This window comes from Macaca fascicularis, chromosome 7 (genome assembly GCF_037993035.2).
Source record: "Macaca fascicularis isolate 582-1 chromosome 7, T2T-MFA8v1.1".
NCBI classification, from domain to species: Eukaryota; Metazoa; Chordata; class Mammalia; order Primates; family Cercopithecidae; genus Macaca; species Macaca fascicularis.
In genome coordinates, this window is record NC_088381.1 from 51496141 (window position 1) to 51565728 (window position 69588).

Sequence of the window (69588 nt, forward strand, 5' to 3'; positions counted from 1 at the left end):
TGGGACTGCGGCCATGCCTGGCAGGGGACAGTGCCGATGCTGACACAGCAAGAACCAGGCCAGTCGTGAACAAAGAAACATGGGAAGGGGCCACGTCTGCAGGAGTCATTCCTGAGGCGGCAGCCCGCACCGTGGACTGTAGGCTGAGGAGGCACAGGACGGCCTCTCCCCGAGTGTTCCAGACAGCACGTTCCTGATCAAGTACTCGGTGGGGCAAAGCTGGTCAAGGCCCTCGGGGCATAGCTCAGTCCAAAATTCCCCATCACCTCTCCCCAGGGCCCAACCCCCTTCTCTCTGGACAGAAAAGTCCTCCGAATCACCTTTCAACCCCGACAGCAGGGTCCACTCACCACCCCCACTTTTTCTGCCATGATCCCCCTCAGGGTGGGAGGGGAGACTGGACAGGAACAGGGGAGCCCAGAAGGGCCCATGCTGGGCCCAACGGCAGACAGCACCCATACAGCAGGGGCTGCAGTGCCCTGAATGGCTTGTGGCAGGTGTTGTGGGGGAGGCACCCAGTATCAGGGCGGCTGGCCAGGTGCGGAAGCCCTGACATTGGGCCTGTCACACAGCATCAGGGAAGGAGCTGCCAGCACCGGTGGGGTGAGGGCTGGGAGCCTCAGGGAAACGGTGGCTTTTCAGCTGAGTGAGCGAGAAACAACGTGGAGTTGGTGCCCCACTTTCCAGACACAAGCAAGGGAGGGCTGCCCACTGCCCGCAGAGCCCCCGATCAGGGCGGGAGGCACCGAGAGATCCACCGAGCCAGACCAGACAGGGTCAGCACATGGACCGGCGGAGACCAAGGTCCCAGAGAGGTGGGGGACAGGAGGTGGCCCCGCCCCTGCCACATGAGGAAAGTGGGCATGCTGGGCAGAAAGGGAGGGGCTGGTGCCAGAGAGGAGTGCCAGTGTCCAGGGCGAGGAAAGACCAGCACCATAGACTGTGGGTGGGGCAAGGTAGGCAAGTCCAGTGTGGCTCCAGGGTACCTCAGATGCTGAGATGTAAGCAGGGTAGGGACATTTGCTGCATAGCCAGGTTCTGGGAGTACCCAGGGACAGCATCACCCTTAGATGCAAGCAAAAAGGAGCCCTGCCCTGGCCCCTGCATTCTAGAGGATCCCACTCCAGCCTTCCACTGGCCTTGCCACTCCAACAGGGAAAAAAGGTCCATGAGCCAAGGAGATGTGTCCACCCAAGCCCCACGTCCCCCCCAAACACAGAACCCCAGAATTCCCTGCCTACAGGGCCCCAAATCCAACTCCATAGCCTGCATGGGCCTTTCTGCTGGGCCTGCCTTCCTGAGAACCGACCTGCAGCGGGTGTGCACATCCCAAGGCCTCGGGGGTGGCTAAGGGGCAGCCGCTGCTATGTATGTGGATGGGCCTGGGAAGGTCACACACTGCCTGAGGGGGAGCCCGGGATGGGAGCTGAGGTTGGCTCAGCCTCTGCCTGCCACACTCCAGTCCTGGATTCTAAGAGCCCAAGAATTCTAAGTGCAAACCTGGTCCTCAGGGTGTTACGAAGGTGTATTTGTCAATGTAGGAGGATACAGCATATCCTATTTAGAGGTTGTTGGCTTGATTTATAACTGAAATATCCAGACATATGGTGTGTGTGGACCTCCATTTTTGCTCCTGCCCTGGGCCCAGGCAATGTCAGGGGTGGGATCAGAGGGCAAGCCCTGGCCCCTGCCCCATCCCTCAGGAGACCCCTGCTCTCCAGCCAGTGAGCGCTGCCAAAGCAGGGCTGGGCAGGTGGCCAGCAGCCCATGGAGCCCAGACGCAACTGTGGACCTAGCCCCAGGGCTGGTGGGACCCAGTAGGCTGGGTCCTTGAGGCTAGAAGCAGGGGAACCCCAAAGAGCAGCTTCTCCCAGGGTTGGGCTTCTGATTGAAGCTGGGAAAGCCACAGAGAGGCTGAGTGTGTGGCCCAGGGACACACAGCCTGGATGGGGCTGCTATGCCCTCCCCTGCAGGTCCCTCCTGCCTCCGAGGCTTACCGGCCTCTGCATCCAGCTCGGGGTGCTTTGATCCCTTTTTTGAGTTCATTCCTGTGGCCAAGCCCTTCCCCCACGGTTTCCCATGCTGGCACTTCAGGAGGATCCTGCCCCTCGTTCTCTACCCAGCCTCAGCCCCTTCCTCGAGGCTCCAAGCCCCCTCGCCCCCTTCACTGCAAATCACCTTTCTTCCGTTGGAGCCAGGATCTTAGCTCAGGGAGTGACCCCAGCCCCTGGTCTGCAAAGAGAAGTCTGAGGCCCACAGTCCCAGAGCAAGGCTGCGAGGCTGAGCCCACGCTAGGACAGGTCTCCTGCCCCACCCCTTCAGCTCAGGGGGCATCGTCCATCTCTTTAGAGCCTCACAGACCCCCCGGTTCAAATCCCCACTGCCACTGACTCTCTGTGATCTCCCACAAGCTGCTCTACATTCCGAGCTTCTTCGTTTATGGAATGAAGATAATAAATTTTGCCTTGTAAAGTCGTTAGAGGGATTGGATGAAATACACGCATAGGCCAAGCCCCATGCCAAGAACACCTTAGGGCTGAGACCTCCTTCTCTGCCTCACTCTGACAATGGATATTAATGAGCAGCACCAGGAATTCGAGGCCCAGACAGATGTGTCTCTTGCCCTCCGGGAGCTTCCCTCATGCTGGGAAAACAGACATCAGCCAGGAATCCGCAGAAGGCTCCCAGAGAAGAGTGTCCAGGAGGGAGACGAGGGCAGGGTGAGGGGTTGAGAAGGTTGGGCAGGGAGGGCCTGAGAATATGCCCTGAGGACCTAAGGGAGCCAGTTGTGCAGTGTGTGGGAGAAGAATGTTCTAGAGAGGGGGAACTCAGGACGGTGTCTTGCAGGTTCTCAGAAACGCCTGGCACTTATCTGAGCACACACTCCCTGACCCTGTTACCACACCACAGTGGGGCCTCTGTGTGGGGCTGATAAGGCCAGAAAATATCTCAAGACTCAAGATATTTTCTTTCCTTTTCTGTGAATGGCCTGAGATAGACTGTGCAGGGACACTTGGTTCATGACCTGCCTCACAGGCCCAGGTCGGCCCCCTCCTCCCCCGCCAACCCCGCCCCGTCACCAGCGCACCACGGAGCACTCACTGCTGGCCGTCCTACTGGGGACTCGGGATTGTCCCCTGAGGGGGGCTGCTGGTCAGTGCAGGGGGCCCATGCGTGACAGGGCTGACCTGGCTCCTCTGTCGTGACACAAAAAGGCCTGCTCTCTGCTCCTCCCAGCCCCCTGCAAATGCCTGCATGTCTCTGTGCAGAGACAGGAATGCCCTACATGTCTCTGCCTGCTCGAGTGCACAGCGTACAGGCTCTGGGCTCAGAGATGAGGACTGGAAGCCAGCTATGTCACCTTTGTTCCCTCACCTATAAAATGGGGGCACTGACAGTAACATCGTCCTCAGAGGGTTCCTGTAAAGGAGTGGGGGAGATGGTGCTAGAGCCTGGCTCAGCCAAAGTGCTCAGTAAAGGCCGGGCAAGGTGGCTCACGCCTGTAATCCCAGCATTTTAGGAGGCCAAGGCAGGCAGATTGCTTGAGGTCAGGAGTTCAAGACCAGCTTGGCCAACATGGTGAAACCCCCATCTCTACTAAAAATACAAAAAATTAGCTGGATGTGGTAGTGGGTGCCTGTAATCCCAGCTACTCAGGAGGCTGAGGCAGGAGAACCGCTTGAACCCGGGAGATGGAGTTTGCAGTGAGCTGAGATCGTGCCATTGCACTCCAGCCTGGGCGACAGAGTGAGACTCCACCTCAAAAAAGTATAATAAGAAAAACTGCTCAGTAAGTGCTACTTCCTTTCTTACAGGACCCGTGCCTCCTGGGATGACCCCCACCATCCACCCCTAGGCACCAGGAGTGAGTCAGTTCTGAAAAGAAATGGAGAATGAAGCTTTGGGACTTGGTTCCTGCCTTCAGGGAGTCGATGGTCCAGCCGGTAGGATTAGGGTTCATGTCCCTTCCTGGGCCTCCAGGAGGCCATGACCTTTGTTTTGTTTTGTTTTGTTTTGTTTTGTTTTTGAGACGGAGTCTCGCTCTGTCGCCCAGGCTGGAGTGCAGTGGCGCGATCTCGGCTCACTGCAAGCTCCGCCTCCTGGGTTTACACCATTCTCCTGCCTCAGCCTCCTGAGTAGCTGGGACTACAGGCGCTGCCACCGCGCCCGGCTAATTTTTTGTATTTTTAGTAGAGACGGGGTTTCACCGTGGTCTCGATCTCCTGACCTTGTGATCCGCCCGCCTCGGCCTCCCAAAGTGCTGGGATTACAGGCGTGAGCCACCGCGCCCGGCCCAGGAGGCCATGACCTTTGAAGCAAGAATGAGGAAGCCCACGGTGGTAGCGTGGGGCCCTGCATGAAGTGCCTGTGACGGGAGATGGAAGAACTCTGTGGTATGTCCGTGAGAGTGACAGGAACGTCAAGCATTCAAGAAACCAAACCGGCACCCAAGATAGATGGAGAGATCAGGAACTGACCAGCTCACAGAGGCTTCTTGGCAGCCACATGCAGGAGACCCCTAACACCATGGCCAGGCCCCCCACGCTCCATACCGTGTCTGTGACCTCCACAGACTCACTCCACAATGTGACTTTGGGTAGGTCACAGTACCTGCATGGCCTCAGCTTCCCCACCTGTCAGATGGGGAGAATAACAGTGCCCTCCCCATGAAGCCATCATGAGTATCACACCAGGTAAATCATGGCCTGCTCTTGTGTGTGCAGGGACGTCAACAAAGACGAGTTCCTTTTCCCTAAAGTGATGAAAGGGACTTTTAGAAAAGAGGAAGTGGGTGGATTCTTAGGAAACCTTAGTTCCACCCCCAGGCAAGTGGCTCTGATGATTCAGTAGGTGACTTCCAGGTGTGCCCAGGAGGTGCAAGCTAACAAAGTCAGGTCCTCTCACCTGAATTTTCATCCAGCCCAACCCTGCCTCTGGACCCCTGTCCCCTCTTGGGACCTCGAGGCCAGGCCTGGAGAGGATGTGAACAGCTGGAGGCCCTCCCAGACCCAAGCAGGAGGTAGACACAGGGACAGTGGGCATCTTCCATCAGGCGGAGCTCAGCCAAGATTCCAGCAGCACCCAAGGGCTGCTGAGCGACTCGCAGATGCCCATGCCTGGCAGCCTGGTCTCCATGGTCAGACCCCAGCCTCTCTCCCCTGAGCCCCTTTCGTCCTGCTCCCCAAAGCCCCACAGGTTTCCCTGCCTCCATGGCTTTGCCAAGGCCACCCACCTGCCCCCATACACTCCTGCTTCCACCTCCGTGCCTGCAGGCCTGCCCTGCCTGGAGGCCTTCCCCTGTGTTCTGCGGTTTCGCACCACATGGTCGCATCAGTTATCTGTCAAAGCAGCTGACACTCCCTCCGCTCCTGCCTCTGCCTCTTCCTGGCTCTGTCTGTGTCCCCCTCCCATCACCACCTTAGCCTATCTCCCCTCCTTCCTCAGTACTCAGGAGCCAGCAAGGCTATGGGGCACCTGCTGACATTCTGCCTTGTCTCCCTGGCTTCTCAGCCTCCCCCCACTGCCTACTGCTGCCTCTGGACATCAAACCAACAGGACCCCTCTCTCAATAGCCCTGCACCCCACACCTCCAGCCTCTGCCCTCAGCTCTGGAAAGCACAGTCTCCACCCACTGCCTCCATGAACCCCCTCCTCCCCATCCCCTTAACTCCTGGGATCTAACCCCTGCCCCAACACCCCACCGAGGCCACTGACCACCTCTCTGCTGTTATGTCTGGGGCACTTCGCTGCCACCCCTGCCTCCACTCCTCAACGCCATTCCAAAGCACAGATCCTTCCTTCTCTTCTTAAAACATGTGCCCACTCTCCTGGGTCCTGAGACGCCCACCCAGATGTCCTCCCACCCCCCTGCCCACTCCATCACTGGCCCCTTCAAGGTTCCACTTCCTTCTCCAGGGTCACCCTCAAAGAAGCCCCACCCAGGAGTCTGTCCTTGGCCTTTCTCCCCTCCATCGCCTCCGCCCGGGGAGACGGACCTCTCCCACCCCTAGCCTTCCCTTCCTCCTACATCCTTAAGCCCCCCACCCTCTGGCTCCTCTCTTGAGGTCCAGACCAGATAATCTACATAACTGCTGGACACCACCTCCAGGATGTCCCTGGAGATGCCCTCCCTTCTCTCTCCCTTGTCCTCCGCCCAGATGCTGAAAGGGGCACCAGCTTTCACCCCTCCTGATTTCATCCAGTCTCAAGGCGTTAGATGCTGTCTATACTGTCCACACCCAAACAGACGCCTGGCTGTCCTCCCTCCCCCGTCCAGGCCTCTCCTCAGCCGCCCACACGACACTCCACTTGGATGTCTAACAAGCATCTCAGCCGTTCCAGCTCCCGCTCCCCACAGCACCCCAACCCACTTCCCCCACCACTACACTCTCCCCACCCCCGGCTGGCAGCTTTCTCCTTCCTGATGCTCAGACCAAAAGCCTTGGAGGCATCCCAGATCCCTCTCCCTCTCCTGTCCACTGGCAAACTCTGCTGCTCTAATCTCAAAGGAGACCCAGAGTCTGACCGCCACCCCCACCCTGGGCCAGGGCCCCATCATTTCTCATCTGGATCATTGCAGAAGCCTCCTAATTGGTCTCCCTGCTCCCACTTTTTCACTCCTGCCCCCAGGTGTTCCCAGCACAGTCGCCAGAGCCTTCCTGTTCAGATATGTCACTGGATCGCACCTCTTTGGTTGACGCTTCCCGATGGCTCCTGTGTCACTCTCAGGAAAAGCCAGGGAATGATTGGGCACCCTGGCCTCTTTGCCCGCATCCCCGGCTCTCCTCCCTGCACCCTCCTCTCTCTGACTGCACTGCAGAGGCCTCCCCTGGGGTATCAGTTGAGGCAGGCTGGGGTGTGCCACGGTGACCACCCGCAGTCACCAGGCCTTAAAACAGAGAGGGGCGTTTCTCATTCCAGCTTCATGTGCATGAGGGTCAGCAGGGAGGGCTACGCTGCATTGTCCTCTCTCGTGACCATGTCGGGGACATCTGGAGCATCACGTGCTTCCAGGCAGGGTGAAGGGAACATGGAGTCACTCGCTGGCTCCTCCATACTTCGGAAGTGGCACGCATCTCTTTACTCGTATCTCACTGGCCAGAGCAGATTACACAGCTGGGCCTAACCCCAAATGGAAGAAGTGTAGCCCTTCCCTCTGCCAAGAAGAGGAGACAGGCACTGATGGACAGGGGTGACCCTCCCCACTGCTGTTCCTCGAATGCACCAGACATGCCCCCGCCCCGGGCCTTTGCCCTGGCTGTTCCCTCTGCCCGGAGTGCCCTTCCCCAAACACCTTCACAGCTCGCCCCTCACCTTCTTTCCGTCTTTGTTCAAATGGCCTTCTTGATGACGCTTCCCCTGACCACCTCACTTAAAACTTCAGATGTCTCCTGGACACGGGCTGCCAATCCCCCTTACCTTTACTTTAGCTTTCCATGGTTCTAACAGATTACCTAATTACATATTTCTTATGTCTATTACTATTGTCTGTCTCCATCAGCTAGAAGGAAAGCCCCTTGAGGGCAGGGCATGTGTTGGTTTTAGTGACTGATGTAAGCCCAGCTCCCAGGACAGTACCTGGCACCCAGCAGGCACTCCATACTTTTGCTACATGAATGAATGAATGGATTAGGGGCCCCACTCACCACCAGGTCTTGTTCCCACATCCTTCAAAGCTTTTCAATCTACACTTGAGACCCCATCCCAAACTCGCTGCCTTCCCTGGGCCTCGCTGTTTCTCATCTGGGTCCCCATCTCATAAAGCCCCTGACTGTCCCTGGCCTCCAGCCATCCCCTTCCAGTCCAACACCGCTGTGAAAGGCAGGATAGCAAGGTGATTCCACCGTGGGCTCAGGGTCTTTTCTCTGGCTCTGCTGTTTACCAGCAGTATGACTTAGCCTTCCTTAGCCTTCCCGTGCTCCAGTTCCACATGTTGTGATAGCACTTCTCTCATAGAGGTTGGAGTGCTGAGAGGTTTAAATGAGACGGTGCATGCAAAGCACATTGTAAATGTGGATTATTGCTTTACAATTGCCAGATCTTGTTACCAGACAAAGTAGATCCGAATCTGCTGAAAACTGTCCCTTGGCTCCCGGTAGTTTTCAATTTCTTCTCTGCACCCAGGGGCCCTCCCAAGCTGGTCTCCTTCTCACTTGCCTGGTCTGTCCCTTCTTGCTCCCAGTCCCACCAAACTCCCCAGGGCCTCCCAAGCCCATCATGCTGCCTCCTGCCCCGGCCTGGGCATTGGGCATTTTTTCTACTCTTCACTGACTTATACTTGCTTTCTTACTTAACAGAAATCCCAGAGCTTTTTTGCACATTCATACACAGAAAACTTTCAGATTCTTTTTTCGAGACAGGGTCTCGCTCCGTTGCCCAGGCTGGAGTGCAGTGGTGTAATCTCAGCTCACCGCAACCTCCGCCTCCCGGGTTCAAGCAATTCTCGTGCCTCAGCCTCCCGAGTAGCTGGTGCACACCACACCTGGGTAATTTTTGCATTTTTAGTAGAGACAGGGTTTCGCCATGTTGGCCAGGCTGGTCTTCAACTCCTGACCTCAAGTGATCTGCCCATCTCAGCCTCCCAAAGTGCTGGGATTACAGGCATGAGCCACCACACCCAGTCTCACATTCTTTTTTAGAGCTGTCTTGAATTCTATCATGGGGACATACCATTGGGATATATCAGTCCCAAGTAGATGGCTATTAAGAATGTTTTTGATCTTCTGCCATCACAGGTATGCAGTTAGTGTTTGTGCATCTGTCATATTCATGCAGGTGTCTCTGTAAGACAGGCTCCCAGGAGTGGGATTGCTGGGTCAAAGGTAGCTAGTAAGGCATGATGTGCTGCTTCCCACGGCCTCGCCAGCCCAGTGTGCTCCCCACCAGACCCAGGATCTAGCCCCAAGGCTGAGTGATGCAGAATTCACGCCCTCACCTCTGTGCCATCCTGCCTCCTTCAGCAGTAGGGCTGGAGCCCATGGTGAGGGGCCAACTCGACTTTCTGCCTCAGTCAGGGTCGGTCCACTTGATCGTGATACGTGGGGGCCGAGCTGGGAGGCGTTGGAGTTAGCGGAGGAGGTGAGGCCAGCTCCCAAACACTTCCAGAACGCTCTGAGCCTTCATGAAGGCTGCGGGAGAGAGCATGGCCTCTTGCCCACATTCTCCCCACCTGGGCTCTTTTCTCTGGCAGCTGCCTCCACCTCCCCACCAGAGCCAGAGTGGGACTGGCGGTGGCATCCCAGACACCAGTGAGCAGGCTACAGGGCCCGTCCTCAGCTAGGGCTGGGTAGTCAGACCCCTTGAAGACTTTGGGTGGAGGGCAGCCCAGGAGAGCCAGCCCCAGGCTGTGCCATGGCTCCATGGCTCATGTGGGCAGCCTCCCGCTGGCCCACACAGAGGCAGAGCTGAGTCAGCATCCAGGGTTGGGTGCCTCTGAGACCCAGGCCTGCTTCACTGGGAGGCGTCCCTGCACAGAAGTGAGAGGGCTCAGGAGGGGCCCGACTCTCTGCCTCTCCGCTGCTTCAGGAAAAGTCCTGCTCCTTGGCTGAGCCCTCAGGGTCCTTCTGCAGCCCCCTGCCCACCGCCTGCCCTCCGGTCTCCTACACCCCCTCACACTTCAGTCAGTCATATGGAAATGCTTGCAGTTCTCCACATGGGTTATTCCACTGCCTGCCTCCACACCTCTGACCACGCAGCTCCTTCTTTTCCAGCTAACTCCCACTTTTCCACAAAGACAATTCAAGAGTCCCCTGGAGCAGCCTGCTTGCACCTATGCACTCACATAGCACCTCGTTGGTTTTAGACCTGCCCGGTCCCGCACAGCACCCCCACCTGGGTTCACTGTCAGAGCTCTGAGCCCACTGGGCTACTCATCCCAAAGACATGTAGTACATCCCAATGTCTGTCTTTGCAACTGGGACAGGCCTGGCTGGGGGAGGGACAGAGGCTTCTACCTGGGGTAGCTGAGCTGTCCAGGAAAGTTTCAGCCACGTCGAGCCCCTGGCGTTGCCGAAATCCCCCACCCCATGGTGCCACAGCACCAGGGCAGCCCCTAGGAAAAGCCAGGCCCTCAGAGGCCCTGTGCTAAAGACCCAGAAACTGCCCCTGGGTCCCCGCAGGAGCTCTGCAATGGGGAAGTGAGCCCTCCTGAGGCCTGGCTGGCAGGAGGCTCTTCAAGGTCATGTGGACTTCCCCCAACCACTCGCGTTTCTGCACAGCAGCCACAGAGACGGGCCTGGGGGCTGGTGGGAAATGAGATCAGAAGGCAATGTCAGCCTGAGTGGGCCTGAGATGAGGAAATGAGAAGACGTCAGGCGGCTGGAGGACATGGGCTTTAGGACAGCCAGCACCCAGCCCTGCAGCTGAGGCCTCCGGAGGGAGCCAGAGGGAAAGGGAGTCCCCTCCCCACGGCCTGAGTCTCTGCCAGTGCCCAGCACTCCCAAAGGATCCACCCCAACCTGAGAGACCCTAAAGACATTGGAGCAGCCCCAGACACCTCCTCCCAGGGCCACAAAGGCCCCTGACATGCCCATGGCAGTCCAAGGCCTCCAATTGGAGCCATCTTTGGTAAATCTGGGTCCCATCAGCCCCCACTGCCCTTCCTGGTACCCTGAGCATGCTGGCAAGGGGACTGGAAACTGCATCCCATCTTGTCTCATATACCCACAGTACCTGATGTGGACATGACTCACCCTGGGGTCCTGTGAGTCATCAAGGGTGTATGAGTAAGGGGCAGAGCATTTCAACTTAGTCCCATAACACATGAGCTCATTAAGCAAATATTACCCATGCCTAGATTTGGGGCCAGTCACTACCCACTGGAGGCTGTGGGCTCCAAGGTATGGCAGCAGGGGAGGCCAGCCAGGCTCTGCCCAGCTCACCCTTCCCTGTGAGGATGGACCCAGCCAGGCCTCCCACCTCCACCCCTAGACTGGGGGACCCGGGGTGGGGGCAGGAAAGGGGACTGAAAGTGGTGTCTGGAGTTAAGCCCATCTCCTCATCCCCCGCCACAGGGATCAAGATAGGGGTTAAGAGTCACCCCACAACCACCCCAACCCACTCTGAACGCTGGGGTCTCAGGGGACAAGCGAAACAGAACTGAAACTGGGCAGAGAAGAAACAGGTCTGGGCCTGCCCCAGAGACCTCTGTCTCTCACCCCTTACCCATACACATCCTGACCAGGGCCTCTCCCCAAGCCTGGGAAAACCTTTCAAGCTTGGCCCTCTCTCACCTGGGCTGTCTCAGCCTCCTGCGCCCTCCCCCCACCCGCCCTGCCACCGTTCCCCACTCCCGGTCTCATGCTGCCCCAGGCCTCACCCCACCAGAGCTAAAAGGACCCCAGGCTGGACATCCAGAGATCAGGGATCTGGTCTCCCTCTGCCCGTATCTTTTGGGATGACCTTTGGGAAGTCATTCCCTCCTCTGAGCCACAGTTTCCTCATCTGGCTTGGGTTGTGGGCACAGAGTCTGCAGGTGAGGGCTCTGATGGTTGAGTTTCAGGCCAGTCTGAGACTTTGCACATTGTAACACTGAGGCACCCAGCACCTTGACCACCACTCATCCTGGGGACTTGGGAAGGGGCAGAGGCTGGGATTGGGCAGTAACAGCCAAGACCTCCCCAGGGCACAAACACTGCCTCCCTGAAGCCTGCCCTGCCTGTCCACGCAGGTCACTCCCATCACTTCACCTCCTCCTTCCCTCCGCTCGGCACCAGCCACCACTAGGTCACATTTATGTCCCTTTGGCTCTGCAAGAGCAGCCCGGGCCCCTGCATCCCCTACCTCAGCACAGGCCTGACACCAAGCAGGGACTCAACAAAATATGTGTTGAAGGCCAGGCACAGTGGCTCATGTCTGAAATCCCAGCACTTTGGGAGGCCAAGGCCAACAGATCTCTTGAGTTCAGGAGTTTGAGACCAGCCTGGGTAATGTGGTGAAACCCCATCTCTACAAAAGATACACAAAATGCCGGGCGCGGTGGCTCAAGCCTGTAATCCCAGCACTTTGGGAGGCCGAGACGAGCAGATCACGAGGTCAGGAGATCGAGACCATCCTGGCTGACACTGTGAAATCCCGTCTCTACTAAAAACTACAAAAAACTAGCCGGGCGAGGTGGCGGCGCCTGTAGTCCCAGCTACTCGGGAGGCTGAGGCAGGAGAATGGCGTGAACCCGGGAGGCGGAGCTTGCAGTGAGCTGAGATCCGGCCACTGCACTCCAGCCTGGGTGGCAGAGCGAGACTCCGTCTCAAAAAAAAAAAAAAAAAAAAAAGATACACAAAATTATCTGGGTGTGGTGGCATGCACCTGCGGTGCTCCTGAGTCGGGAGGCTGATGTGGGAGGATTGCTTGAGACCAGGAGATAGAGATTGCAGTGACCCAAAATTGTGCCACCATATTCCAGCCTGGGTGACAGAGCAAGACCTTCTCTCAATCTCTGTCTCTCTGTCTCTCTCTCTGTGTGTGTCTGTGTGTGAGTGTGTGTGTTGAAAGAATAAAAGCAGAGCGAATAACAAGTGCTGGTGAGACTGTGGTGAGATTAGAGCCCTCACACTCTGACGGCGGGGATGTAAAATGGTATGACCTCTGTGGAAAGCAGTTTGGCAGTTGCCCAAAACGTTAAACACAGAGTCACCGTGGGATTCTGCAGTCCCACTCGCAGGTAAATAGATGTTCCAAAGAGTTGAAAACATCTGATCACACAAAAACTTGTACATAAATATTTATACAGCATTATTCTAGATATTATAATAATAGCCAAAAAGTGGGAACACATCCATGTCCATCAACTGAGGCACAGATAAATAGCATATGGCCTAGCCACACAATGAGGTATCATTCAGCAGTGAGAAGATGGGGCGTCCTGGTTCATGCTACCACATAATAAACCCTGAAAACAGTATGCTAAGTGAAAAAAGTCAGACACAAAAGGTAACATGTTGTACAATTCCATTTATATGAAATGCCTAGAAGCCAGATGCAGTGGTTCACGCCTGTAGTCCCAACTATTTGGGAGGCCCAGGTGAGAAGATTACTTGAGCCCAGGAGTTTGAATCCAGCCTGAAAAACATAGCGAGACCTCATCTCTAAATAAATTATTTCATTATTTTAAAAAAAATGTCCAGAAGAGACAAATCCATAGACGGAAAGTACATTAGCTGGGGAACAAGGAAAGGAGAAGTGGCTGCTAACAGGCACAAGGTTTCTTGGGGGTGATGGAATGTTCCGGAGTTAGATAGTGGTAGGTGTCATACCGAATTATGAATATACTCCAAACCACTGCACTGTGCATTTTGAAAAGGCAAAATTTGTGTTATATGAATATTTTCTGACTAAATAAACAAATAGGCAACAACGGCCACCCCAGGGACATGTTTGGAAGGCCAAACTTGTCTGACTGGCTGGGTGGCTTGTCTATTTGTGTGTTTCTTAAAACAGCATTCTGCAGGACAATCATTCTTTACTTGGAAAACCCCCACCCCCTCACTCCACTCCTACCTCGAGACAAGGCCTTTGAGGAGGCGGAGGGAGGAGAGGGGCTCTGGGGAAACCTAGGGGACATTGCAGTGGGGTGGTGCCCTCTCCTTGGGCAGGTGCCCCCATGATGAGCAGACTCAAAGTCCAGCTACAGTCCCAGCTCTGGTACAGGTCCTGTCTCTTTCCTCAGTTTCCCCATCTGCAGTCTGCCTCCGAGGGTCTTTCTGAGGTCAGGATGTAGCATGACAGAGCCTGAGAACTGCCGAACTGCTGTGCCCTCTCAGTGACCCCTTTTTGGCATGCATTCCAGATGTGGGACCAGAGGTTGGGCAGTTCTTCCTTTGGTCTGACCACAGTATTCCACTTGGAGACAGCAGTGGGCAGAGCTTCCACTGAGTCACACTGACTCAACTTTCATCAGCTTCAGGCCCCCGTAGGGGTCCTTCCCCCACCGGATGCTCACTTTGCTGTAATGGGGCAGGATGTGGGTTCCCTGCTGTGGGAGAGCAGCCCCCACAGCAGCTGCTCCCTAAGATGGTTCTGGCAGGAACCAATGAGAGGAGAAGGCTGATCTCCAACCCTGCCAGGGCCCCTGCGGCCCAAACAGAGGGCCTCTCAGCCCCCCTCGGTCCCAAGTAGGACAGATTGACAGGTCACCTCCCAGTCTCAGAGCCTCAGGGTGTCTTGGAACAGGTGATCCCATCATCTTCCTCTGAGGTCCAAGCCTCAGGTGCTAGTGGACTCTGTGTAGGGAACCCTGGTCACTGGGGCAGACCCTGTCCCAGACCTGATCTTTGCCATTTTGTCAGAGTGGCCCACCTGACTGCTTCCCTCTGCTGTGTGTATCACTTGTATTAACCTCAAGCCCAGCAAAGAGAGCAGGAGCTTGGGCCAGGCGCAGTGGCTCATGCCTATAATCCCAACATTCTGGGAGGCGGAGGCAGGTGGATGACTTCAGGTCAGGAGTTTGAGACAAGCCTGGTCAACATGGTGAAACCCCGTTTCTACTTAAAAAAAAAAAAAAATTAGCCAGGCGTGGTGTAATCCCAGCTACTCAAGAGGCTGAGGCAGGAGAATCACTCGAACTCAGGAGGCAGAGATTGCAGTGAACCAAGATTGTGCCACTGCACTCCAGCCTGGGAAACAGAACGAGACTTTGTCTCAAAATAAAAAAAAAAAGGAAAAAGTAAAACTCCTGTTTCTTGAGGACAAAGATTAGATGCATCTTTTTGCTGTGAAATTTTGGTAAACTACTTACCCTTTCTCAGCCTCAGTTCTTTGAACTATGAAATGGAGACAATAATAATAGTATCGACCTCAAACAGCTGGTGAGAAAACTAACCAAGATAATTCATATAAGGTTTCAGAACAGTCCCGGGCAGGTGCGTGACATATGCATTTGGCTTTTGTTCGCCACTATTACTACTTGCTTCCTGAAGCCGAGCCAAGTGACGGGGCAATGTCCCTTTCTGGCAAGGAGGGTAGAGGCAAGTGTCACATTTCAGAAAGATCCCCGGGCTCCTGTTGAGTCTGTCCCCATGCCAGAACCTGCCCATGGGGGCTCTAGCTCCTGCCCTAGCAGCGAGAGGGGTGCCTCCTTCTCTGGTGCCCAGCCCTAGCTCACCTGCCCTTCACAAGCCTCCTTCCAGCACAGCCTGCACCACACGGGAGCTCAGTAAGGGGGTTGCTCTGAACAGGGAGCAGGCCCACATGCTGAGAGTGGTGGAGGGGTACATGTTCTGATGACCAACTGAACCCAGACTCCAGGGCAGGACAGGTCCTTACTGACCATAAGGGCTTCCTGCCTGCCCTCTTCCCATGCAATTGCCTCAACCCTGGGACACCAGGAAGGTTGAGCATTCAAGGAAAGCCCCAGTCTGCCCAGGAAACCCAAGTACCTGGTGGGGCCTCATCCGGCCCATTGTCCTGAAAGGACAGGAACAAAGGCTCTCTCATCATGGCCACCCCCCTAGGGACGTCCAGCCTCCAGCTTTCTGTGGGTGGGGCAAATGATTGACCAGGCTTCCCTCCCTGCAGGCACCTCCCTCTGGGGCCTCCCGTGGTCCAGTCATCCCTGGTCCCCAGCTCTCAGGTGGGTCACAGGGCATCTCAGCAGGACCACCAGGAAGAGCATCAGGAGGGGAAGGAGTCAGAGAGCCCTCCAGGCCAGCGCACTGCTAACTCCACATCTCATGTTCCTGTCTCATCCCCTCTGCTCACCTCCAGAGACTCCCCTTCCCCTCTCACGCTCTTCGCTGGCAGGTTATAATGGCCCAGAGATCCCCACCAGAGTCCCAGATATCAGTGGGGATACCAGCCTATTCCTCCAAGCTCCCAGTTGCCAGTGACAGGGAGGCAGGCACAGCCTGGAAATTAGCTGTGGGTTCTCCCTGAGCCTGTGGGCACATGGAAAGAGAACTTCACCACCGCCCCCTTCTCTGAATACACATACAGGATCTGAAGAGGGAAGATTCTGTGTGGATGCCTGTGTGCACAGATGTGCATGTCTGTACATGTGTACGGGTGAGCAGGTCATACGTGTGGTCCCATATGCCCGCATGTTGTATATATGCATGCCTGTTTTGTGTAAGTGAGCATAAGAAGTCAAGCCAGAGAGAGAAACAGGAGGAACAAGAAGAGACAGAGAGAGAATAGAAACAGAGACCAGCCGGGAAACAGAATGAGACTGAGACAGAGAACAACAGAAGACCAGAGAGGTAGACAAGCCACAATTCCATCCTCCCTGGTGCTAGTTGCCAAGGCAGACAACTCTCCTCTCACTTCATTGATGTTCTGCCTGTGTTTATACCCATGATTGGGGTGGGGTTCAGGAAAGGATGTATCAGGGCTAGGACAGCCCCACCTCCATACTCACAGGGCCAGTCAGGGCCCTCTGCAGGGGCTGCCAACCTTGGATGCCTTCCAGGGTTCAGGAATGCTCCCATTGACTCTGGGCTCTTCAGGTGGCTGGGGAAGGGGAGCACCTCTGACAGGCCCCATGCCGGGGGAAACGTCCTGAGACTGACCTGTCACAGGCTGACATGCACACCAAAGAGGTCTCAGGTCTGCTGGGAAATGAGGGGCTGGTGGAGGTGAGAAAACCTCAAGTTCTAATGCCTTCCCAACACCTTTGTCTCGCCTGAGAAGCTTCTAGATTCCACCCACCCCTGTTTCCTTGGGGGAGGGTGTTGTGTGGAGGTGGGAAGAGGCAGGAGTCCAGGTTCTAGGCCAGGCTCTGAGGGGCCAGGTAGCTCAGAGCAAGAGGCTGGCCTTGCACCTGCTCTGCCTAATGGGACAGTAATGCCCACGCTGGCACTCCGCCTCTGAGGCCTGTGGTGAGGCCGTGGAGAGATGTCAGGGACAAGAAGAGACCTTGGGAACCAGCTGTGGGAAGAACAGCCCATGAGCTCAGCGTTTCCCCTGGCTTCCCCGAAAGCCGGCCCCCAGGAGAGGAAGGTGACTGTGACTTCCGCTGCCACCACTTCCTACAGCTGGGACCCTGCTCAGAGTGTGGAACCGTCATGGGCCAGCAGTGTCACCTGCACACTCCCTCCTGCCACCAGGAAACCCTTCTGCAGGGCAGGTCCCCAAGCCCCATATCTCAGGATCCGACCAGGATGTGTCCTCAGCAGTGGCTGCCCGACGTGGAGGGAAGGGGCGGGTCCCAGCTGGGTATCAGGATATGGAGGGTTTGGTTCCAGCTCTGCTACCGAGGTACTGGTCGCCTCGAGGACTTTCCCTTGCTGGACCTCATTGAGGAGCCTTCCTGCATTGCTGAGCAGGCAGGAACCCCAGAAGCTCAGAGCCGGAAGGCACCAGGGCTTCCCACAAATGAAAGATGTGGAAGACCCAAAACAGGGAGACAGGCCCTGGCACCTGAGCATTCCTTCTGGGCTCTACACAAGGTGTGGGTGGCACCGGAGCTACTGCAGGCTGCCAGATCCGAGGGGTAGCCCTGCTCCACCGTGGGCAGGACGAAGACATCATCTACTCCAGGGTGTCCATGCGTGGGGTGGGAGCCGACAGACCTGAGGTGCTGCCTTCCAACTTGGGCCTGGTCCCCTCACTCCGTCCTGTGCACCCAGCCCTTCGGCTCACCCTTTCCATGGCATGCTGCACTCTCTTGCACCCCATGCTTTGCACGTGCCGGTTCCACTACCTGGAACACCTTCACCCTACTTGTGTCTGGCTAGCGTCCCCTCCAGAATCGAGAGTGGACAAAGCATGGGGTCTGGAAATCCAGGGGTCAGGGTCCAGGCTGTTAGGAAAGGCAGAGTGGGAGGCAGACCCTCAGCAAGCCTGACAGCAGGGAGTGCTGAGCTCAGGGTTCTCAGGGGCCAGGATGGGACAGCAGCCGAGGAGATGGGGGTCGGTGGCTGGGGCAGATTGTGCAGACAGTCTGGATTGTGGAGGAGCTGCCGGGCGCAGGGCCCCGCTTGGCGCGGGCGGCTGTGGGGGAGGCTGAAACTGCAGACTATTTTTAGGCTCCTGCTGAATTGAGAGATGAGGATGCTCCGGGCTACAAGCCCTCATTCGCTGGGGAAAGACTAAGGGGGCCCCAGTTCCCCCAATCTGCCCCCAGAGCTCAAAGTCTCCAGAGCTTCCTCTTTTGTCTCTAGGGACCAAGGTCTGGGGTCAGGAGGCAGACTGGAAGTATCCCCAGCACCCTTGATAGGCAAACACCCACAAGAGGTGATTTCCATACCATTTGCACACTGCCCTGCTTCCTGATCAGAAGGAACAGAAAAGTTCCCTTTTAGAAGACCCTCAGCAGGGCAGTGCATTCACCCAAGTCCACTTTCACCTGCCCCACTGGGCATCAGGAGTGTCCCAGGAGGGTGACACGAACTCTAAAGTCAGAAGCACAAACGGGGGTTGTTAGCACTGTGGTGGGGCGACCGCTAGGCTCGGGGCAGCAAATACATTCCATCTGATCAATTGCTGGTGGCTCCTAAAGAGAAATGCTGGTGAGGATCCGTTCATGCATTCCACAAATAATTTATTGACCACCTACTGTGTGCTAGGTGCTACTCTAAGTGCTGTGAAATTTAGCTGTGAACAAAAAAAGACAAAATTCCCTGCCCCCACAGAGCAGACGTTCCATAGCAGTGTTGTCCAACAGAAATACAATATGAGCCACACATATAATTTAAAATGTTCCAGTAGCCACACTAGATAAAAGTTAAAGGAGGCCAGGAGCGGTGGCTCACGACTGTAATCCCAGCACTTTGGGAGCCCAAGGCGGGCAGATCATTTGAGGTCAGGAGTTCGAGACCAGCTTGGCCAACATGGTGAAACCTCATCTGTACTGAAAATACAAAAATTAGCCGGGTGTGGTGGTGGGCGCCTATAATCCCAGCTACTCAGGAGGCTGAGGCAAGAGAATCGCTTAACCTGGGAGGCGGAGGTTGTGGTGAGCCAAGGTCCTGCCACTGCACTTCATTCTGTGCTGCAAAGCAAGACTCCATCTAAAAAAAAAAAAAAAGTTAAAGAAATAGGTGAAATTTTTACATTTTATCTAGCCAAATATATCTTATATCTGAAATATTATCATTTCCTTGTTTTTTTTTTTGAGACATTCTTGTTGCCCAGGCTGGAGTACAATAGTGCAATCTCGGCTCACTGCAACCTCCACCTCCCGGGTTCAAGCGATTCTCCTGCCTCAGTCTCCAGAATAACTGGGATTACAGGTACATGCCACCATGCCCGGCTAATTTTTGTATTTTTAATAGAGACAGGGTTTCACCATGTTGGCCAGGCTGCTCTCAAACTCCTGACCTCAGGTGATCCACCCGCCTTGGCCTCCCAAAGTGCTGGGATTACAGGTGTGAGCCACCGCACCCGACCTCTAATATTATCATTTCAAAGTGTAATTGATGTAAAAATTTAAGGTCATCTTTTTCATATTATGTTTTCAAAATCCAGTGTGTCTTTTATACTTACAGCACATCTCAATTCAGATGAGCCCTATTTCAAGTGCCCAGTAGCCCCCAGAGAATGCAAGTTCTAGAGAAAATTGCTCATCTGAGCTCAGGAAAGGAATGCCACGACTGATTAGCAATGTCTGCTCCAGGCATAGGCTAGAGCTGAATCAAGCTGCAAGCCATGTGTGTGCCCACCATGATGTAGGCTCAGCCCCAAGGACGTGTTCACCTCTACCTAAGCCCTTCTGAGCTCATTTATTTTGCCCAACTTGAAGGAACTGCCAGAGTTCTGGGACCTTGACTTGGTTTGAGCGCAGCAGTTCTGGTGTGAACACCACTCTACAGAAAGGCCCCGGCATACTAAGAGGGCCAGGGCCTCCCGAGGTTGGTTCTGTGCTCCTTCCCTTGGTGGGAGCTGACTCATGGCCATTGGTGACCCTGAGAATGTGGATTTTGTTTTTGTTTTTCTCCCAAGGTCCCTTCCTCCCAGAGCTAACCAATGCTGACATAAACGTGTTTCCTGAGCCCCAGATTTAGCCATTTCAGCCCCATTCCACTGGCCCATGCCTACAGACCTCCTGTCTGGCACTGTAGCCAGGATGGCTGCACTTCCTTTTCCAGTTAGCAAGAGGCTAAAATTGGACCTTGTAAGGAGCTACAAACACCTGGAAATGGTGAGGAGTGGGTCTTTGGTGTAAGAAATGGGGTGTAAGAAAACATGGATCTCAGGCTCCCATTATCCTCACCATTATTATTATTATTATCATTATCATCTACCCCATCCCTGCTCAAAATCCTTCAATGGCTCCCTAGTGTCTGCAGGATAAAGATCTTGCTTTAGTTCTCAGGATCGGGAACTGATGGAGTCATCCAGTCTCCCCTCTAGATACTCTCCCTTCTCTCATCTTATTCATTCATTCAATAAGAATGGCTTGAGCACCTACTATGTGCCAGGCACTGTTCTAGGTACTAGAGATACAGCTGTGAACAAAACTGATGAGGATTTCTGGCTTCATGGAGCTCATTTTACTCCAGCCAGCCCTCTCACACTCCCAGGCCTTTGTAAATGCTATTCCCTCTCCATTCAGTCACTCCTCCTGGGGAACTTCTACACATCCTCTAAGGCGCTACTCAAAGCCTTCCCTGAGCACTCTGCCCAGTGGGTTAGGTGCCCCCTCTGAGATCCCACCTCCCACCTAGGACCGTCACACCTGTGGTCACTGTCCAGCCCACTGCCCTTCCCTACCAGGCTTTGAGTGTCTCCAGGGCAGGGGCTGTGCCTTCTCTCCCAGGGACCCCAGAGTTTGCTTCCAGGTGCACCCTCCCAAAGATCAGGAGTGAACAGGTTGAGGCATTAGTATAGGGGGGGATCCAGGATTCCTCTGGAGAATTCCAGGTCATTCTGAAATCTTTGCCAGGGAGCATCCTCCTCCTGGCATTCCAGGGGAGGGAATCATAGGAGCAAATGCATACAGTGGTTCCAGCAAAGGAAGGTAGAAGGCTGAGGAGAGATGGGAAGGGATAGCGGGGCCATGAATGCTGGATCCAGACTGATCAGTCTGCAGGTGCAGGGAGCTGTTTAATGATTTGATGTAGCAGAGAGACAAGAGGACACAGCAGCCTTCTCTCAGGGAGAGAGGATGACAGGACATGTGGACGGGGGATAAACTGTAGTGACTCTACATTCCTAAAGTGGGAGGGAGGCAGAACAAAATCTCCAGTTCCCAGCTGCTTTCCCCAGAAGAGTTGAGTTTTCAGTCTCATCCCTCTTCCTCCTTCCCAACGAGAATGCACAAGAGAGCACAGAAGGATGGGCCTGGCTCCTGCCCGTGGCCTGGCTCCTGTCCCTGTCCTGGCCCTCAAGAAGCCAGTGCTGGCACCGTGGATATCGTGTGGTTATGGCTAGAGCAGATCCTCCCACCACCTGGGCCCAGCCTAACCGTCCTGCCCACACACCGCCAGCCAGAGGCCTGCTGTGCTGCTTGTCCAGTGGGGAAAACAGGGCAGGAGGCTTGTGCCTGGCTGGCCTCCTCCCTGCTGGCTCATTTACACGGAATTTACATGGGCTCATTTCATGCCTTAATGCACACGGCTTCCCTCCCAGCCCAGCCTCTCCTGGTGCCTCCACAGAGACAAAAGAGTGGGTTCCGTCACTCAAATCCCCTGCCATGGACCCATCAGAGTACCAAGAGCATCTCTGGAAAGAGGCAGGCTGCTGAGGCCCAGAGAGGACAGGGAACTCACTGGAGACCACCAGCACTCCAGGAGGGACCAAGGCTTAAGCCCACACTTTCTCCATTTGCCACTCAGCCCATTTGGGGCTGGAATTCACTCCCATCCTTTGCTTTGCCACCAGCCTCCAGCTTGCTGAGCGGGAGCCTGTGAAGCCCCCGTCCTGCTGCTGATGCTTGGCTGTACACTGGAATACGGACAGACTGCGACAGACAAGATGTACAGGAAAGGGGTCCACAGAAGCCCAGGTCCAGCCCTGCCTTTTACACAGGAGAGAAATGAGGCTCGGGAAAGGCGAGGGTCTGCCCAGGACCACAAATTGTGGCAGCAGCCCCAGGTCTCTGCCCCAGTCACCCAGGGCTCTTCTGGGTTCCCCAAACTCCCAGAGACCCCTGTTCCTGTGTACCTGCTGAGACCTTGGTTCCCCGGGGCACGCTGAGCGTTGAGGGAGAAAAGGATGGGGAGAATCCTCAGGAATGGGCTGGCTATGAAAGTGCAGAGCAAACTGAAGTGGGAGGGAGCGCTGTGGGCGGGGGCGATTCCAATCCTGTGGGGTCTGCCAGAGCCAACCAGAAGCTGGGCTCAGACAGAGAAGTCAACTGCCCCAAGTCTGCCACGGACCCCTCCAGCAGTCACTGCTCAGGAAAAACACCTAGCAGACCCCAAAGGCCTAGGTCCTTGCCTCCAGGGACAGGGGACAGAGAGAAGGGAACAAGGGGGAGGTGAGGCCTCTGGGGGGACATCTGGACTTCTATCTGCAGTTCCCCCTACTGTCCCTGCCCTTCATCCCAGAGCCACTGCCCTCATCCTGACCTCCACCTGCCACTGGACAGCCTCCTAATTCCCCTGAATCCTTCCACCCCAGCCTCAGAGGCTCCTTCCTGCACAAACGTATGTGTTCTAAAACCTATTTACTTGATCTTGGAGGGAGCCCTGAGTTTCTACAACTCAAATCCCACCTCATCACTCCTAAACCCTCCCCACAGCTCCCTCCCTACTCTCCAACCCTCACCCAGACCCCTACCCTGCCTGGAGCAAATCCCATTCCCTCATCCCCTCAGGCAGCACCAGCCTCCTGCACACACACTCAAGCCTACAGCATCCCACAGGGCCGCATTTGATCAGCTTGCCCTCCAGAACTGCCCCTTGAAGGCAGGGAATCCTGAGGCTGTTTCTAGCATGGCCCAGGCCAGGCCTCCCAGGGAAAGTGGTGGGAGGTGGAGGCTGGGAATGGGGAAAAGGGGTGCAGGTGCTATTGGGGCTCTGGGGTCAAGGCTTGGGCAAGCAGCACGCTGCTGAGGAGTCGTGGGTTCAGGTACCCATTCCTGCCTCTCACTAGCTACAGCCCTGCTAAGCTGGCTCCTGGGCCCTAACCAGGACATGCAAGAATGCGTGTGATGCTCACGTAGCCAGGGGGTGGCGAATAATAAACAGGAGCCCCCACCCTCACCCCCTGACCAGGACAGCTTTGCAGGCAAGGAACAGGCGCAGGTAAATAAATAGCTCGTTTATTAGTAATATGTTACATTATTAAAGTGCATTGAGAAGAGGTGCAGGGGCCAAAGCTGGAAGGCCGCTGGCCCCAGCCCTTGCCCTGGGCGGCCAGACACAGCTGGAGAAGGGCCCAGCTCCCCACTGAAATGGATGGACAGGGCTGGGGGCAGGGCCGCCTGCCTGGAGAGCTCGGTCCAGGCCATCCCCACCGGAATTTTCACAGTTTAGCCTAAGTTATAACATGTCCTGAGCGAAGGTGGGAGGCTAGGAGCATGGAAGCACAGCCCCTGGGGAAGGGGGCTGAGGGGAAGGGAGGAGGCCCCCCGCCCCCCAACCCTCAACGCCAAGGGCAGAGTCCTGGAACCTCCCCCTGAGGACCCGGCTCGTCCTTCTAAATGAACACGGTGAACCTACGGCTCAGTTTTCTCCTTCATTCTCCCTTGTCTCTCTCACCCCACCCCCTCCCATAACCACCCCCAACACTGGGGGCTCCAACAACATCCCCCTCAGACCGGGCTCCCAGGGCAGAGCCAGCTCATGCCACTCTCCAAGAACCCATGCCCGTCTCCAGACTCTTATCTCATCCCCGGGAGCCTCAGACTGGGATCACCCCCCTCCCCAACCCATCCCTTCCCAGCCCCTCCCTTTCCCACCCCCCCAGCATGTAGTTTTGGTATTTTCATACAGATGCAGTCGGAAGTAGCTATACATGAAATAAGCCTAACATAAAAATAGAGCTTTTTCCGTCCTTCCGTCCGGAAAGCAAACATCCTTCAATAAACATGCAAGGCGGCTGTCCTGTAGGACCCAGGACCAGAGAGGGAGCTGCAGAGGACAGGGCTGGACAGAGGGTAGCCCTGGGTCTTCAGCAACACCAGCCATCCATCCATGAGAGAGGGAGGGGTAGGAGGCAATGTGGGTACCAAGAGTCCAGAAGGACTCAGGCCTCAGCCCCAGGGTCCAGAGATGGGGTCCCAGCTCTCCCATGGGCTCTTGGGCTGGGAGCATCGCTACATTTAGTCAAGTTTGAGGGATCTGAAAAATATTTTCCAGAAGATAAAATCTTGGGTCATCGATGCCCCAGCTTCACAGTCGGTGCCCTCATTCTCAGCCCCTCACCATCCGTGCGCCACCTGGGGCCCAGCAGCCGCCTGCGGCTGGATGTCTCCAGGCCTGGCATCCTCCACTGGGTTATTCTGTCCCCTGGAAGAAGCGGCAGGCAAGGAGCTCCCGGGCCAGCCGGCTCTGAGTGCGAGACGTTCTAGTGCCCTGGGCTGCAGAAGCCTGAGGCATGCCCAGCCTTGGGAGGCCCTAGTGGACCAGCAAGCCAAGAGTGAGTGTGGGCAGGACCCCCAGCCAGAGGGAGGCGGCCAGGGCACAGGCATGGCCCAGCAGGTGCTCAGCCATGATGCCATCCTCGGGCAGCAGCTGCCAGTGCTGAGCCTCGCGGAAGTAGGAGCCCTCCTGGGCCTCACAGAAGTAGTGGCCGTACTGCTGCGCCGTGAGGTTCTCGATGAACAAGATGCAGTTGGGGCTCTGGTGACCAGGTTCGCAGCTCTGCTCCACGTTCTCCTTGTGGCGCCATGAGTAGGTGGCGTGGCGGGATTCCATAGGGCAGCTCAGGTAGTAGCGAGAGTTCGGGGCCAGGGAAACCTTCTGCAGTGGGGCCTTGTCTGGGGAGGCAGGGGAAAGCAGCCATGAGGAGGGACCGAGAGCTTCCAGGGAAGGATGTGTCCTCCCCACGGACTGGGATCCCAGGACAAGGCTTCTGAATGAACACGGGGAACCCAGCCCTCAGCTTCCTCCTTTGTTCTTCCGTCTCGCTCATCCCACCAAGAGGGCTCCCTTGGCAGGACTGTATCCTGCCCCATGTGCCTGGGGCCCACAGGACAAGGCCATGTCTCCCTCAGACCAGGACAATCAGGGCAGGGCCATACTCCACTCATTGGGCCACAGCCGCCAGCAGGGCCAGATCAGGTACCTGGTTTGGGGTTGGGACACTCCTTGTGTGGCTCAACTGGATTAATGGATTGCAGCACTGACCTGGAGTGGGAAGGACAAAAGAGGCTCAGCAGATACAAGGCTGCAGACCTGGCCCTCCTGTCCTCACCCCAATGCAGTTCCAGCAGAGAGGAGGTTCCCACCAGAAAGGCCCAGTACTGCCACCTCCTCCAGCCCAACAACACCTCCCCCTCTCCCACACCCACCTTCTCCCAGGGATGAGGGATCCTGGCCAACGTACCGTTGGGAACTGTAGATGGAGACGCAGCGGCCCTGGTCCCAGCCGCAGTAGGGGTCTCTGGACATGAGGCAACCGTGGCAGCCCCCGCCATAGACTTCACACAGGTCCAGGGGCACCTGGCTCACCTCCCACTGGGAGCTCACATACAGCTTCCTCTGGAAGGACAGCAGGACTGCATCAGGCCTGGGCCCCACCCCACACTCAGTCCTAAGCGTCCAGGCCCTAAGGCCTAGAAGCTCTTAAAAGAGCACACAAATCACATGCAAAGGAGCCCTGTCCTCAGCTGCGGTCACTGCATAGACCATGGGATGCAGTGGGGGGAGGCTCACCCGCTCAGCATCCAGCGACATGGTCTGGATGGCAGCTGCGCGGCGGAAGGGCTGGATCTCCATGATGTTGAAGATGAAGCTGTGCTCCTGCTCCCCCGGCTCCACCACCTTGTGGATGGTGCCCCTGTCTGTGTGTGGTGGGCAGAGGATCAGTGGGCGGGAGCCCCACTGTGGGGCCGGGCAGCCTCCCTCTAGCCGGGGAGGGGTGGGAAGTCACAGCTCAGGCGAGGGTCACGGGACTGGGGTGGGCAGGGTGAGGAGAGCGTGACTGGGGAGGAATGTGGGAGCCTAAGGGCAGCCCAGAACCTTCCAAGGCTGGTCCAGAGAGGCCATCCTGGGAGGTCCAGGGGTCCCTGGATACGGCCTCCAACATTCCCAAGGCTGCACAGGAAGAACAGAAGCAGGAGCCCCACACCAGCAAGGACAATGTGGCTACTGTCCATGCATCACCTCATTTAACCCTCCACAGCCCTGCGAGGTAGCTGTCATCTTCCTCACTCCACAGATAAGGAAATCAGGCTCAGAAAGGCTAAGCCACTTGCTTAAGGTCACAGAGCTGATGAGCAGCAGAGACCAAGTTGGAACCCAAATCTGTCAGCACCCAACCACTCAGCTGCTTCTACAACTCCCCTGTCTCCTGGACTCTTAGGGAATATATTTACTTTAAATACATTTTTTTATTTTGGAGTAATTTTAGATTTCCCAGAAAAGTTGCAAAGATAGTACAGAGAGCTCCAATCTACCCTTCTCCAGTTCCCCCAATGTTACCATCTTACATAACCACGGTATATTTGTCACAACTAGGCAACTGACATTGGTGCATTACTATTAACAAAACTACAGACTTTATTTGGATTTCACTAGTTTTTCCACAAATGTCCTTCTTCTGTTCTAGGATCCAATTCAGGACTCCGCATTGCATTTGGTCTTAGGGGATATCTTAATTTTATAAAATCTTAGATCTAAAAAGGATCTTGGATTCTAAATCAAGAGTTCCCAAGGTCTTAGAACCGAGCTGCCTGCCTCCTAGACCAATGCTCTCTCTGTTCACAATTAGGGACCAATGGGCATCCTGACCCCTGGTCCTCCCAATCCTACCTCAACTGCTGTCCCAGTTTCTAGAATAGCCTACCTCCCTCTCTCCCTCCCTCCCAATTTCCCAGGGCATCGCCTGCCCCAAAAAAGCAGTCAGATGATCGCCTGCCTAGGACATTTCCTCTACACGTCTGTGATCCTCATCTGTGGACTCTGAGATGTGGCCAGATGCTCCTTGGGCCTGATAAGCCCCCACCCCAGCCACTGCCTTCACAGACATACTGCCCTGTACCTCCTTCCAAACCAGCCCCAGTAACAGCATCCCCCTGGCAAAATTCTCAGGAAAAGAGCCAATACGTCTCCCAGTTGTGAGAGCCTCCCATTCTCTGCAGAGGACTCAGAAAGCTCTATTTTTTAATCTATCCCCAATATGAATGCTGCAGGCTGCAAAATGTGGCCTCCTGCACGGCCCTCAGAGAGAACCAAAACACCTTCCCTAATCACTCAAGTGTGCTCACCTCCCGAGTCTGCAGGAAGGGAATCCATGACCCAAGTCCAGCCTTCCTTGTCCTAGCTCCTGCTCCCAGTCCCGCACTGTGTGACCTCTCCTCCCCTGCTCCCCAGTGCCATCCCTGGCTGACCACAACAGCTGTGCCAGCCACTACAGAAGCCAAGCAAGGACAGGGGCCCAAGGGTGCAGCTGGAATGAATGCGGGGTAAAAAGTCAGGGACTCAGGACCCAGGTCCTGCCCTGTGGGAAATTCCTCTCCCCAAGGCTTCCAGGAGCCAAACAATGGCGCTGGGGTTCCAGTTTCCTACAAGGTCACCAAAGCTGAGATAGTTCCAAGGTGAAGCAGCAACAGGAAATCACATGGAGAATGTGAACAACTGAGGATGGGCGCTTGGGCCTGAATCAAATGGCCCCAGAGGTGCTAGAGGGCCTTTCCAGTCTCAAGGAAGGCAGCTGGCATGGGAAACTGCCACAAACCCAACGCAGGACTGGCTCCTCTGTGTCCTGTGGCTTTCCAGAATGCAGAAGCATCTCCCAGGGCATTCCACCCAGCTTCCCCCGGCGGGGCCTACTCCAGGGAAGAGGAGAAGCTGCCCCTGATCTCTGTGAGACGGCAAAGCCTCTGCCCCTGGAACTCCTTCCTCATGCCTAATTTGTGTCCCACCAACTCCTCAAATGTTTCCTCTCACCTGCACAATCCCAAAGACAGGCGCAGGGCCTGAATCCCTCATTCTGCCTGGCAGAGACCAGGATCCCTGTGGTTCAGGCCCCTCCTCCTCATTTGCCACATCTCTTCCTACCATCTTCTTCCCTGAGTCAGACATCTGGACCAAAGGTGCACCTGGCTTTGCTCAGACTCTCCAGATTTCCGCCTCCAAATCCCAATGCTTTCTTTTCTCCCATCCCCTTCCCCTCTTGCCCCTACCTCCTCCAGGAAGCTCTCCCTGTCTGACTCTTCCACACCCACACACATTAACCCCCCACAATTCTAGTCACTCAATTATTCCTTCCACACGTAAAGGTCCAACTAGATGTTAACTACATTATTCCTTATACCTTTCATGCCCATTTTTACAAAGCAAACTGAGGGTCCCGGGGTAGCCTCTCACCTGTAGTTAGGTAAAGCACATGATAGGTCTCCCCGTGGCTGGCTTGCATGCGGTGGACGACCACTTTCTGGTAGTGGTATTTAGAGTGGAACAATGGCGTCTTCAGGGGCCCCATAGGCTCCACCCTCTGCGCCACCTCTGGGTGACGGTCAGCCACCTGGAAGGTCTCTGTGGGTATCGGCTGCTGGTCTGGGAGGCACTGGGCAAGGAGAGCAGGCCCAGGTCAGTGGGGTGGTGGGAGGTGAGACAGAAGGAGGGCTGGGGCCTGGGCCACGGCTGGTGTCACGCTCACCTTGCCAGGCCGAGGGTTGGGAAGGCTTGAGTGGTAGCCCTTGAGTGAGGAGGTGCGGAAGACCTTGTCAATATCACCGAGGGAATACACGCAGACCGCTGAGTAGTTCCTGCAGTGACATGGAGACCAGCTCAATGGGGGGCCCAGAACCCACCCATCCACCTCTACTCTCCCAGGCCAGCTCCGTGCCTGGCACTGAGTTACCAAACACCCCTGAAAATGGGGAGGGATGGCGGGGAGGAAGGAGAGAAGGAGTTCAGCCTAATTTCTTTGTGCTGCAATCTAAAACCACAACCTTGTATCCTGTTACAGAATCACTGAGTCTAGAGGCCATCTGCTCTACCCGACCCCAAGGCAGGAGGAACCCCAACATGGGCTGAGCAGTTCTCTAACCCTCCCTGGGCACAGGCTGTGGGATGCTGATGCCCCAGGAGGCCAGACCTCCAACCTCTTCCCAGCCGGGGCAGCCCCACCCACCCAGGAGCCACAGAGCAGGGTCTTGGCTTCCTCCACTCTGTCCCTAACTCTCCCCCCACACACCCAACACTTTTGCCTGCTGTGTTTTCAATCAATGAGAATGATTAAGAAGTGTGAATTACCAGGCTCAGGCAGTGCCTGAGCGGGTGTAATAGCACCCAGCTCCCCGAGAGATGCTTCAGCAGCTTCCTCCCAGGCCCAGCGTCCACTCTGGGCACACACAGGTGGCGGGACACACAGGCACAAGTGCAGTCATGAGTGTACATATAGGGCATGCACACACACCCATGAGTGCAGACTCACTCACGACGGTACACACATTGCACTGGCTGTCCCCCTACCCCACACGCAGCAACAGCCTCACTTCTTGAGCCTGCAGCCCCTGCTCATGCCACACCAGGCAGGCCCTCAGCAGGGCCCAAGGCCTCCTGTCCCTACTGGACACTGAACCAATGCCAGCCCCGGCCCCAGGACAAGGGCCACTCACCATGGGTTGGAGAAAACACCATAGACCCTGGTGTCTCTCCACTGGCCGCTGGGGTCAGGGAGCAGGAAGACGTCTTGTAGCCTGTTGAAGTTCTTGTTGGTGGCAGCGTCACTGCATACCAGCATGGCTTTCAGAAAAGTGTTCCACTTGGACACTGACAGTGAGCTTTCCCCACCCTGGTCCCCCTGGAAAGGTAGAGGTGAGAAGAGGCCCCTCAGCAACTGCCCGGGCTTCCCCACACCCTCCAGGAAACCACTGCCAGCAATATCAGCACCTGGGCCCAGAGGAGAAGGCAGGCTGTGAAGGGCCGGGACCTGCCAGGGGTGCCCCAGGACTCAGGGCAGGTCTCCAGATGAGACTCCAGTCAGCAGGCCTGGCTGAGCCAGAGCCCAGGACCAACGGTGCTCGGGGTCAGGGCAGGTGAGAGTGCCAGGTCCCCACAGAGCAGATGGACTCAGACACACATTTACTGACTCACACACCCACACACATGGCACAGCACACTCACACAGGCAACACACACACACCCCCACACCATCATACTCTCACATGCTCACATGCCATCATATGTGCACAGGAGCTCAGCCACCTTTACCCACACACAGACGCGTGACGCTCCATGTACACACAGCTACTCCCACAGTCCCAGACAGACCCACTCCTACATCCGCACAACTTCTACATGCACACAGACACACAGAACTCACCCTCACTCAGACCTATTCACACACAGATATGCAGCCAGCAGCCCTCACGCCCCTGCTCACCCTGCACAGCTGGGCCACACGGGACACATTGAGAGGAGCCTCAGGATTCTTGTCAGGATTGTCCTCTCGGAAGAAGTAGTAGATCTTGTCATCGTAAGCCTGGTCTTGGTGCACGATGGTGGCTTTGATGAACTGTGGGTCTGCCAGGGACAGAGGCGAGTGGGCGTAAAGCTGGGAGGCTTGCCTGGGAGACCACCCCAACCCTGCACACTCTCCTCTCTCCTTCGGGTCTGCACAAACCATGGCAAATCAGATCTGGAAGAGGACTCAGAACATCAGGTCCAACACCCCCAGGGGCCCTAGGCTCTGCACCTCCACCCCACACCTGTTTTGCCCTCCTCCTACAAAGATGTCATCAGCCCAGGAGCAATGATTTCATGCCTGGGGATTGAGGGAAGGTCCCTGGGGGCCCCTACGTCACTTATGCCCAACTGGCAGAGCCCTAATGAGGAGGGAGTTGGGGGCTGCCTCCACATGAACTCAGCAGAGGATGAACTTTGGTTCCTGGGGACCCTGCGCTGGGTCTGGGGCTCCCTCTGTTTGTGTTCCCAAAGAGGGCTGGGCCCATCCCACTGCTACACCTTGTCTGTTCCTCTGCCCCCAGCCAACCCTAACTCCTCAGGCCTGTACCAAGGTCCTGCTTTCCTGCATGGCCCCAGCGGCCCTCAGGGAGCCCTCCCAGAAACATCAGGCTCCCATCTGCCACCTTAGGTGCTCACACCCCCTGGTCCACCCTCAGCCCAGTCAGAGCCTGACTCACTCTGCATGACAGTATCACTGGTGTACAGCTCACTCTCGCCCCGGATGCGGCGGAACCGAGGGATCTTCCCATTGTATTCCTGCTTCCGGATGGTGGAATACACCTCGTCCCCTGGGGATGGTGGGAGGGGGGCATGAGTAAGGGCAGGCAGCTCCTGGAAGTCCCTCCTCCAGACACTGGACAAGGAGCTGACCACCCCTCTCCCAGCCCAGTTGAGAAGCTTCCCCCTGGGGCGCCTGTTCCAGCACTGCCCTACCTTCAAACAGAACCAGGGAGTTCTCATCCGGGCTGAAGGGGGCATAGCCTCTCATCTCGCCAAGTGGCACCACAGTGTCATTCACCTGTGGGAGATCCAGAGGGTTGGATGGTCACGTAATCCCACGGCCACTGCCTCCCATGATGGCCAGTTTCTCGGCCAGGGGCCCAATCCTCCCAGGGCAAGGGCAGCATTGGAGTCTCGCCATCTCCTTCCCACTTTGAGGGGCAGAAGCCCACCCAGTAGAAGGCGAGCTAATCAGGCACATGGGGAGCAGCCTTCTCACCAGGTTCCAGCAGCTGGGGTGCCGGGCATTGGTGCCACAGGCCAGCAGCCCCTCACTCCGCCTCTCCAGGAGAGTGATGTAGTTCTCGCAGTCCTGCCCGGGTAAGAGAGAAGGAAGGAGAGAAATTGGTTGCTGGAAGGCCCTGGCAGGTCTAGCACTAGGACCCCCAGGATCAGGGAAGAAGGTGTCGGAAGGGTTGAGCATAGGTGACAGCCTCCCAGGACAGCCCAGAGTGGGTGCAGCTGATGCCATCCCCTAAGCACAGAGGACCACGTCTCCCCATCAGTCTGGGTCTCACAGGGCAGGGCCATGCTTCCTTCCTCAGACCCTCAGGGTCTCCTCTCCCTTTACCAAGTGGCTCAGATCCCTCCATACTCCTTCCCCGACTCACCCGCTTATCCAGACAGGACCCCTTTGTGGAGCCAATGTTCACCTGGGGGAAGGGGAGAAGCATTAGTTCACTCTGCCAGGAGTGAGATGCCCCCGAAATGCTTTCCACACAGCCTCAGGATAAGCCCCAAAGGAAGCAACCATTATTCTCATCTGACAGATGAGCAACTGGGGCTCTGAGAGGGTAAGTGATCTACCTGAGGTCAAACAGGGTCTCATATCCAGAGCTGAGGCCCAGAGGGTTCAGAAGACCAGCCATGGGCTCTGGGGCCCAGCTTCCAGCCTGGGCTTTCTGCAGCAGCGCTGCCCAGCTGGCCAGGCCCATTAGCTCCTGTTTTTCTCCACACCGCCCCAGCTCCCCACTCCAATCTGGACTACCTTTAGGGAGCCTCCCCCAGGAGCCATTTATAGGATACGGAGGTGGGGGCAGTTTAGGAAGAGATGCCAGCTCCCACAGATTCCCTGAGGCCCCTCGGCAGGGCTAGAGGGGAGATACGAGGGTGGTGGGGCATTGGGGGAGAGAGGCTCACCGTGCGCACAGATGCGTTCTTGCCCTCGGGGAAATCAAAGAGGTAGACCTTGCCGCGTCCTCCCACCCACACGGAGGAGCTGCCTGGCTCATGGAAAAGCACCGTGTGCGGCTCAGTCTGGCCAAAGTCCACCCGGTCCTGCCCTACATGGCCTGAGGAGGAGACAATTAGTAGAAACATTGAAGCCAGGTCCCAAGAGAGAAGACTCTGGGTCCCCTCCACATGGCACACCGGAACCTGCTTGACAACCAGTGCTTTGTGCTCAGCGTCCTGGCAGGGCCTCAGACAAGCTCTGGGCTGGGGTGGCACCCAGACGCAGAGAGCCAAGGACAGGAGAAGTAAGAGATCCTCTGGTGGGCTCCAGCAACCAGCTGTCCTTACCTACAGCACGGCCCCTCCCCTAGTGTGGCAGCCTCTCCTTCCTTCACAGTGTGTGTGACTTCAGAATGGGGCAGGATTTAGGGACCTCTTGGGGGAACAGACCCCCTCCTCTGGCACACACTCTTGAGGGGCTGGGCTCCAGCAGGAGGACCAGGGCTCCTTGGCTATGCTCTGGGAGGCTTTCTGTTGCCCTAAGCCAAAGCAAGTGGTGCCCCCCGACCCCAGGCCTTTCAGCAGGCAGCAGGGCCTCCAAGCACCCCCCTTGGAGTCCAGGTTCCGAGGAATCACAATGCTCAGAATCCCTTCTCCTCCTTCAGGAATCCCTCTCCAACCCCTCCTGGTCCCTCCCCAGCCCCTTAGTGAGCACTAGACTAAAGGAGGAAAGGAACCTCAACATCTACTCCCTCCCATTTCACAGATGGGAAAACAGAGGCCAAGGGAGGGGCAGCCCAAGGGCACATGGAAGCAGGTCAGTAGCAGATTCTGAACCAGAGCCTATACTCCTGCCTACCAAGCTGGACTCTGCACCATGGCCCACTCTGGCCTGGTTTCACCCACGGAGATGTTAGCTCTCCTGGGGGTAAAGATCAGCTCTCCCTCCCCAGCAACTCTGGGACAGGGGGACCTTCACAGAGCACAGCCTGGGCCTTTCAGCAGAAGGGCTGACTGGAAATATTTTCCCCAAAAAAGAAACTGACTGCAGCCACTGTCTCTGGGGAGATGTCTCATCTCCAGTGACACTACTGAGGTTGTCCTGGTTGTAGGAGTAAATTATAGGGATGGGATGGCCTGTGGCTGTGCCCCCAGCAATCAGCCACAGCCAGCATCTTCCCCTCTGACCAGCCGGGGCCTCACCCAGGAACTGGGTCTGACCACTGTTTTTCCAGTTGCAGGAAACTCTGGGGCAGCCAGCTTGGCAGTGACACCCAAGCTCCAGTTCTGACCAAAAAAAACTACCATTTCCTCAACTCTGCCCCCGATCCCTCTGACTCCCATTGGAGCCATATTGATTCTGCATTAACGGGGATATGGAGCAGCTGGACCACACACGGTGCAACCACACCTTCATTCTTTAAGAAACATCCCTTCACGGTCAGGTCACCCCTGGAAGTGAGCATTCTTCACCTCTTCTGTGGCCTGCTGCACTGTGCAGAGGAGAATGCTGAGGTACCCTGGGAGACATGCCAAGGTCACATCAGCAGGCAGGACAGATCAGCTTGTCCAAAGGTGGAGTATCAGCTCTCAGGAGCAAGGCAGGCCACAGAAATGCTGAGCTCACTGTCCTTGGGTGGTGTAGTTCTCCTGGTGCACATCATAAACAGCCCAACTGAACAGCTCCGGGGATATCAGCCCTCCCTGGCCCCCAAGCCTCCCTCCCTGTAGGCCCCAGATGTGCAGAGCAAGGGCTGAAAGGTACTGGCACTTCAGTGGGAGGGAGGGAGGGAGGGATAACTGGCAGGTCTTGGGTGCTGCCCTGCTCCCCCTACCTTCCTGGGATAGAATTAGAGTGCTGGGGTCACAGACACAGTATTCCCGACTCAGCTCCCATGACTCCTTCCCACCCCGGGAGGGAGGAAGGGAAAACTGGCAGGTCTTGGGTGCTGCCCTGCTCCCCCTACCTTCCTGGGATAGAATTAGAGTGCTGGGGTCACAGACACAGTATTCCCGACTCAGCTCCCATGACTCCCCTTCCACCCGCAGCCCAAGCCGCAGCCACCATCCCCTATGGCCCAGCCTGGAATCCAGACAGTCTGCAGCCCCAACTCCCCTCCTGCTCCCCTCCCATCCCCCAATAGCCAGCCTGGCAGCCACGAAAAGGTGCATGTCTGCATCTGGAGATGCTGGGCTAGGACCCGAGATCCATAGCCCCTGGGAGTCAAAGCAGAAAAGTCCCAGCCGTCAGACTGTGCTAGCCACCTCCATCAGTCACCTTAGCCCCACACCTGCACCAAGGCCACAGGCCCAGGTCTCCAAGGGAGCCAGCAAGGCCAATTTGGTACAACTACTCAAGGGGAAAGAGGCACCAGATAGGACCCTGGGCTGGGGGGTGGTGCCTCATCTAGGAGTTGCAGGGCTGTTGAAGAGAAGAGGAAAGCAGTCCTGCCCTAGGGAGTCGAGCCTGACGAGCCTGACGGCCCCTGATGGCCGAGGCATGGCTGGGTCCCGGAGAGTAAGGTCTGAGGGGGAGCCTGGCCCTACTCTGGGAACACATCTGAGGGGTCAGACAGCCGCACCACAGAAAGCTTCCACAGCTCCCCAGCAAAATTGTCTTAGCATGGACCACAGGGCTGCCCACAAAGTATCTGCTGAAGACATGAAGGGAGGGTGAGGGCTGCTGGCCCCTGGGTAGGAGCTGCGGCACTAGGGCCAGGACAATCCCATGCGGATCTGCAAGCTTGAGCCCAGTTCCCTTCAAACCCTAGCCACAATGGCTAGGGCGGAGGAAGGCAGGGACTGTTCGTCCCATTTTGCAGGAAAACGAACAGGAGCCCAGGAGCACGGCCTCCCGTGACCCCCAGGTTCCTGCCCCTCCCAGCTCACTTCTTGGTGATGCATATGGGCTAGAGGGAATGACACCAGCTCAGCCCCAGGACAAGGCCTTGGCCCATTCTCCACCCCAGCCCCGGCCTGGGTTCCCGCACCGCCCGAGGCCCTCAAAAGGCCTGATTGTGCCCGGGAAGTGTCGAGCAGCAGCAGCTCGATGAATACATGAAAGGAAGCTTTGTTTAGGTTGGCAGGAGCGGGGGCTGGGGGCTCAGGGGCAGGAGGGCTGCCTGGAAGTGAAGGCAGCACCAAGCCATCAGGGCCAGGCCTCGAGTCTCTGCGCAGGCAGGGGCTGAGCAAGGCCAGGGGCTGCCCCTAAAAAGGCCAGGCCAAGGGAGTACGTGTCATATCCCTGAACATTTTCTTTTTGCTGCTTTATGAACTCAAAGAGAGAGGAGAGGTAGATAAAAGCTGGATGGGCCCAGAACAGGCAGGGAGGGAATGCCAGGCAGGGGACACAGACTGAGCAAAGGTAGGGAAGGTGGCTGTACAGAGGGCAGAGGCCATGCGCTGCAGCCTGGCACAGTCCTAATGAGAGAAGAATCAGGAAGGTGAGCTGAGGCCCACGTGTGATGGGGGAGGGAAGATGCAGCCTGTCCAAGGACACACTGACCCACTGCCCATCACTCTCCCCTGCTGCCTGAACTCTACGAGCAGGGCCAGGAGTGGAAAATGCCTCCCCATCCTCTGGCGTCCCCCACCTCCTGGCTCCCCCTGCTTCCCATCCTGCCTGTCTAAAAGGAGCACCGTCTGGCACCGTGTCTCCCCCCTCACTACCCAGCCTGACGCATTAGTGGCTGACTAAGTGGTAGCTAAAAGCTCCCAGAATAACCAGGGGTTCAGGCAGGGGAGGGGGCTAGGGACACATGGGGAGGGCATAGCCCAGAGGCAAGCCAGGCACAAGACAACCCACCCCCCACCCCATGTGATTCCGAGCCAATCCTCGCTCCTGCTGGACCAAGAAAGCACATTCAGGCTGCCCCGTACCCAGCCGGACTCCATAGTTCCCCTGAGTCCCATTTCTCATGGTGGCAGGACCAGCAAGGCCCAGCTCCAGTCAGATAGGCGGGCTGCAAGGAAGGCTGGGTTATAGGAGATAACCTCCACCAGACACAGCCCTGGGGCCAGGTGCTCACGGGGCTCTGATCCCATTGGAAAGAATGGGGCCTGACTCCTTGGGGCCCCTACCCTTGATCACCACCCCAGCAGCTGACCGACTGTGGCAAGTCTGGGCCTCTGGGGTGCGTTTCCTAAAGCAGGCCTGCCTGGTGGCGCACGCTTCCTCTTCTCATTCACTCTGGTGCTGTCACCGTCTGGCCCGCTGTCCCCATACTCTTGTTGTTTGTGAAAGAGGAGTGCAGCTCCAGGGGAGGGCAGAGTGGGAGGTGGTGTTGCCCATGAAGGGGCTGGGTCCCATGCTCTGGTCTGGCAAAGCCAGCCTTGCAACCTGACCCACTGACCCAGTGGGCCTTGAATGCTAACCTCAAGGAGCCCTTTGAAAGTGGGCAGAGAGTCAGGCTCTGAAAATGGCAGGAATGTGGGCACCCCCCCCCCGGAGAATGCCTAAGTCAGGCAGTCAGAGAGGCCCCGGGCCAAGGAGCAGAAAGCAGGCCGACCTCAGGTCGGAGAGCCAGCACATCTGGCAGGAGCCTCCTCCCACAGTTGTGCCCCCACCCCTGCACTGCCAGGCCTACCTCACACCCTTGCCCAACCACATGCCTGGCAAACAGAGCAGAGGGAAGGCCCACATGATGCCCAGGAATTAGCCTGCAGCCTCCCCACCTTTTGGAATCCCACATCCACATGTCAAGGTGGAAGGGAGAGGATCTGAACAGTCATTGAACTGAAGGACGTGGAGGCCAGAGAGGCTGTACCACTGGCCCAAGGACACAGAGCGAGGGAAGCTCCAAGTTTCCAGTACCCATTACCCAGCTGCTTCTCTCCAGGATCACATCCTGGGCTTCCTGGAGAGCCTCTGATTTGCAAAAAGCTGTATATTCAGCCTCTCCCTACTTCCCTGAATCATCCCTACTCTACCCTTCCCTCTCTTGCTCACTAGGTGCCGAGTCACTAACCTGATAACTAAAGGGAATCACCCGCCCACCCACCTTCCAGGTGAGGCCCTGATCTCCCAGGGGCCTTTAGTGATCAAAGCCTTAAATCCAAAGGAGTGACTAATGGTGGAAGTGTAGGTGCTGTGCATGTCAGAGTGGTAGAGGAAACCCTTCCACTAGGGGTGGGAGTACAGGAACAAACGTTTCTGTCTCTCCTGATATGGCCAGGAAGAGGGTGTGAGAAGCCTGGTTTCCAGGGTAGCACTGGCTTGGTGCTAAGGACAGGTCATGGCTGCAGGTGGGTCCTGGCAAAATTCAGGCAGGGTTAGGTTCTAGATTAGCTAGCTGCCTGGCAGGAGCAGAGCCTGTGTGCTGGGGCAGGTGGTGGGGCCTCGAGATAGCACTCAGCTCATGGAGGAGTGAGTAGTCTACCTTCTTTATGAGCCATGAGAAGAGCGCGCTGTGTGCTGGGCCAAAGGGGAGTATCCTCCCACCCACCAAGGTCAGCTGTGGGTGGGAGGGGAGTATATCTCATGTGTGGCTCAGCCCTGACTCCAAGAAGTCTCATCATCTCTTTGGTGGCCGGATAGCTGGCTGGCTGTGACGGTGACTGAGGCTGGGCCTTCCTGGGTTCACTTTCCTCCTCTGTGGTTTAGCTGGGTGTGAGTTGGGGTAGATGCTGGTACTTGTTTGGGCCTGGGTTTTACGACCCACCAGGATTCTTGAAACAAATCACAAAACAATCAGGGTTAAGTCCATGGGTCTTTCTGGGAAAGTGTGACTCTCTGAGTGCCACAGAAGTCAGACAGTTTTCTGGAAGTGGAGGTGGCAGAAAAAACTGACACTCTCATCTGCTTCCACTGACCAGCCCACCAAACCCCCAGCCACCCTGTAAAGAAGGCAGGACAACCTGTATTGCCGTTTTACAAACAGGAAAACTAACGCCCTTCCAAGCCACCAAGGTCTGGATGCTCTCCCCACGGCACCACTGTGCTCAAAGGACCAGAAGAAGGTTTGGCTATTGGGGAGACTGTCTGGGGCAAAGTCCTGGGGAGAAGGGTCAGTGTGGAAAGCAGTGTGATGAGGGGCTGTGCTGGGCAGGATTCAAGGACTCAGGGAAGGAAGGCCGGTAAGGAGGCCCTGAGCCCAAGCCCAGGGAAGGCCGGAAGCCCAGGACAAACACTATGTCCTGTCCACCTTCCGGCTGTTCTCCAGCCCATCAGGTTCCAAAAGCCCCAGAGTGGGGCCGAAGTCAGCTGGTGGCTCCTTCAAAGCAGACAATGGGTAGCGGTGCAGGGCCTGCCCCTGGGCCCAGAGCCAAGGCAGGGGTGGGGGAGAGGGCAGAGGATGGCTACACCACCCCAAGTGGAGGGAGGGAGGCAGGTGGAAGACTGTTGAGAAACAGAAGGTTACCCAGTCTTAGCCTTAGCCTGAACCAGCAGGGGAGACCGAGCAAGGGCAGCCAGCCAGCAAAGCCCATTAGGGAGAACTGGCAGGGGCTGGGCTGCCAGGGCTGCATTCCATCAGAAACCAGAGATGCCAGAGGAGGAGGAGGAAGATGATGACGACGATGATGATGCCCCTACCACCCAACCCTTCCATCGCATTTACTACGTGCCAAGCACTATTCCAAATAAGTTTTAACTCAATCATCACTGAACTCTCATGAAGTAGGTTCTTTTATTATCCCCATTTTGCAGATGAGGACCGTGAGACACAAAGAAGCTGAGTAACTTACCTAGCATTACACAGCTAGTAAGAGGTGGAGCAGAGGTTCATACTCAGGCAAGCTGACTCCAGAATCTGTGTTTATAACATTGTATTCCAGAGACGGGCCCGTGGAGGCTTCCAGGCCAGCCATTCCCAGACAGATGAGGAGACCAAGGCCCACAGAGGATGAAGCCCAGTTAGAGGCTACTTGGCCAATGAAGGCCTGACCTCTGCCCATAACACCCTGAAGACAGTGTGTAAGTGAGCACGGGTTTGCAGGCCCAGGTGAGTGTAGTGAATTCCTATGCTTTGATGTTGTCCTGGCATCCGTTTTGAATATAATCTGGGCTTTCTTACACCAGAAGCAGGGCTGTCACCCTTGACACCGTTTCCAGCTCCCTGCCCCCTCCCGGTTCCTCAATGTGCTCAATCCAGATATCTACCATAGACAGTCATCTCCTGGTGACTGCCTCCCTGTGGGACAGCTACATACAGCCCATTTAACTGGTCCCGCTGACCCCACAGCCCGCATGGACTGTGCAGACAGGCCAGTGACCTTGTCTCAGTCACAACATGACCTCCTGGAACTCATGACTGCTTGCTGTAAACTCACCAATTAAAACTCCCTGTGGAGGCCAGGCACGGTGGCTCACGTCTGTAATCCCAGCGTTTTGGGAGGCTGAGGCGGGCAGATCATTTGAGGTCAGGAGTTCTAGACCAGCCTGGCCAACATGGTGAAACCCCGTCTCTACCAAAAATATAAAAAAATTAGCCAGACGTGGTGGTGTGCACCTGTAGTTCCAGCTACTTGGGAGGCTGAGGCAGGAGAATTGCTTGAACCTAGGAGGCAGAGGTTGTAGTGAGCTGAGATCGCGCCACTGCACTCCAGCCTGGGTGACAGAGCGAGACTCCATCTCCAAAAAACAACAACAACAACAAAACAAACTCCCTGTGAAAAGCTTGTTTGAATAACACCTTGGACCCCATAAAGATGCTGGCCCATGGATCCCTCCACCCTGCATGTGCTCCCTGACCTCCACGTGTGTGGCCTCAGGTATGCCAGGTATCCCTCAAGACCTGTTAGTAACAAAATCTTTATTTCCACCTGTCTCTCTCTTAATCATGGAAGGAGTGCTCTCCATCTTAAAGATCCTAAGTTACAACAGTGGGGCAGGAATCTTCTCATGGTGCAGCGTGGGGCCCTGGTCCTGAGTGACTGAGTAGGAAGACAAGTCTCTCAAGATCTCTGCTCAGAACATAAAGTACTCTGTGGGGCCGGGCGCCATGGCTCACGCCTGTTATCCCAGCACTTTAGGAGGCCAAGGCAGAAGGATCACGTGTGTCCAGGAGTTCGAGGCTGCAGAGAGCTATGATTGCACCACTGCTCTCCACCTGGGAGACAGTGAGATCTTGTCTCAAAAAAAAAAAAAAAAAAAGTACTGCATGCTCTGAAGCTGACCACAGTGAAGAGCAGAGTGTGCTCACCAGCCAGGTCCCCACCCAGCCAGCCCTGGCCAAAACACTCACCTCCGCTCCTCAGCTCAAGGACCCACCATGGCTCCTATCTGCCCATCCAAGCAGGGCCCAAACCCTCAGGGCAGGGCAGTCAAGGCCCACCTCATTTCTGCACAGCTCTGCCATGGCTCATTCCCATCTCTGCACTTTGCTCCTGTTCTCCATTCCCTGGATTGACCTTTCCCCTTTTCTCTGTGCACATGGATCTTACCTGTCCTTGAAAATCTAGCTAAATCCCTTGGATCCAGGAAGTATTCCAGATTCACTGCCCGTACCTTCAACCTTGTACCACAAACCATCTGGCACTACCATCTTCACTCAGATCATGCTGTCTAATGGGATTTCATCTGGCCTGTGGGGTCCTGAAGGTGAGGACAAGGCTTCCTCTTGCTCTATGTCTTCCATTGCCAGGGAGCAGCTCAGACAATGAAGAAAGGCAAGACTGGGGCAGGCCAAACTCCCATGCGAGAGGGACAGGTATCCTAGAACAGATGCCTGGGTCACCAATGGGGTGCAGAAGTCATCACAGTGACCTTCCTTCCTCGACAGGCTGGGCCAGAGCTCCTGCCTCAGCCTCCCAAGTAGCTGGGATTACAGACGTGTGCCACCACACCCAGCTAATTTTTTTGTATTTTTAGTAGAGACGGGGTTTCACCATGTTGGCCAGGCTGGTCTCGAACTCCTGACCTCAAATGATCCGCCTGCCTCGGCCTCCCAAAATGCTGGGATTACAGGCGTGAGACTCTGTACAAACAACAATATGAATAGTTGTCTGTGCTGTACTCTGCCCCCACTCTATGCCCTTGCCCCTAGCTCTAGCCTGGCTCCTCCTCCTCCCCCAGGAAGCATTCCTTGATTACACCATCCCACACTGACCTTTCCTGCTCTCACCTCCTGTCACAGTCCTAGGCTACATCTGCAGGTCATTCCTGACTTTCCCAAGGGTCCACCCTACTTCACAGGCAGAAGACCCACCTCTCCAGGAATGTGGGGGGCTCCCCAAGGGCAAACCCAGGGCTTCTCTTCCTGACTCTCCCCCAGAGGAGCTGAACACAGACCTAGGCCTGCTGCCCTCCATGATGAGAAGTTACCCAGGGGTGCTGGCACAGAGCCCAAGCCTCTGGCTGGAAGCATGGGGTGCAGAAGGCATGGCAGGATCAGCCTAATCCCAGGCTGTCATGACAGTTAAAACCAGATTAGCCCGAGCCGGGACACAGATCAACCTGTCCTTGGCACCCAAGGCCCAGACCACCTGAGGAAAGACCAGAAGGGGTATATGGAGCTGGTCCAAATTCAAGGTCCTGAAGAGAGGGCACTGATGGCTGGTGCGGCTCCTAGAACAGATAGCACTGGGGCAGGAAGAGTCTGAGCTCAGCTGAGCTAGCTGAGGAAAAAAGGCACTCAAGGAGCCCCCAGCCTGCGACAGAGTATGACGGCGGACAGAAAGCTGGAAACAGGCTGAGAGGTGGGGCAGAAACAGGCTCAGAAGACTCAGCCCCGGTCCCAGCTCTGCCTGTCTCATTGGGTGACCTCGGGCCAGTCCCTGTCATCTCTGAGCCTCAGTTTCTCCATCTGTGGAATGTTCGGCTGGCCTAGCTAATCTCTGGCATTTCTTTTCTGACATCCTAAGCTAGCGCTGTCAGGCTGTGTGGGTTGGGGTCATCCAAGAAGGTCCCTCAGAAGAACTGAGAAAGAACCAGCAACCTCCTTTCTGGGCAGAGCAGAAAGGAGGAGGTAAGTGGGGTACAGAGAGGAGTGGGGTGCAGAGAGGAATGGGGGAGCCAGGGAGCAGTGAGGGAAGAACCATGGGAGTCCAGGAGGCAGTGGGGCCAGGCCACCATGCAGGGCCTGGGGAAGGCGGCAGCTGTGTGCCGTGTGTTCCAGATGGGATGCAGCATAGGGACGGAGGTCCTCCAGGAGGCTGGGCACAGTTCTGGAGACACAGTAAGGCCAGGGCCAGGGAGAGTAAAGGGCTTGGAGAGCCACCCCATACCATTCGGGGCAGAGAGGGGACGGTCCCTCGAGGCCTGGCTGGCTAGGGAAGGGGGAACTCTGTCCTCTGAGGAGGCAGGGCCCAACAAGACGCCGGGGCTCTCCATTCCCTGGCTTTCTTTCTAGCCTGTCTGGCTCCCTGAGGACAGGACAGCTGGCCATACACCTAGTGGCTGGCCCTTCCTGCAAGGGTACGGAACCCTGGCTCTTCTGAAGGCAGGACAGGTTAAGGGCCCCTTCCTCCCCCAACTATGGACGAAGGAAGGCTCCCGGGGCAGCCATGCTGGGCCAAAAAAGGAAATCAAGAGAAGTGGAAACTTTTCAGTGCAGAGCTGCCGACCAAAGCGGGGGAAGTGCAGTCAGTCTCTTGTGACAGAGCCCTGTGAAGCTGGGGGTGGACAGGCCGTCAGCTAGTGGTCCATGCACTCCCGCTACTGCCCCTGAGGGCTGCCAGACCTGCCCCCTGGGTTGAACTTCACATCCCACCTTGCCTGGCCCTCCTCAAAACACAGAGCCCAGCTTTCCCTGCTTCCCTCAGGGCCCCACCTTCAGCCCAGATAGTGATCTATCCACGCCACCCCCACCCCACCACCTCCATGCTCCTTCCATCTCTGCAGAGGAAGAGCAGGAGAAGACAGAGCTGAGGGACAGACCTTCTCACCTGGAGACTGTCCTGTGGTCAGGAGTCAATGTGGAAAGCCATGGTCTCCCTGGACCCAGCCCCAGCCTCCCACCAGGGAGCTGTGACGGGGCTATGGCCTTGCCAGCACTCGAGAGGCCTTCCCTGCCTGCCACGGCCTTTCTCCAGTGGATGCAGCCTTCCTCCCCACTGCTGGGCCAGCCATAGGATGACAGGTATCCCCTCACCTATGCCCAGCTGGACAAGTTTCAAACTTTTCGGAAGCCCCCAGGCCCAGGCTGACTCAATACCTCCTCATATGGGGGCCCCTCACATGGCTTCTCTCCTCTCTGTGGTCCTTGCTGTAAATTCTTGGGTTTAAAATACTATTAAGTGGGGTGCTTCCTCCTGTTCCTTCCCTCCCCCAGCTGATTCACTCCTCCTGCCATTTCAGCTTGCTACCTCTTCCGGGAAGCCCTCCCTGATTGGGAAAATTGGGTTAGACATCTCCTCAGTGCCCATAGCTGCTCTCTGTTACACATTCTGTTGTACCTGCAGGTTTATCTGCCCATCTCCATCTACACTGAAAAGTCTCCAAGGGCATAGAATCATCTTGTTCCATGATCCCCAAGCTCAGCCTCAAGACCAGCACAAGGTTGGCCCCAGCAAATGTTTGCTGAGTGAATATGTCCACCCGTGAGGGCACAAGCTAATGAGCTATTTCCTCCAAATGATCCTCAGCCTTTGGCCCATGAGAGAATAAGGAAAGAACATGAAACTTAAGGGTTTCCCCTGACTTCCCAGGTTTCAATTTCTCCTCTAGATTTCTGGAAATCTAAGATTTAAACAGGCCACCACAGACTCTGTCCAGCCCCTCCCATCCCAGAGAGATAGAAATCCTAAGACATTAAATCTCAGACAAGGATAAGCCCCCTCTCCTACCCTCTTTGGGCACTTGGGGAAACTGAGGTTCAGTAAAAGACAAACACTTGCCCAGAGTCACAGAGCAAATTAGGTCACAGCCTGAACCAGGCTCCCGACCTCCCAACTCTCTCCCCTATACCACGGTCATCCTTGGACCTGTGCCAGCATCCATTCCACCAGACCTGCTCTCAGAATCTTCACTGTCCAGGACAGAGGGGTCACAGAGCTTGGTAGGAAGCTCCTGATGACCTCACCATGCATTTCTCTCGGCTTAGGAAACTCCCCCTCTCCTCCAGACAGTTGCCCCCCCACCATGAGACTCTGCAGAGGAAGTTCACCTTGAAGGTGATGAACACATCTAAGTCCCCAAGGGGGCAAGGATTTCCACTGGAAATGCTGATGATTGGGGAGTCCCAGATGTGACCTCATCCCCTGGAGGAGGTAACAAACCTCCTGCCCTGGGGAGCAGCCCCAGAATGGCTCCCCAGCAGCCACCAAGTCAACAATAACATCCCATTGTTTAATAGGACAAAAGCGAGGGAGGGCAGAACCAGCTGGGCAGGTTGAGACTGGGGATGTGGGCTCTGTTTCCCCATGGACAGGCTGGTTCACCTCTGACTTTGGGGTTCAGGACCTTCCATGCCTTCTCTACCTCCTCCAACCACTGATAAAATGGAAGAGGGGTGCACAGCTTACACAGGCATGCCAACCTCCTTTTAAGCCCCAGACCTCACCTGCAATCTACTCCCTTCCAGTCGCTGCTTGCAGGAAGATCAGGACCACACATGCACATCCTTGACTTGCCCATGTGTCAGCGACAGCCCTTGGGAGACAACCCCTAGAGCCTTTCTTGCTCTGGCAAGCTCTAAGGGTCAAAGACAAGTGCGGAGGTCAAGGGCACCCAGCAGGTACATGATGGCCCATCTCTCTCCCTGGCCTGCGCTACACTGTGCCAGACTTTCATCAGGCTGCAGAGGCAGCAACCTCCCTGATCAGTGCAGGCTAGGCCACTCTCAGAGTTCCCTGCTTTAATCTTTCTCTAGAACTTGGGGATCCAATCAGCAGAAAATAAAGAAATTTCCATACCTATTCCAGTCCCCACAGCTGTCCTGACTCAAAACTAAAATCCCCATCTATGCCTCACAGAGAAATGGCTCCAGAACCACCACCATCCCTGATTTTGTCATTCCTGGATACTACCATACTCGCACCCACCCACTGGTAGACAGAGCTCTAGACTTCCAGAAAGACCCCCTCTTACCCTGTTCCTGGGTTTGTCCTACCCAAGCCCATTCCTGTCCGATTACCATGTGTCACCCCACAGGAGACAAGAGGCAGCTGTCAGTCGGGCACACCATCACCAGCTGGTGGCCCTGGGGGTGGGGGGCAGGTGAATGGCAGGGCCTGTCTGGCCAGTGGGGCACCTGGCACTGGTGAAGGAGACCACAGACTGTCCTTGGACAAGACTGGTGAATGGTTGGCAGACCCCAGCCAGTGGGGTTCAACAGTGCATTACTAAGCAGAGGGCACAGCCAGTGTGGCTACAGCAGTGAACTGCGGGTAGGGGAGGTAGCCCATGGAGCTGGGCTGGGAGCTTCGAAAAGTGGGTAAAAGGACTGAAAGCAGCTTTAAATAGCCTCAGGGTGGGAACTAAGTGCCCAGGATGGGATGTATGCATTAAGTGCTAAGAAGCGGGTGTGCATTAAGTGGGGTGGGGGTGGGGGTTCATGGGAAGACTGTGGGACAGGCAAACAGAGCCAAAATGCAAAGGGTTTGATGTAGGGAAAGATTCCAGAACACTCAGACATGCCCATTTGTCCCTTCCAGAGTGCCCACATGCTATGATGTCCAAGACAGCCAAGGGGACTGAGGGAAGGCAAAGCTGCTGTGAGGGCAAACGAAGCTGGGGCTAGAGCTGGGATTGCAGAGTGGTGTGCAGGTCTCCTACATGCACAGGCGGCTAGAGCTCTAGCAGGGCTGCTTGGCTTCCTCCAGGAGCACCTCAGGCTGGGTAGCCGAGTTGGTCCCCAGAACACCTCATTCATAGTCCCTGAACCATCTAAATCCTTCTCCCCTCCCTAACGCAGAACCTGGACTGGTCCTGTGCCAGATCAGAGCCCCTGCCTGCACCTAAGCACCCACACTGCTCAGTGACCTTGGGCAAGTCACATTCCCTCAGCTACTGCGGCAGTTCGGGCCACTCGTTTTCTGTATGTTTTTTTTTTTTCCCCTCTGCTAATAATACCTGCCCCAGATAATGCTCAGACTCCCGCAATCCCTGCAAACTGCCAAAGGCATCAAAAGGCTCCCGGTGGGGCTAGACCCGACCAGTCCCCCCAGTCCCCACTGCGACTCCCCCACCATCACCACAGGGGGGCCGCAGACACGCCAAATTTGGGGACAGAGCCGAGTCGGCCTGGGGGCGGGGAGGCATTTGTGTGCAATGCAGGGGAGGGGAGATCAGTTCCTCACGGCAGAAAGCCTCAAACACCCGCCTAGCCGGCTTTCTGTCCCATAGTACAGGGTTTAAACTGAGGTGCCTTGGGGGAGACTCCGGTCCCCCAGGTTCTTATACCTACCCTGGCCTAAAGGCTGCACCCCCGCCCTAGATCCAGCGCCTGGGGGTCCCAACAGCCGTGCCCCACCCAACGGGCACTGCCCCCCAACGCTGGAGCCGATTTCTGGTGACAACTGCCACGTGCGGGCAAGGGGGGAGCAGCCGGTGCCGGCATTGCGGAGGCAGCGCCCTGGTACCCCAAGCCCCCGCACCACACCATGTCCCGCCGCCTCGCCGCAGGGTGCCCACCCCCTTGCCTGGCCCGAGCTCCAGGCCGGGGCGGGGGCGGGGGCAGGCGGCGGGGTCTTTGTTCCCGCTGCCGAAGCGCGGCGGCGGCGGCAAGGGGTCCGCGCCCCCCTCGCCGGCCCAGCCTGCGCCCCGCGCGCCAGCAGAGCCCGCAGCTCAAGAGGAGGGGACCGGGGTTGGTGTCCCGGGCGGGGCAAGGGTCCTGCGCCGAAGCCCCCGAGCCAGAGAACCCAGACTGGCTCGGGGCCGAGAGAGGGGCCCGCCCCCTCCCCTGGCGCCCGGGCGTTGCGGCTCCCGGCTGCCAGAGACTTGGTGCGACTTGGCCGGGGCTCCGGCCCCGCCGCTCGCTCGCCGCAGCGTTACAGCCGGCTCTGGTGTGCCAGCGCACACACTCACACACACTCACCCAAACCCACACGCTCCACGCGAGGACAGCGCGGGGACAGCCCGGGACCCGCAGAGCCAAGCGCACGCACTCCCTCCGGGTGCAGCATACTCCGCACCCGCCCCGCGCAGCGTCTGATCCCGCGCCCGACCAGCCGCGCGGCGCCGCCTACCTTTCCAGACGGCGAAGATGCGGGGTCCGCTCCTTGAGTGGCCTTGGGCGGAGGCGGCGGCCGCCCAGAGCAGCAGCAGCAGCCGCAGCAGGAGCACCGACCGAGCCGGTGGGCCAGGGACGCGGGCGCGCGGTGCGCTGGGGGCTGCACGTCCGGGCGGAGGAGGCGTCATCCCGTGGCCCCGGGAGCGACAGCAGCAATCAGCCGAGACTGAGCCAGCGCCCGGCCGCAGGCAGACCCAAGCGCTAGGAGGCGGAGCCAGCGCTGACCCCACCCCGCCCCTCCCCCCGCCCCTCGCAGCCTTTTCTCGCCTCACTGGCTTTCCTGAGCGAGAGCGGAACCGCTGGGGGAACCTTCGCACCCTCTCCCGGGCAACTCTACGGGGAAAGCCCAGCTGCGGACAAGCCAGACTTGTGGTCTTCTGCCAGGGGCGGCAGGCCCTATCCCCTCTCTGGGCCTCAGTTCCACTCCCTGCACCCCATAAAAAGATTGGCCTAGAAGTCGTGGAGGACCTCTGTCCAAAGGCACAGAGGAGTCCAACACCCAACAACCTTGCTATGGCCAGCTAAGTGGTTCGCACCCTGAGGACTATGGTCCTTGGAGGATGAGTTCGCCTAAGTGGACACGGCTTCCTGCTGAGCCTACCAGCAGGCACAACGATGATATGTGGGGAGCACTCAGGGACCCGCTATTGCTCTGCCTGGGAGAACACTGGAAATTTTTCATCTTGGCCTGGCTCCTTCCCCTCCCTCTCCTTTCTCCTCCCTTCCCCAGCCAGCAGCCTTCTGGGCTGCCTCCCCCCCAGCCAGCTGGTGTACGCTCAGAAAATCCAAACTCATTTCCATGTGAGTGGAGGGGGATATAATTAGGAAGGCCCCTTCCCCAAGTAGAGAGGGGAGCATCCCCCATGCCCAAGACTCACTGTGGGGGAGGGAGGGTGAGAACAGCTTAAGGGGATCTCTGCCCACAAAGTACCTAGGGCTCACCTATCTCAGGCAATCTGACCATTCAGTGGGGACTGCCTTGGGGGTCCAGGCCCAGACCCTCTGCAGTTACCTGAGCAGCTCAGCCAGTTCTGCCATCAGTTCCTCCTCTCAGAACTACGTGCCTGCCCTTTGTAAAAGGGTCTTCTCTCTCTAGACCAGAGACGGCCCAGATCTACCACCTCCACTTGTGCCCCAGGGAACCATGAATGGAAAATCCACCCAGCTCAGTAAGTACTTATCTAGTGTTTACTGAGAAGACAGGATGAGGAAGGAGCAGGGGTGAATATCCAACCTTCAGAACTCACAGACGTAGATATGATTCATGCACTGCAGACACCAGCAAAGGCGGTGGGCTGGCTGCCCTCTGCCCTCTGCCCTCTGCCCTGCTCCATGGGGCCAGGACCATTTGGTTGTTGTTTTTACCCCCTGGAACCAGGGAAGTTTTGCTACCAAGAAGTTTGACTTTACCATTCTACATTTTGCTTCCAGTTGTCCCCTCCCTCTTCCCTGAGAGCCCTGAGGCACCGCAGCAGGCCAGGAAGGTAAACTCAAGGCACCTCCAGAGACAGTGCAGAGCGAGGCTCCTGGCCCACTGGGTGGAGCCAACAGCCCCATGATACCCAGGGGCACACTGCCCCAGAGAGGGAGGCTGTGGACAGTCTAAGAGCTCCTCCCCAGGCCTGCACCTAAGCCTGTGGCCCTGAAGCCAGCAGTGGAGCCTGGCCCAGGCTAGCCTCTAAGATGGACGTTCGGTTTCATCTGCTAAATAGGTATTGCCCCAGTGTCTCTCCTGTCTATGCAAAGCTAGGGCAAACTAAGAAATCACCTGTCTCTGCCTTTTGGAACTAAGAATTCAAATGGATTCAAAATCAATGATAACATTGCCCATGTGCACAACGACTCACAACACATAACCCATGTTCACCTACATCATCTCTGCCGGTCCTCCACTCTCTTCCGCTCACTGAGGGAAGGAGCATAACTCCATTGCAGAGAAGAAAACTGAGGTACAGGGAGGGACAAGGATGGACCTGCCCAAGGTCAACCAGTAAATGGCAGAACGAAGATGGGTTTTCTGACTGCAGTAACAATTGCTAACACTGTGGTTCCCATGTGCTGTGCCATCTCATAGCCTCATCTGAACTCATTCAATCTTCATACTCCTATGCAGTTGGAGCTGTTAGTCACCTCCCTTTACAAATGAAGAAATCAAGGCACAGACAAGGGATGTGAAGTGCCAGGATCGCACAACTAGAGGCAGGACGGATTGAAACTCAGGTGGTTTCTCAAGGGTCCACACCCTTGAGTTCTCTCTGTGTGATGTACCCTGGCACTGCTGCCTCCTGTCTGTGGCTGAAGTCTGGATCCAAACCATCCCCAGAAGGACCTAGACTGGGCCCAGGTCACCAGGTGCTGGGCAGAAGGGCAGACCAGGGAATGGGCTGAATCTCTCAATCAACAGAGCAGCAGATGGAAACTGGGGTAGATGCCAGATAATTTTTTTTCCAGACTCGGGGGTAGGGGGGAAGGAAGTAGTACTGAAGACCATCCTCCCCACAAGCCAGCCAACCTGGGGACAAAGGGCCAGGCGAGATGGCAGCCCACTCTCTTGGTTGGCTGCAGGCAGCCAGGGGAGGAGAAAACTAAGCCCATGACTTGAGGCAGTAACTTTATAAAGGGAAAGGCAGCTAGACCGTGGGGCAGGCACTATGACCAGAGTTTAGGCATGGGTTTTCCTGCCTCAGGCAGCACAGGAAAATCAAGTCGGAATGGTATAGGTGGTGTCAGGGCCCTGCCTGCCTCACTGAAAGCCAAGGCTGGCTCTTGAGCCTGGACTGAGAACAAGGGCACAATCCCCACTCACAGCCAGTGATGGGAAGTGGACCAGCAGAGGAAGCAACAGATGTGGATGCTGATATGTCTGATGGGGAGGCACATTCTTGTCCCTCCCTTCCCCGTGATTCCACATTCAGGGGAGGGAGGAAGGAGACTGGGAGAAAGAAATGATGCAGGGCTTCAATCTATAAGAAAAATACCTTGAGACCACTTGCTGAGCCCCATGGACAGCTGAGGCACAGCCTAATCCAAGAAGACTCCTTTTGGAATGAAAGAAATGGATACACACAGACCTGAGATTGATGGTCCTGAAGCACTAGCAGAAGCCCCAGGCAATCCCCCCAACATTCCAACTAAAGCCTCTCACTTTTCAGGGTCCAACTGAACTCATCCTTCCATTCTCCAGGGTTATGTGACCTCCTCCTCAGCCCTGATTCCATGGCTACACACGGCCTTCGCAGGAGTGACCCACCCCAAACAAGAGGCCTGTGGGAGATAGAAGGATTCCGTGAGGAGATAACGTATGCAGATGTGAGGTTACCCACACACAGTTCACTTCCTTTCATAGATACGATGATCCAAGAATCCCAATTCTTAGGATTAGAAGTAGCTCTCAGAGGGCATTCAACCCCCAACAGCCCCCTCCATGCTAGATCCCACCCCTGCTTTGAGGCTTCAGAGCTTGGTGGCCACCCAGGCCTACTGGCTACTAATAGCAGCAACAATTCCTATTGCCTTACCACCATTACCTATTGCAGGGGGCAGAGACTAGGCACTGATGAGAATGAGGGGAGTGGGTGGGCTGGGGTCTGCAGAACCCTGTCCTGTCTATAAGGTAATTTCCACTCAGCTCCAGCCCATGGAACCATGAAGAAGTAAACTCAGTAGGGAAAGGTAGTATGATTTTCAAGGAAAGCTGAAAATGGAGGGCTGGGTGCGGTGACTCACGCCTGTAACCCCAGCACTTTGGGAGGCCAAGGCAGGTGGATCACCTGTGGTCAGGAGTTCAAGACCAGCCTGCACAACATGGTGAAACCCTGTCTCTACTAAAAAATACAAAAATTAGCCAGGCATGGTAGCTAGCGCCTGTAATTCCAGCTACTTGGGAGGCTGAGACAGGAAAATCACTTGAACCCAGGAGGCAGAGGTTGCAGTGAGCCAAGTTCGCACCACTGCACTCCAGCCTGGGCCACAAGAGCGAAACTTGTCTCACAAAAAAAAAAAAAAAGAAAGAAAGAAAAGAAAAAAGAGGCTGGGCATGGTGGCTTATGCCTGTAATCCCAGCACTTTGGGAGACCAAGGTGGGTGGATCACAAGGTCAATGATTTCTGTCCTAATCATTCTATGTGCATTTTTATCCGACAAGGTCAGGAGTTCGAGACCAGCCTGGCCAAGATGGTGAAACCCCATCTCTACTAAAAATACAAAAATTAGCCAGGTATGGTGGCACGCGCCTGTAGTCCCAGCTACTTGTGAGGCTGAGGCAGGAGAATCTCTTGAACCTGGGAGGTGGAGGTTGCAGTGAGCTGAGATCGTGCCCCTGCACTCCAGCCTGGGTGGCAGGGCGAGACTCCATCAAAAAAAAGAAAAGAAAATTGACTCTTTGTTGAAACTCTCACTTTTAAAATATTGGCAAATAATTCAGAAGTTAAGGAGGATGGATACGGGCAAATAAAAACAGGTCTGGGGCCTATATCTGGGACCCCCAACATACCATGTGCCCACTGTGACTATCTCACAGACACAGACACAACAGTCACTGTACCTGGCCCAACTCGTGGCAGACCATGTCAGGCAAGGAGTGCTGAGAAGACACTTCTCAGGCTGCGTAGGCCATGCCTCACCCTCCCCTCAGTGCTCTGCCTGCCTCCAAACCTCAGCCAGGACATTCCCCTCAAGTGCCTGACTCTTCCTCCTAGACCAGTTCAGAGATCACCACCCTCCATACATCTGTTCAGCCCACTGTGAATGGAGAACTTCTCAGAACTGCCACCACCCTCTTAGCCCTGAGGGTCTCGCTCCCAGCAGCAGCCCATGCCTACATCTCTGCTTTCTGTCCTAATCATTCTACGTGCATTTTTATCTGATCAACCCTACCTAAATTACTAAGATCTAAGTAGGGCAGGTCAAGTTAAGACAGACAAAAAAAGGAAAAATCCAAAGAAGAATATTCAGTCAGCAGAGAAGAGACAGGCTTTTTTTTCCTTCTGCCAGGGCACTCAGCTCACCTGAAAACACTACAGGTCCCCAGCCTTCCACAGACAAATCAGCAACATCCTTAGACCCAAGCCCCAAACTTGGCCAACTTGGCACTGGGCTTGTGGTGGGAGTGCCACCTGGTGGCCACTCTGGAACACAGCCTAGTCTTAGCAGAGACTAAGTGCATCTTTGCTCTGTCCTAGTCATACATTCTACATGTGCTTTTATGTGATAGACACTCCCCAGACTTTCTAGAGACAAATTTCTCCCTCCCACCCATTCCTATGCCCCTAATCCATCTCTGAGCCTCTATTCTCACTGTCCAAGGCCTAAGGCAGGGCAGAATCTCATGGACGTCATATGGAATCCATCTAGACTAACAAAATTTCCTGACTAGACATGGCTGGGAGGCCAAAGATGAAGTCTCAGCCTGGATACTGACTCAAGGAAGGCCCTGACCCAGTCCAGGCCTCTGTTTCTTTGTGTACAAAATGAGAAAGAGGAGCTAAAACTCCATATCTTCTCCTGGTCTATCTTCTCTCTATATCAGAGAGAGACACAAAGCTTTCTCATTCCATCTTCTGCATTTCCTTCTGTAGGATGAATTAAATATGCTTTTAAAGTGATGTCAGCCAGGCGTGGTGGCTCATGCCTATAATCCCAGCACTTTGGGGGGCCGAGGCGGGTGGATCACCTGAGGTCAGAAATTCAAGACCAGCCTGGCCAACGTGGTGAAACCCCGTCTCTACTAAAAATATAAAAATTAGGTGAGGATGGTGGTGCACGCCTGTAATCCCAGTTTCTCAGGAGGCTGAGGCAGGAGAATCACCTGAACCCAGGAGGTGGAGGTTACAGTGAGCCGAGAGCATGCTATTGTACTCCAGCCTGGGCAACAAGAGCAAAACTCCATCTCAACTAAAGTAAACTAAACCAAACTAAACTAAACTAAAATAACATAAAAATAAAGTGATGTCTACAGGAGAGATGATGTCGCAGGACCCTCCCATCTCTGATATGATCCTTGGGCCTGCTGAGGCCACTTCAGTGAGGAGATACACATGCAGAAGTGTGGTCACCCACAAACAGTTCACTTTCTTTCATGAATATAATGATCCAAGAATCTCAATTCCTGGAATTAGGAGTAGCTACCTGAGAGCCACTCACAAGACTCCTTATGGCGGCCATGCAGGTTCTGCTTACATACCTCCAGTGATGATGAGCTCCCTCACAAGCCAGCCTTGCCCATCTTGTTTAGCTCTGACCCAGAGCCTTCTTCTCCAGTGGAAGACTCCCAAACAGTGGTCCTAAATTTGCCGTCTGAGGCCACAAGGACATGTCTAATCTCTCTTCCTGGAATAGAGCCCTTCAGGGATTTCACAGAGGTCACATCCTTCTAAATCTGCTCTGTATTCAGGGTAAATAACCCCAGTTTCAAATAGATCCCTCATGGGGCTTTCCTTGAGAAGCTCTCTAATCCTGGTTGATTTCTAAGACATGGTCAGTTATTTAACAAACTTTTACCGACCTCTCCTAGATGCTAAACAGTCCAGATTGTCTCTCTCTCTTTCAAAGATCAGGCCTCAGATCAGAACACAACACCTAGTATGGAGGCTGAGCAGTAAAGGGCTGAAAGACTGGCTTCCTTCCTCCTTATTCTAGCACCTCTAAAGGCACTCTTAATGGGTTGAGACACCACGTTGTTAAATCCTCTTGATCTTAGCCCAGGGTTATCCCTGGGCCAATTCTCAACCATCAGTAGTGGCTCTCTGGGATGCACATTTGAGAAAGATTAGTGAATCTGGGCCCAGGAGAAGAAATGAGACTCGATTCTGCATAAGAGCAATTAATTTTGTGGTCCCCACTGCAAGACCTTAGACTTCCTTTGCTTCTGTCCTTGTTAGGGTTACTTCATTGTCTGGGCCCTGATGCCATCTAGAACATTCAACGGCCCAGCTCTGAGTGCCTGGCATCTCTGATACACACACTCAATATCCACTTATAGAAATTGAGGGGACATGTCAAACATGGCACAACTGATACTCCAAGAAGTTAGGTCATATGTGGAAAAGCAATCTAAACCTCAGTCTGACTTAGAAGCCTAAGTCCCCTCCAAGACCTGAGCTGCCACTCCCAAGATAAGTGGTTAGGAGACCCTTCAGTCAGCCAGGCACAAGGCCCCAGGTAGGTGCACTGATGGGATCATGCTGACACAATCCCACCCAACCCCTAGAAAGGCCATTTCCTCAGCCTATAGGAAGCACTCATCTGTACATAGGGCTAATAATATCTATTTTCAGAGTCACTATGAGGATTAACTAAGATGGCACATGTGAGTGCCTAGCTCAATGCCTGGGACAGAGAGGATGCTTGATAAATAAGTACTACTGTGCAGTGCAGTGTGCTATTAACATTAGCTAGTTTTGCCAAGATAGAATAGGCCAGTGCCTGGGTTGCCACGAAAGCATTTCAAGCATAGAAGTTGAATTCTATTCCCAGCAATCTCAGGGCCTATGAGAGCGAGACAGGCCCAGGCCCAGGGGAACAAGCGGCACAGTTGAACTGACCTGAACTCAGCCCAGGGCCAGAGGGGACTCCACCTGCTGGAGAGGCTGGGTAAGCACAAAGAGGGAGGCCTGAATAAACTCCCCAACATCCTCAACAAACACCCACTGCCAAAGTCTGTGGCAACAGCAACAAGAAGCCACCTCAGGGTAGGGCTCTGAGAGCTTGGTCTGGGGCCCAGGCCAGATGGGGCTGAGGCGAGGAGCAGATCTGGGGCCCATGTGCCCAGCAAGCTGTGCCAGCCCAGCCCATACCAGCCCAGCCAAATTTGAGTTATATCAGGAGAACGGATCTGTTAGAAAACTCACCCATCTCTACATATTTGCATATTCTATTTCGGGGTCTTTTCCTTTTTTTCCGTCAGCTTCCTAGAAAAGTTCTTGTGATCACTTCCAACTTCACCTCTGCTGAACTGCAAAAACTCACACTCAATCCCATCTCTCCTCTAACTACTATTCTCTCCCTCACCAGCAAGGTCCCCTGCCCTCTCTGCATCCACTGCCCCTCACCTGTTCAGTCCTCAATCCCTGCTATCTGGCTCCGGTTCCATTGGAATGTCTCCCCAAGGTCACCATGGCACAAGTCAACAAGTCCAAGGTCAGCCCTTCTGTTGCTAGGTTTGTCTGTGGCATCTGACCCCACTGAGCATGCCCTCTTTGTCCAGTTCCTTCCACTCCCTCAGCTTTGCTGACTCCTGCTCTCATCTTCCCAGAAGCAGCAGATCCTGCCCCCGTTCCATGCCTCACATCTATCAGTCACCATTTCCGATAAAGCTGAACTCCTTAGTGGGTATCCCTTTTCCTCTACCTTTCTCTGAAAAGCTTAATTGCCTTCTCACATGACACAGGCCCAGTGTTCAACTTAGAACTTCCTGATCACTACCTCAGCCCAAAGACATCCAACTGTCTTTAATTATACACATCCCCACCTGGCTGTCCCATGGCACCTCATTCCAAATTGTCACCCCAGTCCCTTATTCTTACTGCTGCACCACCATCCGCCCGCTCACATCCTGCCTCCCTTCCCACTTTCAGCCCCCAGAGCTAGTCTGTCCTTCACACCTAGCAGCTCCCCTCCACCCAGCTCCCCTGCAGCAGTTCCAGTTGAGGCTCCCTCCGTGTCCCATCTGGAGGATCCAGCCAGCCTCCTAGCTGGTTGCCTACCCCCAGTCTCACCTCCCACAAATCCAGCCTCCACACAGCTGTCAGATTATCTCACACACAGATCTGGTCCCCCACGGCCCTGCCTGAAGCTGTCTCAGGGGTGCTCTTTGCCCTCAGGATAAAGCCCTAGCTCCTCAGCTGGATCTAAGCCCTCATGATCTCCCATTCCTCCACACTTAAGAGGCCAAAGGCAGTGGGAAGAAGGGCGCCAGCTCTGGAGTAAGACAGACCTGAGTTTCTGGGACCACTTGTCCACTTCCTGCCCATGAGACTGTGGGCAGATGATTTCAACCCTTGGAACCTTGGTGTCCCCACCTGTTCAGTGGAGACAACAGTATACTTGCCTTTCCCAAAGATCTGATACCAATTCTAACTCCTAAAGCCTCTCTACCTCCTCCTCTCCTTCCCCACTGCCACACTGCCAGGTCAGCCTACCAGCAGTTCTAAGTGGATCACTGCCAGAGCCTCCTCCCTAGCTTCCTCATGCCTGCCCTCCCTTAGCCTTCTACTCCCAATATATTCACCACACAGCAGCCAGAATGACCTTTCTGAAATACACATTGGACTCTCTCCCCTGATTGCCATTCTGTGACTCCCATTGTCCAGGGTTAAGTCTAAACTCCTTACATGCCTTCAAATGATCTAGCCTCTACCCATCCACTTGCCTTGCAAGCCACCCTGACGGACAGGGCTACAGAAGCCAGCTTTGCTCCCCACTCCCAGCCCCCTCAGTATACCTTCCTCATATACCTTCCTGCCCAATTCTCCCTTACCCTTCAGGTCTCAGTGTAGTGCCACTTTCTCCATGAAGCTTTCTCTCATCCTCACACTCCCACCCCAGCCCACGTTAGCCCCCCTTCCTGTGAGCACCACAGCCCCTAGACTTGTCTCACCCAGTTCTCATTAGGCTTTAATGTAATCATCTGTTTGTCCATCTTACCAACAACACAGCATTGTCAGAGCAAAGATACCATCATGTTTATCTGGCAAAGAGTGGAGGCTCAGTCAATGGTTTTTGAAAGGATAAAAGGCGGCCGGGTGCGGTGGCTCATGCCTGTAATCTCAACACTTTAGGAGGCCGAGACGGATGGATCATTTGAAGTTAGGAGTTTGAAACCAGACTGGCCAACATGGCGAAACCTCATCTCTACTAAAAATACATAAATTAGCCGGCTGTGATGGCACGCACCTATAGTCCCAGCTACTTGGGAAGCTGAGGCAGGAGCCCAGGAGGCAGAGGTTGCAGTGAGCTGAAATCGTGCCACTCAACTCCAGCCTGGGCGACAGAGCGAGACTCTGTCTCAAAAAAAAAAAAAAAAATTTTTAAATAATAAAAAGAAAAAGAAACTATGAAAGGGACAATGGTGAGGAAAGAGTCCTTGGCTCATGGAAAGCCCCAGGCTCAGTGGGGGCACTTATCAGACTCAACATAGACTACTCGACACATGGCCACAGGAAGCAAAGCCAACTTGCCAAGCCCCTGGAGGAAAAAGCCAACAAAGAAGGGAAAGGGAAACCATGGGGATGGCTCTGTTCTGGGAACTGGTATTGGGGGTTGGTCCAAGGGATAGGGCAGGGTGACCCAAATGTTCTGCAGCATAATGGGGTGGGGGAGTTAAGGAACCCCAGCATCTTTGAAGGCAGTCCTCAGAGGCAGGGTGACAGCTGCCACAGAATGGAAACCAGCTCTGGGCAGGCTGTATCATGGGCACAAGAAGGGCTGTGTCAGCCCCATTTGACCAAGACAGACCCATGAGGATGGGACTGGCCTTTGTTTCCACCACAAACAAGCAAGAGACATTGTGTTCAAAGACAGAGCTTCCTGGTCTTTGCTCTCAACCACAAGTAGGCAGCTGGGCTCCAGGCAGACCACTGAGGCACACAGAAGCCTAGCACTGAGAAGGTCAGTTCTGAATCTTTTCTGTCAATGCAAATAGACAGACTTCTCAAATTTTCTGAAAGAGGCAAAGAATAACATGCTGTTCAGGCCATATCTGGACGTTAAGAGTATCACTGATATACTGAAGGTCATCCAGAGAAATGAACAGGATGTGCTGGGAACCAAAACCAGGACAGGTCAAAGGGGCAAGTCAATGACCCACCATGGCATTCTGTAAGTAATTAAAGCCCCGCTAAGGTAGAAGAGAAAGCGGGCTTGTTCCGAGTGGTTCCTTAGGGCAGAGAGGGGACCAAGGGGTAATGCCCTGGCAAATAGTTAAAGGACAGAATAGGCTGTAAATGGTAAATCTTTTGTTCCTGGAGGAGACAAGCAGAAACCAAACCACCATGACTGGGAATGGTGGAGATGAAACGTCTGCCAAGGCAGAGGGCAGGAACAGACCTCTGAGCCCCTTTCCACCCATGTTATTCCCAAATGAATCAAAACACCATCTGAGGGGAAGAAGTTTTTTCCCAACGAAGTATTCAAAGCACTTAAAACCCACTTTCTCAACTTGGACCTGTCTGTGATGCCGCAGGGAACGTCACAGGGAACACCATGCCAAGGGGAACGTGAGTGAGCACAGGCAGATGGAGCAGCAGCTTGGGGGTTGGTGCCCTCTCTTCAATATTAAAGCTGAGCCCTATTCATGTTGGTGTTGTTCTTTAGTATTGCTATTTAACTGCTCTTGTATTTATGCCTTCAGGACAAGGAGCGCCCTGCCTCCTGGCAAAGCTCTGAGGCCCGGATTCTGGCATCATTACAGAACAAGCATCAAAAAATGCTTGGTGGCCGGGCACGGTGGCTCATGCCTGTAATCCCAGCACTTTGGGAGACCCAGGCGGGCAGATCACGAGGTCAGGAGATAGAGACCATCCTGGCTAACATAGTGAAACCCTGTCTCTACTAAAAAATACAAAAAACTAACCGGGTGAGGTGGCGGCGCCTGTAGTCCCAGCTACTTGGGAGGCTGAGGCAGGAGAATGGCGGGAACCCGGGAGGAGGAGCTTGCAGTGAGCCGAGATCGCGCCACTGCACTCTAGCCTGGGCGACAGAGCGAGACTCCGTCTCAAAAAAAAAAAAAAAAAAAGATGCTTGGTGAGAGTAGGCTGGTGGGGTGGACAAGGAAATCTTTGGAAGCCATTGAGAGAGAGAGAAATGTGGAAGGCAAGCTGCCTCCGTTTGCTTCCCATGAAAGTACACCCAGCCACTCCCTAGACTGGACATCTCGGAAGCATAAGCCTCTTCTGGGCACAGCTGTAATCCAGCAGCCACCCTGAAGATTGGGTCACAGCCCTGCCCAGCCTTTGGCACATCCTGAGGCTGCCAAACTCCAAAGTCCCAGAGTCTGGGGGCTACGGCTAGAAACTTCTCCCAGAAGTGAACATGGGTATCTCACAGCATCCCATGATGTGGGATCTAAAATCCTTCATCCAGGGCCCAGAACCAGGGGCCAGCCCTGCTCCGAGGCCACAGCATCAAGACCAGTACACCTTGTTTGCCCCACTGCCTCCACCAACTCAGATCAGCCAGAAAGGTCAAGAACTGGACGAAGCAGGAGAGTTGACCATCAGGTAGGTATATTGGGGGAGGGAGAGATGGAGGCACCTTCATGAGTGCCTCCCACGGGCAGCAGCCTCTGCAACTTGCTGGGGGTTCAGGGGAAGCAGGGAGTTCATGGGGCTCCTCCAGCAAAGATGAGCTCCAGGGCTGCTTGGATGTCCCCACCGGTGGCCTGCAGGGCCCGCAGGCTGAGCTCATCGTCCTGGATGCCCATGTCACGTAGCTGCTGTAGCTGGGGCTGCCACTGGCTCTGTGGAAAAATAGGAACGGGCAGAAGCTGTTAGCTGGGATCCAGGGAAGACTCACTTAGGTCTGTGCTTTCCGGGGAAGGAAAGGAAGATGGGGGAGTCCTCAGCAAAGCTGTTGATGCTGAGTTCCACAGAACACGGTACTTCTAGGAAGACTAAAAGATAGGCTTGAGGGTTAAGAGAACAAATCCAAAGTTTTACAATAAAAAAAGGAAATTCTTGGCATAAGGATCAAAAGAGAATGTACAAATTATTCACTGTCTGAATTCCAAGAGGCTAAATTACTTTCTTTCTCTTGCTGTGTGTACACACACATCAGCGAGATTTTGCTCTTTATGTGATGAGTGTTACAGATTTTTTTCCCAGTTTGTTGTTAGCCTTCGGACTTTGCTTTGCTTTTTTGTTTGGTTTGGTTTGCCATGCAGAAATGTTCACCTTTTTTAAAAAGTCTTAAATTTTTGTGGTATATAGTAGGTATATCTATTTGTGGAGTATAAGAGATGTTTTAAATTTTTCGCTTTTACAAACTCAAAATGCAGAACTTTTATTTAATGGCTCCTGGATACTGAGTTTCGGCCAAGAAAGCCCTTTCCTACTATAAGGATTTGAAGAAATTCACCCATATTTTCTTCTAGTACTTTCACAGCTTCATTAATATCTCTATTTCATGACAGCAGGGATGAGCACAGTTTAGGGAAAACAATGTGTTCACATGTGGGAAGAAGGCAATGCAAAGGGGAAGAAAAGCAAAGTCAAAGAGGCAGGCAGGAATGAGAACGTGGAGGGCTTAAAAAAAATCCACACAAATCAATTTGAATTCATTTTACAGGCCAGGTGGAACCAGTGAAAGCTTCTGAGCTAAGGAATAAAGTAAACAGGCATCTAGCAACAGGGGAGATGCAAAAATGGAGAAGACAAGTCATTCACACATCCTGCTCCTGTTCCCTTACTGTTCACAAGGACTACATGGAACACTGAAAACCACACAGGCTTGAACGCTATCATTACAACTTCATGGCCTTTTGACCCCAGACAAGTTCCAGGAATGATGCTCTACCCATTGGCTTACTATGTGGAATAGAGGAAAAGAGATGTGAAGCAAACAGCTCATGCATGGAGCTGTGAACTACAATGCTGGCCCCTCAGGTCTGCCCCTTAGCTGCTAGGGTGACCTTTCCCCTCCTTAAAGCCTCCCATGAGCCGGGTGTGGTGGCTCACACCTGTAATCTAGCACTCTGGGAGGCTAAGGTGGGTGAATCACTTGAGCCCAAGAGTTCAAGACGAGGCTGGGCAACATAGGGAGACCCCCATCTCTACAAAAAGTACAAAAAACTAGCCAGGCATGGTGGTGCATACCTGTAGTCCCAGCTACCCAGGAGGCTGAGGTGGGAGGATCACCTAAGCCCAGGAAGTTGAGGCTGCAGTGAGTTGTGATCACACCACTGTACTCCACCCTGGGTGACAGAGTGAGACCCTGTCTCAATCAATCAATCAATCAATGCCTCCCAGGGATCCCTGGTGACTACTACATCAAGTCATCAAGTTTATTCTCCTCAGGTTGGCATTCAAGCCCCTCACATGTAGGTTCCTGCTCTCTTTCTCTGGCCCCATCTGCGGATCTTCTACACTGGACACTGCATCCTAGCCTCGTAGTTTTGAGTACATCACACATACCTCCACACGTGCACAAACAGGTAGCTGTCTTCACCTGGAAATCATCCCCTTCCTACCTCAAACACCCCCTCCCTGGTTAGCTAACTTCTAATTCTTCTGACAATCAGCTTAAATACCCCTCCCTCAGAAAAGTTTTGCCTGACCCTTACTTCAAGGAGCTGGGCTTCTTGCCTTGTTGCTCCCCAGCTCAGTACCTGCCTGGTGCCCCTCCATGGCAGGGATGAGAACCAGCTTGCCTCTAGCCCAGCATCTGGACTCCGGCCTAGTATATATATGCTCAGTCAATGCTCACTGAATGAATGAATGAAATCGCCATGATTATCTAAGCCAGGTGGTCTAGGGAGTCAAGTCATGGTCAGTAGGGGCAGGAGAAGCCATAGTGACCACTGTGAATGGTCTGAGAGTGTGCCCTTGCTGGGAACACTCTGTACCTGTCCCACTGCCATGCTCCAGCTATTCCCAGAACGAAGCATGCCAGGTGTGAAGGACCCCCAGAGAGCAAAAAAAGGCTGGGCATCCAAAATAACAAGGAAGCCACATGGAAACCAGGAAGTGGGGAAGACTGACCTGAAGGCTGGGCTGCCCAGAGGCCTGAAGGGCATGCTGTAGGGCTTGGCTGAAGAGATCATTGGTGATGGGCGTCCCTGACTGGACACCAGAGGACATTGGTGAGGTCCCTGAGGAATGGCCCTAGAGACAAATCAGTGGTCAGTGCCACCCTCAGAGCCATCTCAATCTTATAGCAGATACTTGCTGTTGTCATATCACCCCATAGTGCTCCTGAGGTACCCAACTTCTGCCTCCCAACAAAGACCTGCCATGAGACAACCAAACAAAGGTACCTAGAAGCTCTCTATGTGGGCAGGAAAGGTTCCATTCTTTTCTGCACTGAGTGCCTTGTCCCACCCTAGGACCCCAGCACTGGGAGAGATGGCCTTGAAAGCTGAAGTGACTTTTCACCCAGAAATGCTTAAGCTGGTGGTGTCTGCTCCCTGTCAGGGATGAGGAAGGGCATATTGTGTGAGGGGAGAGTCTTCTGAACTAATAGGAGGGACTACTCAGGACCATGTTAAAATCTAGACCTCTGAGTCCTCAAGGCAAGTGAAGGGGAGGTCACTCAAGCTGCAGTAAGAAATCCCCACCAGGAGTCCAGGGTTCAGCTTAAACTAGATCTAGCACCAGGGTCAGCAAAGGCAAATCTATTCTACTGCTGGGGAGCTTGTTCCTTGGGGACCCAGCCTTGATCTTCCAGGCCCTGTCTTCATACCTGGGTGCCAGGAGTCGGTGTGTGAGAGCTGCTCTCCGGAGTGCTGGCCAGGGCCAGGGCGGTGGCCAGCTCACTCTGGGTGATGGGCCGGGGCCCAGCAGCTCCACTGTACCCCAGGGAGGCTGGGCGGGAGCTGGGGGTACTGCTAGAGGGTGTGGACCTGGTGTTCTAGAGAAAGAAGACACTCAGAATCAGGCAAGCAGTACTATGAAACTCCCAGATGAACTTCACCCACCTCCAGGAATAGTTCTTGGGGAAACTCTTAAGCTCGCAGGTTCAGAAAGGAATCCCAAAGCAGAAATAGTATGACATGGTCTTGGCCCCTCAGTGGCCTGTGTCCACCTCCCAGCCTTGGGAGTGCCAGGTCCCAGGATGCAGCTCATTCCCAGCACCATCTACCCCAAATGGCAGGCAGGCAGGCAGTCCACTTACTGGGTGAAAGTCGTCCTCATCATCCGAGAGCCCTTCAAACAGGAAGCCACCTGGAGGAGGACGAACAGATTTCAGGAGGAAGAACAGAAAGGCACAGGCGCAGCTCCAGAATCTCAGCTCAAGTTACTCTCCAAATTCATATTTTCATCTCTCCCCTCGGAAAATTACAGGACAGATGCACTTCCTGACTCAAACCGAGAGTTCCCAAGGAACGCCCTCTGCCAACGCTATACATAGCTGCTGAGTAAAGCAAATTCCTGGGCCACTGCCGGCTCCTAAGGGGCCCATATTACACTATTCAGGGGCTCACCTGGCATATCCCGGTATGAGCTGGAGGGCATGCTCCGGGAAGAGGAGTCAGTCCCTGGCATTGGGGCACTGCCTGCTACCGAGTGCAGAACCAGGACAATGGCATTGACGAGGGCTGGGTGAGCAGGCACCAACCTAGGACAGAAGCAGGAAGAAACCCAAGGGTGACTCCAAAAGAGCACCCTCGACCATGACAAGAGTTCTGGGTGCCCTCTCACAACAATGCAGCCACCTGTGCCTGCCCTCAAATTCCTCGGTCTTCAGCATCTTCCGCCAGGAAGATTTATCCTCCTGCTGATCTGCCCCCAGCAACGGGAGCAAGGCCTTCAATTCCTGGGTCCACTGCAGATTCTTCACCCTCTCCATAGGCAAGGCATGATGGGAAAGGTGCAGCCTGGGAGGCTCAGGGTTCTGGCCTGAGCACATGAGGAGCCTCTGGTCTAGGCACCACTACTACATCAGGCAACCCTGGACAGGTCCCTTCTCTTCCCAGGGTGGGGCTGTTTTCTTCACTTGCAAAATGAGGACATGTCCTTTCCAGCTTTGACACTTTATGGATCTGTACACCTGCTTCTCCTTTCACCAGTTTAAAATCCTTGGAAAGCTCCCTAATTTCTACCAAATGAAACCTAAACTGAGCCTGGCAGGCAAGATCCTTTCCCTCAGAATCCTGCTTCCTCCCAACACTCTTGACAAAAGCCCTGCTCTTGGGCTTTGCTCTTTCTCACCTCCTGACATATTTACAGGGTAGACTTGGTGACAGACCATGGATGGGCTCCCAGAGCAGACTGCAGGGTAACAATTAGCACATGAGGAGAGAGAAGGTACCCTCTAATAGGACAGGTACACTTACGTATCAAGCATATTGGGATCAGCGAAGACAGAGAAGAGGTCCTTGTCCTGGAGAACCCCTGAAAAAGAGCAGAGCTCACCTCAGGGAAAGGAAATCAGTCAGATCCACGAGGGAGAAGAGGCTTTGTGTCTCAGAGCAACCAGCTCAACAGGGACACAGGACAACAAGCCAATCTTCATCAGAAGTAGAGGAAACAAAGCACCAAGCAACATAATTCAGGTACTCTCGATCTTGCTCTAGGGAGGATGGTCCCCAGCTCTCCACCTCCCCCTGCACTTCAGTCACATCACAGACTGGCTACCAACACACCTGTCTCTTTCTCCCGTATCTCTGGGCTCCTCCCTTACTCAAGGTGTGCAAGACGCCTTCCCTGATTGCTGTGATATGGGCTAACTGCTGTCCTCATTTGGCATCCTCATACCCTTAATTACGATGTTAGTTAGGCCATTATCTCTCTGTGGGACTGAGAGCTCTTAAAGCGCTGGGTATATCAGACACACCTTGATTACTCTCCCTCTTCCCACAAGACCAGTCATTCTTCAAAAGATAGTCTAAGTCTCTTTAGAAGAACTGTCTTCTCCTGTTTTCTTCTTTTCCGACAACTCCTATTTCCGCAAATTCAGTCCTGCACTTACCAAGAGCAATGGGGTCACTGCTGAGGCCTGGGGTGGCCACAATGATCTGATCCAGAGATTCCTTATTGCTGAGCATCTTAAAGACCTGCAGGAGAAATGGGGAGGGCTGAGCACTCCAACCAACTCAATGCACTCATCAAATGCCCACATTGTGCTGAGGACTTCCTCCCTTTAAGTGCTTGCATGTACATCACCACAATGGAACAATAGCCCCGGAAACAGATGAACCTCTTTTTGGTCTAAGATCGTAGCTTACTGGAGGGGAAACAAACAATTAAAAAAAAAAAAAAGAAAAAAAAAAGGCAAGACCACAGTAAACCTTCAAATCTCTGTGCTCCTTTTCCCCACCTACAGTTTAATGCTTCCAAAATAAAAGCTCTCATTACAAGCCCAGTAACAAAGGTTTCTCTAGGTTCCAAAAGTCCTTTTCAATCTCTGTACAATTACTATTTCATATTTGTATATATTGCTAAGTTCACAGCTGTACTAATTTTGCCTCTCAACTCTCCTACAGAGAGACATCAGCCCACTTCCCCAGTAAGGACAACTAGGTCAAGGGGCAATAAGCAGGCAGTTCAGCCAAAGTCAAAGAACAAGGTCCAGCAGAAACAGTATGTGGATCTTTTGGCTGTCACCGTATGGGCAGGTTGTATGGTTATCATTAGAGGGAATCAGCAATGCCTGACTGAGACAGGCTCTTTGGGGAAAGACAGGGCTCCACTGAGGCCCACAGACATGGCAAAAACTCCCCAAGGAACTCTTGGTTGTCATGGAAACAGGCTTCCAGCTCCCACTCCACACCACTCGCCAGCCAGCGTTCACACCCTCTCCTACAGTCCTGGCTGGGGGCCGTGGCACACACTCACCGCTTCCCTGTAAGAGGAGCTGCTGTGCAGGGCAGTGTGCAGCACCCGGAACTCTCTCATGGCAGCCACTTTGTCCACAGGTTCTGGCGGACAAGACACTCAGAGTTACCCTACAGCACAGGCCCTGTCTCTTCCACAGACATGGTAACATCATTTCAATGTGCCAAGGAGCAGCCTGGTCTGTGCATTCCCTTCCCTCATTACCCCTTAAGAATGTGAGTGCCCACTCAGAAAAACCCATTTGTGCCACGGATGTGAAAACTGCTAGTAAGCATCTTTACGTTCTCTTGTAAGCATCTTCCACAGATAAAACAAACAAATTCAAGTTGTGGCAGAGGAGAATCTTACCACATGAAAAACAGTGCTCTGATCAACATCCCACTGCAGGAATTCCAGACTAATAACATTTGGTTGTTGGTGTTTTTGCCTTTGTTTTTCAGACACAGTCTCATCTCTTGCCCAGGCCGGAGTGCAGTGGCGCAGTCTCGGCTCACTGCAACCTCCACCTCCCTGGTTGAAGCGACTCTCGTGCCTCAGCCTCCCGAGTAGCTGGGATTACAGGTGTGCAATTATCCACTCTTGGATAATTTTTGTATTTTTAGTAGACACGGGGTTTCACCATATTGGTCAGACTGGTCTCAAACTCCTGACCTCAAGTGATCCATGTGCCTCGGCCTCCCAAAGTGCTAGGATTACAGGCATGAGCCACCATGCCCCGCCCTGGGTCACACTTTTTAAAGTATGGTTATCCTCATGAAGGACCACTACTTGTGACTGTACTGACTGTGTACTGCCCTACTCCAGGGGCACCACTCCCAAAGCAAGGTCAATAGCACCCCTGGGGTTCAGTGTGGCAGCCACATCCTTATCGACAGTCCTGATCATGAGGCTGTCTTTTGAAAAATAGTCACCGTAAGTAAATTACCTAATTTATTCATTCAACAAACATGTACTAAGCATTTACTCCATGCCTGACTTTGGACAAGGAACTAGAATGTGAAAAATAAGAACCCCTGCCGTCAAGGAACTCTTACGGCAGTAGGAGAAATGAGACTACATCAAACACACAATTACAAAATGCCACGCTGAGGACCTCAACAGAGATGTGGATCCCAGCTAGGGCACCAGGAACACAAAGGCAGACAGCCACCACTGAGACGGAGGGTAAAGACAGAGAGCTGCCTCCCAGAGGAGACCATTTGAAATGGGTATCAAAGAGAGAGCTGATATTTACTGGGGGGTGAAGGTATTCCAAGCCTAAATGAGAACATGTGCAAAGGCATGGAAGAATAAAAGAATGTGGTGCTTTGAACAAACAGCAAGTCATTCTTTGTGGCTGGAGCTTGGGGTACACATCCCAGCTCAAACAGCAGGCTAATAAGGTGAGGTCCTGAAGGGATTTGTAACCTGCCATGGAGAACCACCAAAGGGATCCAGCTGGGAAGACAGATAACAATGGGTTCTCCTCCTACAGACCCTAATCTGTAGGAGAACACGAAATGTGATTCCTTTGTGAAGAAAAGCACTCAAGGAGAAAATATCTAAAACACTGTCACAAGACAGTTTCTTCACAGATCTAAGAGTTTATTGTAACCTTCCAATAAAAAGGTCATTTGTTTCAAAAATAATCCTCCAGGTAGAAGGTGGGAGGAAAAGGACTCTTAATATCTTAAGCCAGTATTCAGCTAAGAGTCATGGCTGTCACTGTAAGACCTCTGAGCTAAATTCATCCTTTGAAAGTGGAAGGCAGCCAGCCCAGTGGAAATGGTTTTCCTCTTGAGCCAGGAAAACCCCTGGTCCATATCCCAGCTCTTGCATTCACTTTCTAAGTAGCTGACCTTGAATAAATGTCTTTCTAACCCTTTTCTTCCTCCATAAGATGCTAATGCTGTTACCTACCCTGCAGGGCCACTGTAATGATTAAATGAGGTATAAAAGGGAAAAAACCTGGCTCACAGAAGCCACAAATGTTATTTTCCTTCTGTTAATGCCCTCCAGCCAAAGAGCTGAGGGGCATATCTGTATTTAAACTAGTTGGGCGTACTGCTCAGTACAGAGAGAAGAATGAACACCATAGGAAACCATGGGCTGTCTCAGTAAGAGGATATTAGAAAGGACTTCTTGTTTTTTTTTTTTTTTTTTTGAGACAGAGTTTCGCTCTTGTTGCCCAGGCTGGAGTACAATGGCATGATCTCGGCTCATGGCAACTTCTGCCTCCCGGGTTCAACCGATTCTCCTGCCTCAGTCTCTCAAGTAGCTGGGATTACAGGCATGCACCACCATGCCCGGCTTATTTTTTATTTTAAGTAGAGACGGGGTTTCTCCATGTTGGTCAGGCTTGTCTCGAACTCCCGACCTCAGGTGATCTGCCCGCCTCGGCCTCCCAAAGTGCTGGATTACAGGCATGAGCCGCTGAGCCCGGCCAGAAAAGACTTCTTACACGATTTTGGCTTTGTCTGAGTGATTTGCGGAAAAATTTAAAGAAGTGAGGTTTTACTCCGGATAGGATGCTTTCGGCAGTGGGAGTGATTTTATAATTGAGTATTTTAATAACTCTTACCTAGAAGGAAGGAAAACTAGAGCAAGGTGGAAGCTGTAATTGGCAAAGAAGCAGCTATTACTCTCATCAGCCGAGATAGAAAGATACTTGGTCACTTTTGTGATTTGGATAATGCTCATGTTTTTGTCTCTGTTCAGCAATGATAGGGATCTTGTTTTTGTCTTAATCCATAGTGGTCTCAGAGTGGCCTTGACTGATATTGGGGATCTGTACAATTGTTCATGTTCCCCAAAAGGACACCAAGGCCTGGCTGTGAGTGCCAGGCCAACCTCTGGATGTCAGGAACTCCGTTCCTCTTTCTCACTTCCCATCAGAGTATGAAAGACATTTTTGTCTTTTACGGTTAGAACTGAAAGGGGGGTAAATTTCAAACTGATAACTAGTCACAGCAATCATGAACATTATAAAAAGATGTCAACCTGCCAGTTTAACAAAGCTAATCTCTTTTACACAGCTTAGCTTTATTCTTGGGGAGGCTTTTAAAATACACATGCAAAATTTAAATCATGAATTCCAAGCACCTTCTATTTATAAACCAAAAAGGCATCCGAGGCTTTGTATATTTTCTCCAAGAGCTATTTAAATACTCTTTGAATAGCTTCAGGAAAATAAATTACCAGTATAGCAAGAGCAGTTAGCTGACTGAACAAATCACCACCTGAGGCAGTTTGTAGGAAGATTTGTTAACAAGGGAACAAACTGGGGCATTAGGAAAGTGCCAAAAGTTTCCAGTTTTTTTCTAATGAGAACAACAATAACAAAAGGATACAAAGTTTACTTTGTATCACTGAAAAATAAACTGT

The 69588-nt window shown here is 54.4% G+C and overlaps 2 protein-coding genes and 1 long non-coding RNA gene across 14 annotated transcripts in view; 1 reads left to right on the plus strand and 2 right to left on the minus strand.

The window, feature by feature from the left end:
* The window catches only part of LOC135971643 (uncharacterized), a 15006-nt gene extending 7527 nt beyond the window's left edge, over positions 1-7479 (plus strand). Inside the window, exons 3-5 of the long non-coding RNA XR_010587890.1 lie at positions 3816-3984; positions 4302-4694; positions 6922-7479. This is a non-coding gene — a long non-coding RNA (uncharacterized lncRNA). The remainder of the gene's footprint in view (positions 1-3815; positions 3985-4301; positions 4695-6921) is intronic.
* A 15642-nt stretch (positions 7480-23121) lies between these two features.
* SEMA7A (semaphorin 7A (JohnMiltonHagen blood group)) lies at positions 23122-47905 on the minus strand. 2 transcript variants are annotated; one of them, XM_005560066.4, is made up of 14 exons: positions 47694-47905; positions 32595-32746; positions 32066-32107; positions 31675-31767; positions 31389-31473; positions 31133-31243; positions 30373-30512; positions 29606-29790; positions 28642-28750; positions 28350-28548; positions 25695-25822; positions 25366-25520; positions 25105-25166; positions 23122-24796 (listed from the first exon to the last, which is right to left on the minus strand). In XM_005560066.4, exons 1-14 carry the CDS (start codon positions 47863-47865, stop codon positions 24435-24437), a joined length of 1995 nt encoding a protein of 664 aa, XP_005560123.3. In that variant the 5' UTR covers positions 47866-47905; the 3' UTR covers positions 23122-24434. The 2 variants fall into 2 exon arrangements, 1 of the variants encoding a protein (XP_005560123.3); XR_012415173.1 differs by lacking the exon at positions 25695-25822.
* A 12036-nt stretch (positions 47906-59941) lies between these two features.
* The window catches only part of UBL7 (ubiquitin like 7), a 14453-nt gene continuing 4806 nt past the window's right edge, over positions 59942-69588 (minus strand). For 6 of the 11 annotated variants that reach the window (XM_005560072.4, XM_005560073.4, XM_065548180.1 and 3 more), the window contains 8 exons: positions 66226-66308; positions 65360-65444; positions 64725-64782; positions 63873-64006; positions 63563-63612; positions 63131-63298; positions 62431-62553; positions 59942-60191 (listed from right to left, as the gene is read on the minus strand). In XM_005560072.4, coding sequence (XP_005560129.2) covers positions 60054-60191; positions 62431-62553; positions 63131-63298; positions 63563-63612; positions 63873-64006; positions 64725-64782; positions 65360-65444; positions 66226-66308 — 839 coding nt within the window. In that variant the 3' untranslated portion in view covers positions 59942-60053. The remainder of the gene's footprint in view (positions 60192-62430; positions 62554-63130; positions 63299-63562; positions 63613-63872; positions 64007-64724; positions 64783-65359; positions 65445-66225; positions 66309-69588) is intronic. The other 5 variants (XM_073996345.1, XM_073996346.1, XM_073996344.1 and 2 more) reach the window with 1 other exon arrangement.

Excerpts from the sequence above, each read along its gene's own strand:
- SEMA7A (XM_005560066.4), bottom strand. The coding sequence starts at position 47,865 with ATGACGCCTCCTCCGCCCGGACGTGCAGCCCCCAGCGCACCGCGCGCC. Across the intron at positions 32,108-32,594 it reads AGAACGCATCTGTGCGCACG|GTGAACATTGGCTCCACAAA; the intron begins GTGAGCCTCTCT and ends CCCTTCCCCCAG. Across the intron at positions 24,797-25,104 it reads GTGTCCCAACCCCAAACCAG|ACAAGGCCCCACTGCAGAAG; the intron begins GTACCTGATCTG and ends CTGCCTCCCCAG.